At 39.9% G+C, this 72,089-nt stretch overlaps 3 protein-coding genes and 1 pseudogene across 3 annotated transcripts in view; 3 read left to right on the plus strand and 1 right to left on the minus strand.

Annotated features, from left to right (window-relative positions):
* Positions 1 to 6,812: 6,812 nt before the first annotated feature.
* LOC137018213 (5S ribosomal RNA) lies at positions 6,813 to 6,929 on the plus strand (annotated as a pseudogene).
* A 6,637-nt stretch (positions 6,930 to 13,566) lies between these two features.
* LOC137002678 (zinc finger protein 721-like) lies at positions 13,567 to 37,740 on the minus strand. The gene is made up of 5 exons (XM_067362488.1): positions 37,695 to 37,740; positions 34,607 to 34,762; positions 30,555 to 32,211; positions 15,024 to 16,879; positions 13,567 to 14,492 (listed from the first exon to the last, which is right to left on the minus strand). Exons 1-5 carry the CDS (start codon positions 37,738 to 37,740, stop codon positions 14,443 to 14,445), a joined length of 3,765 nt encoding a protein of 1,254 aa, XP_067218589.1. The 3' UTR covers positions 13,567 to 14,442.
* Positions 37,741 to 46,835: 9,095 nt separating this feature from the next.
* Positions 46,836 to 51,359, plus strand: LOC137002689 (zinc finger protein 226-like). Its single transcript, XM_067362512.1, has 3 exons — positions 46,836 to 46,917; positions 49,968 to 51,145; positions 51,228 to 51,359. The coding sequence occupies exons 1-3, from the start codon at positions 46,836 to 46,838 to the stop codon at positions 51,357 to 51,359; spliced, it is 1,392 nt and encodes a 463-aa protein (XP_067218613.1).
* A 13,070-nt stretch (positions 51,360 to 64,429) lies between these two features.
* The window catches only part of LOC137002695 (neoverrucotoxin subunit alpha-like), a 16,108-nt gene continuing 8,448 nt past the window's right edge, over positions 64,430 to 72,089 (plus strand). Inside the window, exons 1-2 of the mRNA XM_067362524.1 lie at positions 64,430 to 64,522; positions 64,651 to 64,747. Of these exons, the coding sequence (XP_067218625.1) occupies positions 64,430 to 64,522; positions 64,651 to 64,747 (190 nt within the window). The remainder of the gene's footprint in view (positions 64,523 to 64,650; positions 64,748 to 72,089) is intronic.

Genomic DNA, 72,089 nt, shown 5'->3' on the forward strand with positions numbered 1-72,089 from the left:
ATACCTGCTGAGCATGACTAATAACAGGCAAGAATTTTAAAGCTATGATGAGCAAGCCAAAATCTGAATAAACCATAGATCTGTTTTGTATGTTTAAATATTTTATGGTTTGATTTCAGAGTTAATTTCTTTTATTCTTTCCCCTTTCTGAAAATATTACATGGCAGCCGTCGATTGAGCCAGTGCTGCAAACCTGTTGGTACATACGCAGTAGACAGTGGAAATCCACTCCTCCTAGTTGATGTCCCACCGGCAGAGAGGCCTTACCAGGGTCTCTGAAGCCCATCCAGGTCCAGCAGCTCCACCAGTCTCCCTGCTCATCTGAATGAATGTGTACACAAATGTGTTTTGTTCTGTTTTATGTAGCCTACTGTTAATTGAAAATGTTATGTTGTTTTTCTGATGTTCAACCTAAGTAATTTCCTAATTGATGAAAAAATGAATGTATACATTATAATGTTTCATGGAAAATTATATACTACATAAAAATATAAACAATGAACAGAACAATTCTCTTTTATTTACATGTGAACATAAGTTAAAAATAATAATAACAGAAATTACTCCAGCTCATTTACAAATAAATTACATTACACATACAACTTATGCATTTCATTTTTAACGTACATCATAAAAATGAACTGTACAGAAATTAGGCTGTTTCACTGATAAAGTGACATTTAAATCATATTTATATTGACACATTTCAACGTACCCTGAGAAAACTGAGAAAAAAAGCGGCCTTTGAAGTGCGATTGTCCCCGCGGCTCGAGAAGGGCTGACGTAATTCGAGAGCGACTTCAAATGCACCCTCTCCGTTTCACCATGGAATCTATGGGTGCTTCTCAATTCTTATTTGTGCATCCTCACTTCCTTTCCTCGCATCTTAGCTCCACCCCTTCAGGATGCGAGGGAAGGACTCAAGGAAAAGATGCGAGGACAGAGGAATTGAATCAAGTGAAATGATAGCTGTGTCTCATTTTGAAGGCTGCGTCCTCCGGAGGTCACATTCGAAGGTTGCATATGTCATTGAGCTTGTAACGTTTCAGAAAAGTAAAAAGAACACTCTGAACGCGACCTTCAAATGCGTCCTTCTTTCACAGGAATTCGGAGGATGCATGAGGATATCATTACACTTGATTCAATTCCTCCGTCCTCGCTTCTTTTCCTTGTGTCCTTCCCTCGCAAGGGAAGGAGGAAAGGAAGCAAGGAGAGGAAATGAGGATGCACAAATAAGAATTGAGAAGCACCCAGAGCTGATATATCTTCGCTCCCTTTAGTATCACTTTTTGCAAAAACCCATTCAAAAAAACCATAGACTTAAAGCTATGGGACCGGAAGTCCTGAAATGCTAACTCGCTTCCTACAAAAACACGTCATCCCTGAGGTACTCTATTGGGACACAGCTAGAGTTTGATCACTAAATCATGTGACTTTATTCTATAAAAAAAACATGTAATGATTTATTGTGAAAAAATGCCATACGCCATACAAATAAATGTGAATTGAATTGAATTACGATTGTACTTCTTTGGTAATGAAACAGTTGTTTTTTATTGTTTATTCTCAAAAAAAAAAAAAGCGAACCAACTGAGAAAAAACAATGACACTGACATATTTTAAGATGTCAGTACAAGTTACTTTTAGTTAAAACAGCTCAAACATGCACTCTAGGACTAGATTAAGCCTTGTCTGATGTTATGTATTTATTATTTCTGAATTGGCTTATACTTGTCTAATTGGTAATGATACATCTTTACCTGACAAAAAAAAAAAAAAAAAAACTTTTATTTGATTTACTCGGGATTTTTCTGAAATCATTATGACCAGTAGATCAAGTGGAGTCTGACATTTCCGCAAATCTGCGTCAGGATAGGTCAAACTCAAGGCTCAATGAAAGCAGCATGTGTCACATCATGTTTTGATTTCTGTGTCACTGAATTAGCAAGTTGTAGTATCGTGACTAAGAAAACTGTGTTTTTGTATGAATAAGCATGTGGCGGTTTGACTCAAATGCATTAGTGATCTGACTAAGAATCAGAATTGGCGAATTTGCGTCCGTGAGATTATCGCAAACCCGTGGTTTGTGACTCGAATCCTTATCGGGTCCCTAATGAATGAATAATCGAAAGTAAGGGATATCCAGAATAATCAAATATACATTAGTTCCTAATTAAAAACACGATTTAAGAGTAATAAACATTTGATATTAGAGTCAGATTAAGCATGCAGCTGAAGTGAAATTTAAACTAAATTCTAAAAATGAAGTGAAGTGAAAAAACATTCACGCATTATACCTTCACCCAGACGATGGGTGGTCCTTACAATACTGACATTATATACATGTGGATTGACATAATACACAATACGACAGAACATACCAGGACCACAAAGACAATAAGAAGAGGAGTTATATCTCTAAATTACATTTGATTTAGTAGTGTTGAATATTTTAAGTTATACTACGGGCTGTTGAATGCTCAAATCTGATTGGTTGACCAACGTTCTGCAGTTATTTTCAGGGAAACGCACGGCTATACTTTATCAGGTCTTGACCGCATTACAGTTTCATATCATGATTTCAGTTATTTCAATAGGTCCTCACAGCCTACAACCGCAAAAGAACCAAAACCCACACCGAACAAGCAAATACAGCAGGCCCGGTACTAGGCTTGCTGGACTGGTGGGGCAATCACAAATTTTGGTAGGGCAGCATTTTCTAGGCTAATATTCATAGCTAACTTTTTTTTTGTTTTTTTATCCATCAAGAATCGTCTTGTGGTTAACAAATTATAGGCTATAGCCTAATTTGTACTTGCTTAGTAGGCTATGTGAATTATTTATGGACATAATCAGGGGCGGAGCCAGACATTGTAAACATTCAGGGCTTAGCCCAAATCTATATTTGTCCAATGACATTTTAATTTACTGACATGAAATGAGCTTTTTTGTTAAAGTTCATAAAATGTACATTATATCCTAGTGGAATTAGTAAAACTATGTTGGGTGTACATCATCTAGGGGGGTCCGGGTGCATGCTCCCCCGGTAAGAAATTTTTGTGTATTTTAAGGTTAAATGCATCAATCTGGTGCACTTTGGAAGCTCAAAACTGAGAGCTTCAACCCATCTACAGAGTGCAAATGGAACAAAGAAACAGCATCGACTTGTACCTGGTCATGAAAGAGGGTTCAAACATCTTTTTAGTTGTGATATAGAGTCTCAGTCTACATTGTATTTTAGGAATTATTACAATAATATAATAATGTTTTAGGCCTATATAATTATTCGTATGACAGTATTGTAACGAATGCATCTAATATAAATTACAATTTTTATTAGTTACTTTACACAACAGGGAAATTACAATACTTTTGTACTAATTTCTAAGATAAACCCTTGTGCTTTTGATCACACAGATCACCAGCTGATCGCGCAAGTAAATGTAGCCTACGCACTTCTCTTTAAAACACGCAGCACAAAAACCTCAAACCTGAAAGATTCTGGGCTTTTGGAAAAACATTCGAATTATTCATTGTTAACGAAATTACTGAGGAAATGTTCGCTGACAGCTATCTCAGCATGCAGAAAATATATTTGGCTGATGCAGATGTGATCGTCATTGTGATATTTTTTAGGCTACTTGCTTGAAGATTGACGTGTTTTCTGATTAATGTTCGTTACTTCCCAGTTCTAATGTTTTTGGATTTTAAGTCCATTTTTGTGAGATTAAATATCATTATAAGCATAATATTCACTTTTTTTCTGTGAATAAAGTGAAAGACCCGGCCCTGATATATAGTAAACAATAGGATGAAAACTACAAATTATTGTCATGTTTTTTTTTTTTTTTTGCCACAAAATACGTTTTATTGTGTCCTGAAAGCACTCTCAAATGTACACACGTACTGTATAGTACGGACACACACTCGCACAAAACGTTTTGTGAGCGCTGCTCTGACGAATTCATCTGTGAAATAGTTTAGCAACTTAAGATGCATGACATTTCTCACCAGAGAGGTAATAACTGTGCGGTTCTTGTGGTATATAAACTTACTGCTACCTTGCACACTTGCACAGACTCAGGTATACTAATTCACATATGCTTATTTTCTCTCTCTCCCCAAGTGAACAAAGTACATTTCTATAGTGTACTTAAATTTCCATGCACTAATTTTGTACTTAAAGGATTAGTTCACTTTTAAATAAACTTTTCCTGATAATTTACTCACCCCCATGTCACAAGATGTTCATGTCTTTCTTTCTTCAGTCGAAAAGAAATTAAAGTTTTTGATGAAAACATTCCAGGATTATTCTCCTTATAGTGGACTTGAATGGGCACCAAACAGTTGAAGGTCAAAATTAGTTTCACTGCAGCTTCAAATTGTTCTACACGATCCCAGATGAGAAATAAGGGTCTTATCTAGTGAAACCATCGCTCATTTTCTGAAAAAAAATGTAAAATTATAGAAGTCTTATCCATAAATGCTCATCTTGAACTAGCTCTCTTCTTCTCCTCTATTAGAATTAGTATTACTGCCCTCCTCAGGTCAAAGTTTGAACTAAATTTTATATGCAATATGCAAGTTCAATAGTATACGAGAAAGTTTCTCAATATAATGACTTACAGAATTATATTTTTTTACTCAACTGTGGCGGAAACGGGCTTCCATAATTATGTCCCTTTTTACAAAATGTAATATAAGTCTAAGGTGTCCCCAGAATGTGTCTGTGACGTTTCAGCTCAAAATACCCTATGGATTTTTTATTATACTATGTTTAAACATATTTTTGGGTGGGAGAAAAATGCACGGTTTTGGTGTGTGTACCTTTAAATGCATATGAGCTCATGCTCCCCACCCCATGCTCACCAAATAGGGCTCGCTCGTCACTCTGATACACTGAGGCGTAGCCTACATAATACAGCAGAAGCTCTCACACAACAAATATAATAACTCTCAAAATGCATCATTACAAACTGTTCTTTATGCAGCATATAACAAAGGTATGGCATGTGTTTTGTGGATGTTTGCAAACATTTCATTCTGAATGATTTTGATAATGTGCTGCACGGCTAACCAAACTAAAGCTACACACTGTTGGAAAGACTCAATAAGAATGAAGATGTGTTTATTAATTATACAGACTACAAATGGTTTTAGGTTAATAATTAAAATGATGACATGGCTCTGGTCTCTGTGAATACAGTAAGAAACGATGGTAACTTTAACCACATTTAACAGTACATTAGCAACATGCTAACGAAACATTTAGAAAGACAATTTACAAACATCACTAAATATATATGAAATTGGATCATGAATAGTTGGTATCGATCCATCTTTGAGAATCAACTTCTGTGCAAATCTTGTTTTACTGATGATCATGTTAAGTATTCTAGTGTTAATGACTGGTATATGAATTTATCTGGACACATTCCCTTCATAAATAAGTAGTAGCTCAGATTCCAGGAGTTTATGGAGACTCCTATGTTTTCTTATACAGATCAGTGATAAGGTTTACATAGCTGAGACATATCAATATCACGAGCTCAGGGACGGTCATTCATGAGTGCTGCTGTCCTGCAGAGTTTTGCTCTGACCCAAACTCACCTTCCTTCACATAGCTTTAGTAATCCTGAAGACAATCCAGTGTGTTTGATCAGGTCTGATACAGTAGCTAAACTGTGCAGGACCAGTGTTACTGGTACACCGCTGTCGCTTGCGAAAACAACGGCAGCACCGTGGGTGGAAATGTGTAGATTTAGCGGTGATAATATAATAAAATCCCCTTCCTAAGTCACAAGGGGTGCAAAATCAAACAGCTTCATTTTTGTCACATGTTTGCAGAGAAAAGGCTTGCCACAACAAGTTACTGGGTTGTCCTTTTTCACAGTTTCTGTGTTGGTAGATGCACCAGAGAACCGATTATAGAGCAATTAAACATGAGAAAATCTGATTTTCATGATATGAGCCCCTTTAAGAACATCTAAGACTGTGCTATTTTGAGACACCATGAAATATGAATTTTGAATGGCGACACCGCAATGAAAGCAGACCAATATGAACCCGTTAGCGGTTCCTGCTCTGAGGTCAAAGGTCAAGCGTACAGTCCAACTGTGTCACATCGAGACTCTTCACTGTAATATTAGGGATGAAACACTTTGATTTGGTCACACTAGAGTTCAGCTTCATGCTTTTCAATAGAAACTTCGTAAGTTGGCCAAAACAGTCATTTGGGCTCTGAGGTCACCTCCCAGACAGCAACATAGTGTGGCCCAGATCTGGTACATGTGGATTACACACAGACCAGATGTGGGCTGGATCTGGGCCGACACTATGTTGCTGTCTGGACCAGCATAATTCAGCAGACTGACTGATGGACAAAAACACAACAGGGTTTAAGTTCAGATGTTGTCACATGTCTGGAAACTGTGTTCAGAATGTCAAACTCAGAGCTGTACGTCACTGTGATCTTTGACATGATGAAGGAGTTTCAGTTCATTCTGAGCTGCTGTGTTTCTGTCCCTGTGCTCTTTGACTAAAGATCTGGTTACATGTACGAATGACATGTTATAGGGGAAGATGCTCTCCTTAAAAATTGTGCGCATGATTTATTTTATTTTTTTCCCTGCATGTCATGTGCGGGGCTCCATAGTTCATAATAAGTATTAAAGGTGCCCTTGATTCAAAAATTGAATTTATCTTGGCATAGTTGAATAACAAAAGTTCAGTACATGGAAAAGACATACATTGAGTTTCAAACTCCATTGCTTCCTCTTTCTTATGTAAATCTGATATTGCCAGGTGATATGGCCAGCAGCCATATCACCCTGTAGCCCAAGACTGGTTGCCCACTGAAGCTAAGCAGGGCTGAGCCTGGTTAGTACCTGGATGGGAGACCTCCTGGGAAAACTAGGTTGCTGCTGGAAGAGGTGTTAGTGAGGCCAGCAGGGGGCGCTCACCCTGTGGTCTGTGAGGGTCCTAACGCCCCAGTATAGTGATGGGGACACTATACTGACAAAAAGCACCGTCCTTCAGATGAGACGTTAAACCGAGGTCCTGACTCTCTGTGGTCATTAAAAATCCCAGGATGTCCTTCGAAAAGAGTAGGGGTGTAACCCCGACATCCTGGCCAAACTTGCCCATTGGCCTCTGCCCATCATGGTCTCCTAATCATCCTCATACACTGATTGGCTTCCTCACTCGGTCTCCTCTCTACCAATAAGCTGGTGTGTGGTGGGCGTACTGGCGCAATATGGCTGCCGTCGCATCATCCAGGTGGATGCTGCACATTGGTGGTGGTTGAGGAGATTCCCCCTTCAATATGTAAAGCGCTTTGAGTGCCCAGAAAAGCAATATATAAATGTAAGGATTATTATTTATTAATCTCATTTGTTTAAAAGACTTCCGGAAAACAGACAGATCTCAACATAACACTCGGGGTGTACGCCCCAATATTTGCATATGCCAGCCCATGTTCAAGGCATTAGACAAGCCAGTATTAACGTCTGGATGTGCACAGCTGAATCATCAGACTAGGTAAGCAAGCAAGAACAATAGTGAAAAATGGCAGATGGAGCAACAATAACTGATCCATGATATCATGATATTTTAGTGATATTTGTAAATGGTCTTTATAAATGTTTCGTTAGCATGTTGCTAATGTACTGTTAAATGTGGTTAAAGTTACCATCGTTTCTTACTGTATTCACGGAGACAAGAGCCATCACTATTTTCATTTTTTAAACACTTGCAGTCTGTATAATGCATAAACACAACTTCATTCTTTATAAATCTCTCCAACAGTGTAGCATTAGCCGTTAGCCACGGAGCACTATCAAACTCATTCAGAATCAAACGCTAACCTCCAAATATATACTTTACTCACATAATTCGAAGCATGCATGACAAACATCTTGTAAAGATCCATTTGAGGGTTATATTAGCTGTGTGAACTTTGTAAATGCGCTGTAATATAGTCCAGAGCTCGTGTGGCAGGGAAGACGCGATTGGCAGGGGGCGGGGTCGAGTGTAAATCAGTGCATTGTTAATGATGCCCCAAAATAGGCAGTTAAAAAAATTAATTAAAAAAAAAACTTTTAACGTAAAACGTAAAACACATGCTCAGTGACGTGATTCTGGTTTTACTCTAAAACAACTGGAAGTGAAAGTAAAAAAAACCCTGCTGTTCGCTCAGCCTTTTTCCTGACTAGTAATTCAGAGAAAGAGTGTTTAAACATCTGTTCATGTTTTGTGTTGTATTTTGTTATATTGTGTGTGCCGATGCCACCCACATATGCCACACCTAAAAATAGGTATAGCCCAATAAACCTCACAACGTTTCTCGAGGTGTCATGATCTTTCTTGGCACTCTGTGGTGTGTCAGACCACTGTAGCGCTTGAGTTCATGCAGCGCGCATGTGAACCGCTTCACTACTTTCAACACAAAATAAATATGAATGAACATCCAAAGGTATATGTTGAAAGATACAGTACAAGTAACAGTAAAGTAAAACAGCTTGTAAAAATGTCACATTTACCTCAGAAAACTTACAGAGGAGCATTTTGCTAATTATTTATGCACTATAGGCTATTGCATATTCATTGTATTTGTACTTAACATGTGCTTCGATTTTGATTGTGTGCCGTCTCAGGCTTGTTCGACTTGATGCAGCGCAGCACAGATCGATTGGTGGCTGACTTGAAACAAAGACCTTAGAACCCAAGAGGCGATACTTTGATACTTTTTGGGTAACAGCCACTAGATGGCGCTCCGTTAGCACGGCTGCCATTATGGGGTGAAAATACTAACTGGACCATAGAATCCTTCACATATTATGCACCCAAAATCGGCGAATTTTACTGCCAAATCAGAAGTGTAGTAGAACATTTAAAAATAAATAAATAAAGTCCCCCTGTAATCAATTATTTTATCCCTTGAAATTCATCTTTGATCATCAAAATGATATAATTAAAAAAAAAAAATTCAAGTGAAAAAAAAATCTTCATGCCTTAAAATAGCTTGAATGTAACTCTACAACCTTGCCTCATTTAATAAACACGAATAAATGAATATGCAAATTAGCCCCGCCTCCACTTACGCCAGCTCAGAGTATACTGTTGCTATAGTGACGAGCAATTTGTTGTTTGTGTTGTGGATATTTAAGAAAAAAACCTTGATTTGCCTTGTATATTCAGTTTAACAGCTGTGTTTCTGATGCTTAAATTGTGTTTTAAATTATGAACTGGTAAAACACCTCTGCAAAACGTTCGGACTGCTCTCTTGAGCGATTTCTCAGTAAAACAGACAGTATCGAGAGAACAAGCAGACATTTTCCTCTGTGAACATGCGCTAAATTGATGTTTGACAATTTTGTTGCTTAAAGGAATTTTGAGATTAAAAAAATATTCAGATGAAATCCTGCAGGCGCCCGTGTCTTCTCCATACATGAAATAAATGCACATCCTTGAATGAGCGCGGATTTTCAGCGTATTTACTTGAACTCATCAGAGAGGCTAATATCTACGGTTTGATCCATTCCAGAGGCGCCAAAATCAGAATTTATAATGGACTGAATAGCTCTCTCAGAACTTGACGTGCCATTCCACACTGACTGACATATATATATATATATATACACACACATGTACGCTTAAATTCAACATTTACTGCCCTAAACCAGCACTACACAGTGCATGCTGGGAACTAACCTAACCCTAACACAAAAAGTGTTTAAGAAAAGTTCACTTGAAGATGACAATGAATTAATTTAAAGTGAAAACATCAAGGATCATGTTTCTTTCTTAGATCTTCTGCTCTACAGCCTAGTCATCTTAGGGAACTATGAATGAGTTATTGATCATATGATGAGCATAAGATGAATAACTGTCCTCTTCCTCCATAAACACCAGCGTTTGATCTATTTCTCACACTTTGTGAGAAACAGATCAAAAGCAGACGAGTCACTGCTGTGAGCTCTTATGCCTCAGAAACTGCAAGAGGAAACTCAGAAGCTCATATGAATGCTTCAGGAAGTGTAAGAAAAGTTCAGACCGCCATATCTTCCTGTCGAGACTCTACTAACCTCCGGTATATTTTATGCCATTCACTTTGAGTAACAGTAACCCCTTCATGCTCCTGTTTGTTCACTTTCTCATCTAACTTCTGCTTCTGAATCTCCTGAATGTGTTTCTCCGTTTCCTCAAACATGTCATTGGTGAAGTGTGTCCCTCCATTCTCTTCCACCATCTTCTCCATTTTATTGATCAGTCTGAATTCTCTTCTAAGAATCCTCTCAGAAAGCCCCTAATTTAGCTTAAAAACGGCTATGCTACATAGGAGTCAACTCTGAGTGGGCACCTAGTGAGGAGGCAATTGTGAGGAAACGCCCACAAATTCCTGTGAATTTTCTTAGAACTTTATCACAAGGATCAACTCTTTCCAGTAAGATTTTTTTCTATGAAAACGGCCCAGGTGTGTCGATGACTGAGATCTCTTTACCCATCCTCACTGTAGTTTCTGACCGACACTGATTCGTCTGAGAGTCTGAGCCGATGGAGGAGTCAAACACTTTTTTTTTTCCCCTTCCCAGGAAGGCGTTTCCAGTTTCACTTTCCCAGATCCAGTTTTTTTCCCAGCAGAACCAGTCTGATCTGGTCTTTCCTCTCAGGAATCATGTGAGACTTCACCTGTTGAACTTTCTCCTGAAAGTAAATCACAACAATCTGATTAAATACAACCTTCTCTATCAGCTCTTCTCTTTTAACATCAGTGATATTTACAGAAGTTAGTTTATAATGTTTCCTCTGGTGCACTTATAATCTTAGTATGATTTTTACATCACAAATGCTCATAATTTAGAAATAAAAGACTGATTTTAGCCTCTGATTTGAACTCTGTAAAACTTTTGATTCTCCATTTCATGACCTCTTATAACTAATAACAGCCCCTTATAGATATTGGTGCCTGACATTTAATGAACCCATTTTCTGTCCTGGACACATCAATGACACTGAATATCTAAGACCAATTCTGTTACTCATTAAAGTATCTCTAATTCAGAGTTATTGTTATCTTTATTAAGAATGAGCTGCTCTGAAAGCAGAAGGTATTATAACTAAAGAATATGTTTCGCTCAAGTCACTTTTTTGAGTTTTATGACTTCTATGAGTCTCTATTGAGCCTTAAGTTTATTGTCTAAAAGATTATTTGTGTGTGTTTGTTTCTCACTTGTGGACTTTCAGGCCCTCTGGCGTCTGGAAACAGACATTACATGTGAACTCACTAATGTTCACAACACATTATTTTGGGTAAAAATAGGAAAAATAATACTTTACTCTCTAAAGAAATTTGAAGTATAAGTATTTCTGAAGGGAATCTTTTTATTCTCCCAGTGGATGCATAAGATTTCCTGACAGAAGTAAAGAAATTACACATAGTTTTTTCATAATAGTTTAATACTTTATAACAAAAATTTAGGCATTTTTAATGATTTATTGGAAAATGAAGCAGTATTTCCAAGTTACGGGTTATGTCAGGAAAACATGGGGGTGTACAAAAAAAAATGTACAGGACAGACTGGGCTGAAACCATAGACTGTAAAAAAAGAAACACTGAAACACACCGTTTGAACCACAAACTACATCTAGTGGTTGTTCGTTGTGGGCTCAAAGTGAAATTCAAGACTTTTTCAGAGTTTATCATCTACTTTACAATTTCTTCAGAAATCCCACGATAGAGGTTCATTAAAAAACGTGATAAGATTTTCTGTATCTGTAGTGAATTTCGTAAATGTTGGTGTGCACTATATAGCAATGTTGCAGGATTTTTTTTATAAGTAATTTAGTGTTTATAAATAACTTGTCACCTGGCAAGTTTTAATTGTTCTGTCGGTTTGCGTTTGCCCACCCTTAGTATTTGAAGGCCCACCCTATCATTACTGGCCTGGCACTGGGCCTGTGTTGAAGCTGGATCTATCTCAGTCAAAAAGCAGTGCTTAAAGGTGCCCTAGAACTGTTACGTAACAGTCGGGATCATTAATATGTACGCCCCAATTTTGCATATGCCAGCTCATGTTCAAGGCATTACACAAGGGCAGCCAGTATAAATGTCTGGATCTGTGCACAGCTGAATCATCAGACTAGGTAAGCAAGCAAGAACAATAGCGAAAAATGGCAGATGGAGCAATAATAACTGACATGATCCATGATATCATGATATTTTTAGTGATATTTGTAAATTGTCTTTCTAAATGTTTCGTTAGCATGTTGCTAATGTACTGTTAAATGTGGTTAAAGTTACCATAGTTTCTTACTGTATTCACGGAGACAAGAGCCATCACTATTTTCATTTTTGTTACGACCCCATCTAGGGTGAGGCCGCAACATAAACTGCAATTGAAATCAAAGATCCTTTGTACACTTTTATTTACAAAACCACAAATGAAAGCACAACTTCAGGGGTGAGCAAAGGCCAAAACAACAAACAAACACCACACAAACTCCTAACAGAAAAACCTAAATTCCCTAACAAAAGAAAAGAAAAGAAAATAAATGATCCTAACTCCCTATCTAATGAAAAACAGGAGAAAACAGTATTTACAAAGGAAATGGCACTCACCCCCTACAGCTTCCTGGTGTGGAAAATATATTTACAATATTTTACAAAAAAAATATACAAAAGGGAAAATGAGTGACAACAACTTATCAACTCAAACCCAAAAATAACACTGCACACAACAGGCAGATCAACAAGCAAGCTAACAGCAACAACACGCTGCAGCAAACACACAATAGCATATGTGCAATTAAACAAACAGGGAATCACAAGTTAAGCAGAGCTCCCTCTTCAGGCCTTCCAGATCCATTTATAGCTGCTCCCTGGTCCCATTAGCACCAATCAGATCTGGAGATCACTTTGGTAGAATGCAATCCTAAAGAAAGTACAAGAGAAAGAAAGAAAGAAAGAAAGAAAGAAAGAAAGAAAGAAAGAAAGAAAGAAAGAAAGAAAGAAAGAAAGAAAGAAAGAACCAACAAAACACATACACAATACATCTCAGGACGTAACATTTTTAAACACTTGCAGTCTGTATAATTCATAAACACAACTTCATTCTTTATAAATCTCTCCAACAGTGTGTAATGTTAGCTTTAGCCACGGAGCGCTATCAAACTCATTCAGAATCAAATGTAAACATCCAAATAAATACCATACTTACATGATCTGATATGCTCCATGACGAACACTTTGTAAAGATCCATTTGAGGGTTATATTAGCTGTGTGAACTTTGTTTATGCAATGCATTATAGAGTCACGAGCTTGGGGGCGGGGAGCGCGAGGATTTAAAGGGGAAGCAGCCTGAATCTGCACATATTTAATTATGCCCCAAAATAGACAGTTAAAATATTGAATAATTAAAAAAAATCTATGGGGTATTTTGAGCTGATACTTCAGACACATTTAGGGGACACCTTAGACTTATATTACATCTTGTGAAAAAGCATTCCAGGGACCCTTTAAATGAGAATACTAGTGTACTGTTTATGAAGGCTAATCTTTAACACCATATCTGCAGACTCTGTTGATTTTCTCCTTGATTCTTTTAACTCAAAAGTCAAGAATTGTTTTGATGACATTGCTCCTGTGAAAGTCAGGAAGAAGAGTCTGTGGCAGACAAAAAGAAGATGCCAGAAAAGATGCACAAGTAGTGCTGTGCCTGATTAAAACAATACAGAAATTAACCTGTCGCTTGATCAAACCGAGGACAAACAAAGACTCGACGCTGGTTGTTGTTTAAAGTTCATAGTAATTGTTCTGACTTCATGAAGCCTGAATGGTGTGAATGAACATCAAACTGACTAGAACTAGAACTAGACTTGTTGATAACATGAGTAATGAGTTTAATCAATCATTATACAAAAAGTAAAAGTGACACTAAAGACTTATAAGAGCCAAAACATCTCAAGAAAACAGAAGCAGTGTCCAGTTTCAAAAATACATAAAAGAATATCTTGCATTTGCATAGAAAAGTACACGTGGAAGAGAAAAATGTTCTAAACAATGAAGAACGAGTTAAAAATTAATATCAGATTCATGTTTCTCTTAAAGCGTATGACTCTTCTTCAGCTCCTGAACTGTGAGAGCACAAGAACACGGAGTTCATTTAAAATATTCCTGCTTTCCTTCATGAAAGAGAACTGAGTGATGGAAATTCATTACTAACTTCAACACAAACTCCTGAAGATGAACTTTGTAAACTGTGGATGATGTTTCTTTGTCGTGTCTCTCGCTGCAGCTGATTAGGACAAATTTGTATGGAAGACATGCTTTATTGTGTCACGTTTGGTGTCAGAACGAGAAGGCAGATGTGATTTCACTGATCCACTTCTTCCCAGTGTGAACTCTCATGTGAATCTTCAGCCTTGATTTACATGTGAAGTGTTTATACACTTTTGTCTTCTGTTTTTCTTTTCTTGTTCACGTGCATCAGATCTAAAAGAAACATTAAATCATGTGAGGTTTCAAATGAAAGACAAACATGAAATGAAAAGTGAAGCTCAAAAATCATGATGAGTTTAATATACATTTTAATCTGGTCAACAACTGCTGTGTCACGATTATGATCTATTTTAATGTCATCAAGATGATTTGTGTTATGAAACGGCTATAAATGATCCGACTCACATGCGATCTAGCTGGGACTCGTTCTTACTGTTTACAGACGTGATGCAAAGACACTCGAATTTCCCTCGAAAACCCACCAGTACCACCCGAATTATAAAACATTATTACAAGCTTACCGTTGTGAATCGGGCTAAGGTAAGGAGATAGTTTTGAACACTGGCTGGTTGCTCAAATATGGATTTTGGATCATTTTTAACCAAAAAAAGTTACGGGCAGCAGCTTCAAATAAAATAAATCTCTATGAAGAGACTTTACTGCTCATAAACATGAAGAACTTACTGTGATTTCAGACTGTGATTGTTTTACATTTGAGTAAATAATGAAGATAACCGAACGAACCTCTTTCTCGTTTCTCCACTGCATGGATCTTCATGTGTTTCTTCAGGTGACTTTTAATAGAGAAACTCTTTCCACACTGATCACACGTGTGCGGCTTCTCTCTGCTGTGGATCCTCTCATGTGTTTTCAGATCTGTTGACCGACTGAATCTCTTGTCACAGTGGGAACACTTGTAAGGTTTTTCTCCAGTGTGGATCCTCTTGTGTCTTTTAAGATGTCCTGATTCACTGAATCTCTTGTCACATTGTGAACACTTGTAAGGTTTCTCTCCAGTGTGGATCCTCTCATGTGCTTTCAGATTTGATGAATTGCAGAATCTCTTGTCACAGTGTGAACACTTGTAAGGTTTTTCTCCAGTGTGAATTCTCTGGTGCTGTTTTAAACACTTTACTGTAGTAAAAGTCTTCTCACACTCAAAGCACATGTACTCTCTCACACCAGTGTGTGTTTTCTGATGTGTACGTAAATATGACCACTGTGAAAAACTCTTTCCACACACAGAACATGAATGTGGCTTCTCCTTTGTATGAATTGTCAGGTGTGTCTTCAGAGCCGATTCCCCATGAAATGTTTTGCCACATTGATCACATACGCACGGCTTCTCTCCGGTGTGGATCCTCATGTGTTCTTTAAGGAGTGATGGTCGCTTGAAACTCTTATCACATTGATCACATGCGTACAGAAGCGTTTTTCCAGTGTGTATCCTCATGTGAACATTAAGGTGAGTTTTTTGTATGAAGCTCTTCCCACACTGATCACATGTGAATGGCTTCTCTCCAGTATGAATTCTCATGTGAATCTTAAGATAATTCTTGTTTGAGAATCCCTTCCCACACTGATCACACGTGTGCGGTTTCTCTCCAGTGTGGATCCTCTCATGTGATTTCAGATTTGCTAACTGACTGAAGCTCATGTCACAGTGTGAACACTTGTAAGGTTTTTCTCCAGTGTGAATTCTCTCATGTGTTTTCAGATGTTCTGACCGAATGAATCTCTTGTCACAGTGTGAACACTTGTAAGGTTTTTCTCCCATGTGAATCCTCTCATGTGTTTTCAGATGTGTTGACCGAATGAATCCCATGTCACATTGCGAACACCTGTAAGGTTTTTCTCCAGTGTGGATCATCTCATGTGTTTTCAGAGATGATGACCGACTGAATCTCTTATCACAGTGTAAACACTTGTAAGGTTTTTCTTCAGTGTGAATTCTCTCATGTAGTTTTAAACAGGTTGCTGATATAAACGTCTTCTCACAATCAAAGCACATGTACTCTCTCACAGCAGTGTGTGTTTTCTGATGTTTATGTAAATATGACAGCTGTGAAAAACTCTTTCCACACACAGAACATGAATGTGGCTTCTCCTTCATATGAACTCTCAAGTGTGCCTTCAGGTTTGATGCCCCATGAAATGTTTTGTCACATTGATCACATATGAACGGCTTCTCTCCAGTGTGGATCCTCATGTGTTCTTTAAGGAGTGATGGTTGCATGAAACTCTTATCACATTGATCACAAGCGTACAGAAGCTTTTTTCCAGTGTGTATCCTCATGTGAACATTAAGGTTAGTTTTTTGTCTGAAACTCTTTCCACATTGATCACACGTGTGCAGCTTCTCGCCACTGTGAATCCTCATGTGAATCTCAAGACTATCTTTCCTTGAGAAGCTCTTTCCACACTGATCACATGTGAACAGTCTCACTCCGGTGTGGATCCTCATGTGTTCTTTAAGGTGTGATGGTCGCGTGAAACTCTTCCCACACTGATCACATGTAAATGGCTTCTCTCCAGTGTGGATCCTCATGTGACGTTCAAGATGTTGTTTTGTTGATAAACTCTTTCCACACTGAGTGCAGGTTGTAGATTTCTTGGCTCTTCTTTTCTTTAAAAATGTCTTTTTAGTTTTTGAGCGACTCAATGGTTTTTCTCCAGGTTTGTCATGATGTTCCTCCTCCACTTCACTCAGTTCTTCACTCTCCTCGCTCTCTTCCATCAGGTCTGAAAGAAAGACAGCGAACATTATACTTTCATATGATCACTAAGAGTAAAGTGAAGAATGGGTAAAGGTAAAGAAGTGGGGGTGAAGAAACAAATGTGAAGGAAGGGAAGTGAGGGAAAAGCATGATAGGAGGACAAGAAAATCTCAATCCATTGTCTCAGTTTTAAACCAACTGTACAGTGTTTGTTCTGAATTCTCTGTGTTCAGCATAATGACGAAGATGCGCACAGAATCAGCGATGTGCGCGTAGTACTATATAGTTGCATCAACTGTTCTTACTGGAAAGTTATCTGGATTGCTCGCATTATAAGGACATTGTATGAGTAATGGACAGGTAAGTCCAGTGTTATTAATAGGCTCTAGAGCACCTGACATCAAAGCAAATTTAAAAATACTGGCTAATGCTAATCAAATACTCTATTATTAGCACAAATTATGTTGGACTTCGCCAGTCGGAGATCACTAAAATTAACATTAAAGAGGTGTGTAAACTCGCAAGTACAATGTCAGGAGAGGTCATTTGCTCTGGTCCCCTTCCTTTTCGTTGGAGTGATGAGATAGTTAGCAGATTATCATCACTCAATGACTGGCTCTCTAAGTGGTGTCTGCAAAATAATATTGGTTTCATAGACTATTTGAAAAATTTTGGGGCAGACCTGATCTGTTGAAAAGAGATAGTATTCATCCCGCCTGGAATGGTGCTGCTCTTCTCTCTAGTAATATGGCAAAGAGTCTTAGAGCTGAAACATGACAAACTATGTCCCAGGTCGGAAAGAAACCGACATTCTTCCATCTTTAAAATATATCTAAACTACGACATATGCTCTCAATGAAGAATGCATAACAGTTAGTTTATGCGTTCATGACCTCAAGGCTAGACTACTGTAACGCTCTACTGGGTGGTTGTTCCTCCCGCTTGATAAATAAACTACAGCTCTTACAAAATGCAGCAGCTAGAGTTCTTACTAGAACTAGGAAGTATGACCATATTAGCCCAGTTCTGTCATCACTGCATTGGCTTCCTGTTAAACATTGTAGAGATTTTAAAATCTTGCTAATTACTTACAAAGCACTAAATGTTTTAGATCCTTCTCCTATTTGGCAACTCTGGAACGCTGCCTGAATCATAACAAAGCACTGTTTGCCAGAGGAGAACAAATTAGTCAATGTTGTCATTAATGAAATGTCATCCTTCATGGCTTTTATTGGTCTCCAGACATTATCGTTTGTCATTAGGTACCAATTGCTCTGTCAAACGTGTCCATAATTGGGAGCTGTTCATCATTTAAGGCTCTAAAATCTTCACTTGAGGTCAGAAAGCATTGAAAAATGCCACATTTTGTGAGATTGCAGGATTCTGACCTCAATAGGGCCATTTGGATGCTGTAAGGAGGCATGACTGAAGTTGCAGTTGCAGTGGGGACATCTCAAAGTGTCATTTCCAGAGCCTGGAACAGGTTCAGAAGGTCTGGTAGTGTGAGTAGAAGGCATGGTGGAGGCAGACAACGGGTCACAACACCAAATCAAGACCGATACTTGACCCTGCATGCCTGCAGAAATCATTTCAAGCCTGCAGTCAGCCTGCGAAATGACCTTCAAGATGCAATGTTTTAGATCCTTCTCCTATTTGGCAACTCTGGAACGCTGCCTGAATCATAACAAAGCACTGTTTGCCAGAGGAGAACAAATTAGTCAATGTTGTCATTAATGAAATGTCATCCTTCATGGCTTTTATTGGTCTCCAGACATTATCGTTTGTCATTAGGTACCAATTGCTCTGTCAAACGTGTCCATAATTGGGAGCTGTTCATCATTTAAGGCTCTAAAATCTTCACTTGAGGTCAGAAAGCATTGAAAAATGCCACATTTTGTGAGATTGCAGGATTCTGACCTCAATAGGGCCATTTGGATGCTGTAAGGAGGCATGACTGAAGTTGCAGTTGCAGTGGGGACATCTCAAAGTGTCATTTCCAGAGCCTGGAACAGGTTCAGAAGGTCTGGTAGTGTGAGTAGAAGGCATGGTGGAGGCAGACAACGGGTCACAACACCAAATCAAGACCGATACTTGACCCTGCATGCCTGCAGAAATCATTTCAAGCCTGCAGTCAGCCTGCGAAATGACCTTCAAGATGCAATAGGGGTGCGAGTGTCCACTCAGACTGAGGAGACGACTTCATGAAGTTGGCTTGAGAGCCAGAACACCAGTTGTGAGGGTGCCTCTTTCCACAGCACACAAACTGGCACCTCTGCAGTGGGCTACAGAACACCGCAGGTGGACAAAGAGAGAGTGGGGTACAGTGCTTTTCACAGATGAGTCCAGTTCTGCATGAACTTCCTAGACAGGCGTAGGAGGGTCCGGCGTCGCCCTGGGGAGAGAAATTTTCCACAAAATGGTTGTACAGCATGACAGTTTTGGTGGATCATTGGTCATGGTTTTGGGAGGCATCTTCATGGGTGGAAGGACAGAGCTTGTCATCATCGAAAATGGCAGCCTGACAGGCCAAAGGTATAGGAATGAAATCCTGAGACCAGTTGTGCGACCGTATGCTGGTGCTATGTGGCCAGATTTCGTGTTTATGGATGACAACGCCTGCCCACATGAGCAAGGCTGGTGACAGAATTCTTGGAAGAGGAAGGCATCTCAAGGATGGAGTGGCCAGCCCATTCACCCGACTTAAACCCCATTGAGCACATTTGGGATCAGCTACAGTTAAGAGTGCAAGCACGCCAGGTCCCTCCATGAACACGTGTGGAGTTGCAAACAGAGTTGCTGGAGGAATGGCAAGCCATCCCTCAACAAAATATCCAAAACCTCATCTCAAGCATGCACAGGCGATGTGAGGCTGTGATCTACTGACTGGTCGTCTCAATGCATAACGTTTGTTGTTTCTTGTCGCATTTGTTAAACCATGCAATTCATGTTTGATCTGCTGTAACATCTTTTGCTGAACTGAAAAAGCTTTCTTTCCTGTTTTGGGTCCTGCTTCAAGCTCTGACGCTCTGACACTCCACACAGAGTGACTACAGTACAGTACATTATCACCACATTATCATGACCATTGTGCTGGCTCCTTGAGACACTCCAAAGTTATTACACTGCTGCACTGCAGGCAATAATGTTTAAGAGGCATTTCTTGTTCATTGTGACTTCAGGTGAATCACAGAAGTACTGATCAACCAACAGGTTTTTGGTGCACTCTTGTCTTCACGAATGTTTGACAAGCCACTTCGCACCTTGTGTCAAACAATCATGTCTGGGCACCATCAAAAGTGATGAAGCATGAAATTAGCCAGTGCCACAGTTCCTCAACAGACCATCCACACCGGCGTGATGAATACGATCCTCAACTAGACTACAACGCAGCCCTGAAGTATCAGCAGAGATCGAGTCAACTGGATCATCCATTGTGAAGGCCTCATCGACACGACAGCCAGTGCCACAGTTCCTCAACAAACCGTCCATACCGGCGTGATGAATACGATCCTCAACTGGATGGAACTGAAATAAATACTTTGAATGTTGCGATCCTATCAGACTTATGATAGCAACCTGATTCGTAACAAAGCACTGTTCGCCAGAGGAGAACTGGCCCCCCAACTAAGCCTGGTTTCTTTCTCCATTTAACACCTATTTGCCACCTGATGTCACCTGATGGAGTTTGGGTTCCTTGCCGCTGTCGCCTTTGGCTTGCTTAGTTGGGGACACTTGACATTTGACTTTATTTGATATTCAACAGTATTCTTGACACTTACTCAACAGTGCTTTTGATCTGCCTGCATTGACACTATTCTTTAAGAGAAAGTATGTACCAGTTATTAATGTAAAGCTGCTTTGACACAACCTGCATTGTAAAAAGTGCTATATAAATAAAGGTGACTTGACAACATTAATTAATAGCAGACTTACATGTTTTACATGAATTTTAAACAATACCCGTTCTTGTCTTAAGACAACTTTGATTAACATTTTTGATCCACTTCAAATGTTGACTACTGTAGATAAATTAATTAATTATTGATTTTTACAACTTTTTACTTAAGTTCGACAAAATTATTCACCAGTTATCAATGTAAAGCTGCTTTGACACAATCTGCATTGTAAAAAGCACTATATAAATAAAGGTGAATTGACTATTTGAATTTAAATGTCATGTTGCAAGTATATTTGTATCAGATACTGTTTCTGAGTTTAATTATATTAATGTTACCTATTTACCGAATGACGCACTGTACTGTATGCCGTCAATCGTTTGAAGTTAAATATAGCAATCGCTCGCTGTGACTTGTATAAGAAGATACTTTGTTGTTTATTATTTACATTAAGTGATTCATCTGCTAATTATTATTTTTATTTTATTCTTCTAGAAAAACCTTGCACATGTCTATCTATGTTGATGCCAGAGCAATCATTAAAAGGCTATCGAGACATCTCTGACAAGAATACTGTAGCGGTCAGTGCACTTCGATCCAGCTATAAAACCTAAATCAGAACAGTGTTGATCACATTCATCAACCCTGTTACCAAAGTTACTGTAAGAAGAATAACCTCTATAACTATGAATAACTTCTATAATTTATAAGAAATACAACTTTATCAGAAACTATGAATCAGATTTGCTTCATTTCTGCTTACAACCCCATCAGTCATTCTGGAAAGATCATTTACATGATACTAGGGATGCTCAGATTGATCGGCCTCATATTGATACTGGCCAATCTCATGAACCGATCTTGATTTGATGATGATAAACTTTAGCACTGCCCTCATGTCTTCACCAGTGTGGAATTTCGAGGTCTCAAAACACAAATAAAAACTCACCATTTGCCATGTATGTGTTCTGAACAACATGGAGGAAGAGTGGCTAAAGAATACAGCGTCTTGTCGACTCTTTAATAAGTATCCTAATATGGCTAGTGTTTTGTGACAGCCCTGTTTTAAAATACCTATTAAAATGTTCACTGTAAAATGAATATTTGTTATTTTTTTGATTCCCAATTAAAATGACAACATTAATATTACTGTAAATAATAATTGTGCAGAAGTGCTTGAACCTTTCTAACATGAATGTTGTTCAGCATCATGAATGAATGAAGAATAAACACCAACCTCTTTGTTCTTCAGTATCTTCAGTGCGTTTCATTCTGCAGGGTTCTGGATCACTCATGTTCTCACTGTCCTCTTTAATAAACTCAGTCTTTGCAGATTTCAGCTCTTCCTGATGCTCGTCTGATGGGAATATTCCTGCATTTATTGATGAACTGCTGTGGGAGGAGCTTCACTGATGATGAGAGTGATGTGGGAGGAGCTTCATTAAGTGAACTGAAGTGGGCAGGGCTTCATTGACTTGAACTGCAGATTGGTTGGTGAAGCTGATCTGCCAAAATCAAAAATATATCAGCTACTATGTTTGTTTTTATAGGGTTAAAGACCAGAAATCAAATTTTAGTGTGCATCGAAATTAAACGTACGAAAGCGATTTTACATAAAAAAAACATTAAATGCAAGTGTCTATTTTAATGTTTCAAATAACTAATAAAACAAGTCAAAATATAGGTGAAATAATGTTCCATCATCATTCAGTATAACAGATATATTTAATGTAAAAAGAAACAACAGTTATTTTGACCTCTACTTAATAAAATATATAAAAGAATAAGAGCTCATGCTGAATTTCGTTCTATTTTAAATGATAAAAAAACGTCTTGCTGACAAATTGGTGAAATCTAGTGGTTTGAAGGAAAGTGGCAAAGTATAAAGACTTAAAATGACAATTAAAGAGTATTTTGGGCTGCAATGTGATCCTTAAATACAGTGTTTGAATGTCAGAAAACGATTCTTGTTTTTTTTTTTTGCTATATTAACTTTTTGTTTCTAATTCTAACGTTATTCTGTTTCTCATTAAAATAATGGCAGATATCTAGAAAAGTAGTAACTGTAAAATAAATAAATGTACATATTTGTAGTCATCAAATCCCCTCAGTCTGTTGACAGCAATGAAATGAGCTTTAAGTGTCAATTTACAGCAGATCTGAAGACATCAGCATAATAAATGAGGTGAAAACAGGAACTATTGACATGAAATACAGAGTGTTTTCAGCAGTTTCTCTGTTAATATTGATGATCCTCAGACCATCAACACTCATTCAACAAGACATTCAGATCATCTCACTTTATTCTGAGTGTTTGCTGTTAGAAACTGATTATTTGAGTAGGAATATATGAGAAAAGACTATAAAACTCATATAAAGAACAGCACAAAGCCAATATCAAACTGTATTCCTATATTAACGTTTACATTTTGATTTGAAATGTTTTATATGGCTCGCTACAGGCTCGATGTAAAGTATTTAACAATATCTGTTTCAGTGTATTTTAATACAAATCTGATCAGCCAAAGATAAAATGGAGCAGCAACAAGATCGCCCTCAGATCAGAACTTTTTACTTGACTTAAGCAGTTTTCACTATGAAACATCGAAACAATCACACAAACGAACACAAAATCACTCAGGTCTGAATGAATTCATCATATTTTCTTCACGTGCTGCACTAAATGTTTACTTCAGCAGGAAAACGACAGAAAAGACGCACAAGTATCGCTGTGCTCGATGAAAACAACAGAAATGAGCCTGTCGCTTGATCAAACTGTATAAAGTGTGTTTATAATCGTGTAAAGTAAATATGAGAAATACCGTGAACTGCTCGACTCTCCTCAGAAGACTCGACGCTGAAACTGAATGAGAGGAAGGCGCGCGCGTGCTGTGACGTAATCGGCCAGAGACGCGCCAAATACTGTAAACATGAACATAATAATCACACAAAAATATCAAGCCTCTTATCTTTCTCTTCCTGCTGGTTGTGTAAAGCTGTGGTGAAATGAACAGCAATTATTTCAGTTCATTATGTAAAAACTGAGTGTTTGTGATCAGCGCTATTTACAGGTCAAACATTTGCAGAAGTTATTTTATGTGTCCTGGGGTGCACTTATAACGCTGGTGTGATTTTTACATCACAAATGGTCAGAATGTAGAAATAAAAGTCATTTTTTACACTGATTTGAACGCTGCGTTTGAAGGGGCGTGTCTCTGTGAGACATGTAAACGGCCACTGCTGTGATTGGCTGACATCTTTGCATATGAAATAAGTACATGTGGAACTCTCTAAAAATTTTGATTCTCCATTTCATGACCTCGTATAACTAATAACAGCCCAACAGATATTGGTGCATGACATTTAATGAACCCGGGGGAGTCAAACTCATTTTCTGTCCGAGACACATCAATGATACTGAATATCTAAGACCAGTTTTGATACTGATTAAAGTATTTCTAATTCAAGTTATTGTTGTCTTTATTGAGAATGGGGTATTATAACTAAAGAAGGTGTTTCACTCAAGTCACTTGTAACTAATTATCATAATTACAACATGAAATGAAAGCATGTTTATTATATAAGTTTTATGACTTCTATGAGTCTCTATTGAGCCATAACTAGTTTATTGTCTAAAAGATTATTTGTATGTTATTTTATGTGTTTGTTTCTCAATTGTGGACTTTCAGGCCCTCTGGTGGAATGAAACAGACATTACATGTGAACTCATTAATGCTCTCAACACACTGTTTTGGGTAAAAACAGGAAAAATAATACTTTACTCTCTAAAGAAATTTGAAGTAAGCAAATCCATAAGTATTTCTAAAGGGAATATTTTTATTCTCCCAGATTTCCTGACAAAAGTAAAGAAGTTACACAGTTTTTTTCATAATAGTCTAATACTTTAAAATAAAACTTCAGACATTTTTAATGATTTATTGGAAAATGAAGCAGTATTTCCAAGGTTATGTCAGGAAAACATGAGGGTGTACAAAAACATTTACAGGACAGACTGGGCTGAAACATACACCCTTTGAACCACAAACTACATCTAGTTCGTTGTCGACTCAAAGTGAAATTCAAGACTTGTCACGTTTGGTGTCGCTGCTGGATCTAGAGATGATCTAGTTACTGTGATCGAGACTGTAGACTAGATCATTGATCAAACTCTGATGTGTTTCTCTCCAATGAGAATCCTTTCATGTGTTTCTAAGGTTTCAACACATAGTGCTGTGTCATTTCTGCTATATTATTACAAATGAATCTTCAGGTGTTTCTACAGGACTGATGCTCAATGTTCACCGCACTGATCACAGTTAAATGGCGTTTCTTCAGAACAAGAAGGCAGATGTGATTTCACTGATTCGTTTCTTCCCAGTGTGAACTCTCATGTGAATCTTCGGCCTTGATTTACATGTGAAGCGTTTTTACACTTTTGTCTTCTGTTTTTCTTTTCTTGTTTTCGTCCATCAGATCTAAAAGAAACATTAAATCATGTGAGATTTCAAATGAGAGACAAAATGAAATGAAAAGTGAAGCTCAAAGATCATGAGGAGTTTAATAGTCATTGTAATCTGGTCAACAACTGCTGTGTCATGATTATGATCTATTTTAATGTCATCAAGATGATTTGTGTTATGAAACGGCTATAAATGATCCGCCTCACATGCGATCTAGCTGGTACTTGTTCTTTGTTTACAGACGTGACACAAAGACATGCTTGAATTTCCCACGAAAACCCACCAGTACCACCCAAATTATAAAACATTATTACAAGCTATCCGTTGTGAATCAGGCTAAGGTAAGGAGATAGTTTTGAACACTGGCTGGTTGCTCAAATATGGATTTTGGATCATTTTTAACCAAAAAAAAGTTATGGGCAGCAGCTTTAAATAAAACAAATCTCTAATTTAAAATGAAATCTAAAATTAAACCTATGCACGTATAAATTCAAACTTCGATTCAAAATCGAGAATTGATTTTTAATCGAATCATGACCCCAAGAATCTATACGAATCGACTCATTAGATTCCCATCCATACTTGGCATCTCGTAATAATGAGAATTGCTCTCATTATGAGTCATGTTGAAATTTTCAGAAAATAAATCCCATTATAGCAAGAAACTTTCACATAATAATGGGACACTTTTATTGTAATAGTATCTTATTATTATGGGATGTACTGTATGTTATTATTATTATGAGAAGTTCTCATTATTATGAGAAAGTAACTTATTCTTTCCCATAATAATCAAATACTTTCTTGATACTTTCTCATAATAATGTACATCAGATACTTTCTGTCATGATTCAGATTGCATGCCAAACTGCTGAAATCAAGTGACTTTGGTGCTCTAAACTGCTGATTCATAACGCTCCGAAGCTTCCTGAAGCAGAGTTTTGAAATCGGCCATCACTATATACTGTAAGTCGTTATTTAGTTTTTTTGGCACACCAGAAATATTCTCGTCGCTTTATAATATTAATATTGAACCACTGTACTCACATGAACTGATTTAAATATGTTTTTAGTACATTTTTGGATCTTGAGAGAGGAAATGTCATTGCTGGCTATGCAGGCCTCACTGAGCCATCGGTTTTCATCAAAAATATCTTAATTTGTGTTCCAAAGATTAACAAAGGTCTTGCGAGTGTAAAACAGCACAAGGGTGAGTATTTAATGACATTATTATATTTATTTGGTGAACTAACCCTTTAAGCAGCATCATTGCACAAAGGCTGTGTCGTGAGGCTTCTTTTCTTCAGCTTTATTAGTTGTTTTGATTTATATTTTGTTGAGTGATTTTTTTTTTTTTACTGTTACTGTGTTAACACTCTTTTCTGTCAAGACCACTACTGTCTAATAAGATTGATAATGCATAGAGTTTGTATTGGCGGTACGGCTCTGTTCTGGGCAAAAACTCCCTGCGCATCCATGCAGCCTAGCATTGATAAGAGGAGGGAGAGCAGCAATAAACCCCCTAGGTAAACAGAACAGGACCAACATATGTAGATATCACTAAATGTCATAATTTAACATGTACACATATTTCAAGAATTAGTCTATATATAATAATGCCTACTACAAGAAACATACTCCGATCACTCAGATACGGAACAAGTACTGCATATGGGGGGAAAGCTCCTTTTTTCTTGATGCTGAAGCCTTATTCAATAGCGCAGTGTTACTGCACGGCCATTGGTTCAAACTGGAAAATGTTTTTTGAACCAATGACGGTACAGCGTAGCAGCATGAGCCTGCAGCGCGCCAAAGCCCACCAAAATGGGCGGGGAGACTGGCTATATAAGCAAGCATTTCACCATAGGATTTCAGGTCATTTGACTGAAGCGACGACACTGAAGCTGCAGCCTCATACTGCATATGGGGGAACAAATTCAACCTCACCGTGCCACGGGAGGGAACGACTGGACTTATCTTGAACACCAGAGGGGTCCAGAGGACAAGTGAGAAGGCCGAAGCCGTCGAACCCTTTGTTACACTTTCTAAGAGGGACGTAGCTCCCTAGGAGTGGCATGATGATGGAGCTCGATAGAGGCCATTGTATCATACCAAGAGGACACAAGCATGCAAGGTCAGAACGTCCAGGTTATAAAATCTGACAAAAGTGGATGAGGACCAGCCTGCTGCCTTACAGATGTCTTTGACAGAGACACCACTAGACCAGGCCCATGAGGAGGCCATCCCTCTAATGGAGTGGGCTCTTACTCCTATGGGGCAATCAAGGCCGATAGAAGAGTAACAGAACAATAGTGAGTTGTTGCTTTGAGACCGGAAATCCTTTGATGTGGCCGCCAAAGCAAAGAAAAGCTGGTCAGATTTTCTAAACATTGCCCCTCAATGTAGGTCCTCAATGCCCTTACTGGGCAGAGTAATTTCAACTCTCGCTCGTCTAACGAGAGAGGCAACGCTAAGAGGGAAATGACCTGTGCTCTGAACGGGGTCGAGAGCACTTTAGGGATGTAGCCATACCTGGGCTTTAGAATGACTTTCGAGTCATTGGGCCCAAACTCAAGGCATGCAGGGCTCACGGAGAGGGCCTGTAGGTCGCCAACACGCTTGACCGATGCTAGTGCAAGTAGCAGAGTGGTTTTGAGCCTTAAGGGGCGAAGGTCAGCTGACCGCAGTGGCTCAAAGGGGGGCCCTTTGAGCGATCTGAGGACCGTGGAAGGTCCCAAGTGGGAACAGTGAGAGGATATGGGGGGTTCAACTGCCTAGAACCACTGATTGGCCAGCGATAGGAGCGTGGAATGCTGCAATGGCAACTACATACACCTTGAGCGTGGAAGGACTGAGGCCCTTGTCCAGACGCTCCTGGAGAAATGACAGTATCAGAGATACATCACACACGACTACACGTTTGTGCAGAGCACCAGTCGACGAAGACCGACCACTGCTAGGCTTAGCAGCATGTTGTAGACTGGGCTCTCGCCTGAGAAATGGTATTTAGCACGTCCCCGGGGAGGTTTAAAGGCTCCCATCGAGGGACCATAGGTGCAGAGCCCAGAGTTCTGGCTGTGGATGCCAGATTGCCCTGTTCGCTTGAGAGAGGAGGTCCCGTCTCAGGGGGATCGGCCATGGGGCTTTCATGGAAAGCCTGAATAGCTCAAAGAGGCGTGTTACAGGCGGGTTTTAGTGAAGCGCTGCAGAGCTAATGTCCAGATGGTGGAAATGCAGTGTGATTTTGGGCTTGGTGCTACAAGTCCAGGGCTATTAGCCTAGCCTAGCCTGTTGAAAGCCCTGCCTCGCACTAGCCTGACTGTGGAAAAGCGGCTAATGAACGCACCTTGCAGGGACTGGGCCAGCAAGCGACACGCTGAGAGGCTCGGCGTTTTATAAAAAATGCCAGGAAAATATGCTCATGAGTCCTCAGTGAGAACGCTCATTCTCAATGAACGCGGCTTGCCGGCAAGCGATGTGCAGAGAAACTCAGTAAACACAACAGAAATTATGCTTCTTAGAATGAATATACATCATGAGTCCCACCTGGGTCAGGGAAGAGCGTCATGTCACATTCAGTTGAGCGGTATCAGAAATGAGACAGCTCTTCCTCAATGAACGTGGCTTGCGGGAAAAAGCGGGCAAGTAATGTGAACAAAGGTCCAGCATAATAAACAGAGAACATATGCAAGTTCCACCGAGTGTAAGTGAGCACTGAGCTCGCTTTTTAGTGAGCGCATATGTCCTCATGAACGCGGATTGCAGGGGTGGGGCTGGAAAGTGAAGAGTAGAAAGGCCCCCCGAAACGGGGGAGAGCATATGGAGACACGCATAGAGATTTGGAGAAATGCATTCAATCAGACTGAAAATGTATCATGAGTCTCGCCTAAGTCAGGAAAGAGCATCATGTCAAATTCAGCTGAGAGTGAGAGCTTGCTCTCGTGCTCCCATAATGAGAGCACGCATCCTCAATGAACGCGGTTTGCGGGGACTGACCCAGCAAATTACGCGTTTTGAGGCATGGCATTTTGAAGCAAATGCCAGCGAGAAAATAAGAATACAAGCTCTGTACTCACCTGACGGAAGACGGCAGGGAATGAGCTGAATGCTCCCAGATGCTGAAGGCAGCACGAGGGCAGCGCGGTGAACAGCTGCTACAGAGCGAAGATCCTCAGAGTGAGAGAATGCCATGAAAACGGCAGAGAAATTGCTCTTTTAAGCGGTTAAAACCCACTGGAAATAGCTCTTTAAATTGTTGGCCGGATGGCTGCAGAAGAAGTGCTGAGCGACCTGGAGGCACGAAGTGGGCGGGCAGTCTGTGAGGGCGCCGGCACTGCAGGTGGCCGGTGAGTCTCAGCTGGTCCGCTACGGTGCCTCTTCAACGGCGGGAAGCTCGTTCCAGCAGGCGAAGGCGGTCAGCATGGAGTTCCAGCGAAGGACCTGAAATCTTATGGTGAAATGCTCGCTTATATAACCAGTCGCCCCGCCCATTTTGGCGGGCTTTGGCACGCTGCACTGCCATAGGCTCGCACAGTTACGCCATGCCGTCATTAATTCAAAAAGTTTTCCAGGTTGAATCAATGGCTGTGCAGTTTACAATGCGCTACTGAAAAAGATTTCAGCATCGAGGAAAAAGGAGCTTTTTCCCCCATACGCAGTACGAGTGAATTATCGAAAGGGAACCCTTTTTATTTTGTAAGTTATTATCTTGTTTGTATATACTTCTTGTTATCTGTTATTGGCCTTGTCCCCTCTTGAAGCCTTGAAATCCTCCCACATTTGTAAAATAAAGAATATGTTTTTGATATTGAGTTGATTTATGGTCTTTGTTAAAGCCCTAGGGTTGGGACTTGAACCTTTCTGCCTCCACACATCACAACATTTTTATTCTGTTTCCAGTTTCCCCAAGCCTAGATTAGCTAGGGACGTAACAAATGTGAAAATCTGAAGCAGATATCAAGCAACTACCAAAATGTCCTGTTGTTCATCATGGCTGTTAAGAAACGTACACAGAAGAAACTTTACTGCTCGTAAAGATGAAAAACTTACTGTGATTGTTTTTTTATTTGAGTCAATAATGAAGATAACTGAACAAACCTTGTCCGGCGAGGATCAAGGAGATCCAGTTTCTCCACTGCATGGATCTTCATGTGTTTCTTCAGATGACTTTTAATAGAGAAACTCTTCCTACACTGATCACATGTGTGTGGCTTTTCTCCAGTGTGGATCCTCTCATGTCTTTTCAGATGTTGTGACCGACTAAATCTCTTGTCACAGTTTGAACACTTGTGAGGTTTTTCTTCAGTGTGAATCCTCTCATGTGCTTTCAAATGTTCTAACTGAGTGAATCTCTTGTCACAGTGTGAACACTTGTAAGGTTTTTCTCCAGTGTGGATCCTCTCATGTGTTTTCAGATTTGCTAACTGACTGAATCTCTTGTCACAGTGTGAACACCTGTAAGGTTTTTCTCCAGTGTGGATCCTCTCATGTATTTTTACTTCTGTTGACACACTGAATCTCTTGTCACAGTGTGAACACTTGTAAGGTTTTTCTCCAGTGTGGATCCTCTCATGTGTTTTCAGATGTCCCAATTCACTGAATCTCTTGTCACAGTGTGAACACTTGTAAGGTTTCTCTCCAGTGTGGATCCTCTCATGTGCTTTCAGAGATGCTGACTGATTGAATCTCTTGTCACAGTGTGAACACTTGTAAGGTTTTTCTCCAGTGTGGATCATCTCATGTGTTTTCAGAGATGATGACCGACTGAATCTCTTTTCACAGTGTGAACACTTATATGGCTTTTCTCCAGTGTGGATCCTTTCATGTCCTTTCAGATTTGTTAAATAACTGAATCTATTGTCACAATGTGAACACTTGTAAGGTTTTTCTCCAGTGTGAATTCTCTGGTGCAGTTTTAAATTGTTTGCTGTAGAAAAAATCTTCTCACACTCAAAGCACATGTACTCTCTCACACCAGTGTGTGTTTTCTGATGTTTATGTAAATATTCCAGCAGTGAAAATCTCTTTCCACACACAGAACATGAATGTGGCTTCTCCTTCGTATGAATACTTAGGTGTTTCTTCAGAGCTAGATCCCCATGAAATGTTTTTCCACACTGATCACATGTGAACGGTCTCACTCCTTTGTGGATATTCACATGAACATTAAGGGATTTTTTGTGTGCGAAACTCTTCCCACACTGATCACAAGCGTACAGAAGCGTTGCTCCAGTGTGGATCCTCATGTGTTCTCTAAGGGTGTGTTTGTGTTTGAAACTCTTTCCACATTGATCACACGTGTGTGGCTTCTCTCCACTGTGGAACCTCATGTGACTCTCAAGACCATCTTTCCTCATGAAACTCTTCTCACACTGATCACATATGTACGGCTTCTCTCCAGTATGAACTTTCATGTGAATCCTAAGATGTTGTTTATTTGAGAAACTCTTCTCACACTGATCACATATGAACGGCTTCTCTCCGGTGTGGATCCTCATGTGTCCTTTAAGGGTTTGTTTGAGTGCGAAACTCTTTCCACACTGATCACACGTGAATGGTCTCACTCCGGTGTGAATCCTCATGTGTCCTTTAAGGGTTTGTTTGTGTGTGAAACTCTTCCCACAGTGATCACATGTGAACGGCTTCTCTCCGGTGTGGATTCTCATGTGATACTCAAGACTTTGCTTTGTTGATAAACTCTTTCCACACTGAGTGCAGGTTGTAGATTTCTTGGCTCTTCTTTTCTTTATAAATGTCTTTTTAGTCTTTGAGCGACTCAAGGGTTTTTCTCCAGGTTTGACATGATGTTCCTCCTCCACATCACTCAGTTCTTCACTCTCCTCGCTCTCTTCCATCAGCTCTGAAAGAAAGACAGCGAACATTATACTTTCATATGATCACTAAGAGTGAAGTGAAGAATGGGTAAAGGTAAAGAAGTGGGGGTGAAGAAACAAATGTGAAGGAAGGGAAGGGAAGGAAAAAGCTTTTCACTCTGTGGACTGTGAAAACGTGTGTTTGTATTGTCCGTACTTCAGGAGATCAAAGTATGAGAGGTTATTTCAGCCTTACACTGTTACTTCTGACATGATTATCCTCCTTTTAATGGCAGAGCGTTTCTTAAAACTGAGAAACTCAGGAAGTGACATCATCTGGGCTCTTTCTACAGCATGATAGGAGGAAGAGAAAACAATCTCAATCCATTGTCTCAGTTAAAACACAAACTGTACAGTGTTTGTTCTGAATTCTCTGTGTTCAGCGTAATGACAAAGATGCACACAGAAACGGCAATGAATCCTTAATCAGAATGGTGCTGATCACATTCATCAACCCTTTTACTAAAGTTTAACTATGAATAACTTCTACAATTTATGAGAAATACAACCTGATTTGATGACGACAAACTTGAGCACTGCCCTCGTGTCTTCACCAGAAGACGACCTAACCTTTTGAAAAGAGATGGTATTCATCCTTCCTGGGATGGTGTTGCTCTTCTCTCTAGTAATATGGCACATAGTGTTAGAGCTGAAACATCACAAACTACGGCCCAGGTCAGGAATCTGCTAGTCATCTCACGTTACAGAAGTCAGATAATTCCCAACACACGGAAACTCTTTAAATCTTTTGAAACCAATCTTTTATTTGAAGGCCATGTTTCTATCATCCATAAAACTGCATTCTTCCATCTTAAAAATATATCTAAACTACGACATATGCTCGCAATGAAGAATGCAGAACAGTTAGTTCATGCATTCATGACCTCAAGGCTAGATTACTGTAACGCTCTACTGGGTGGTTGCCCTACTCGCCTAATAAACAAACTCCAGCTGGTCCAAAATGCAGCAGTTCTTACTAGAAGAGTTCTATCAACATTACATTGGCTTCCTGTTAAACATTGTATAGATTTTTATATCTTGTTAATTACTTACAATGCACTAAATGGTTTAGCTCCCCAGTACCTAAGTGAGCTCTTGATGCATTATAGTCCTTCACGTTTATTGTGATCTCAGAATTCAGGCCAGCTGATAATACCGAGTAGGGCTGGGCGTTATATCACATGCGATTGTCACGCACATTTTGTCAGTAAAGCCGCTTCCCTGATTACCACTAAATCGCCATCACCTGCTTTCAAATGGAGCGGCATTTAATAGACAGAGCCGTAGATCACTGACAAGCCACGCAATATTGCGTTCATTATCGCAGATGAATCGGCTTCGATAATGAACACGATATTGCGTGGCTTGTTCGCATGCAATATATCACCCAGCCGTAATACCTGGCACCTAAACTCTGGAACAATCTTCCTAGCATTGTTCGGGAAGCAGACACACTCTGTCAGTTTAAATCTAGACTAAAAACGCATCTCTTTAACCTGGCATACACATAACACATTATCAATTTATATTTTCAAATCTGTTAAAGGATTATTAGGCTACATAAATTAGGTATATATATATATATATATATAAACACCAGATGTACTCGTAACATCAAAAGAACAATGGCATCTACGCTAATATTAGTCTTTCTGTTTATCCCAAGGTTTACCGTAGTCAACCGGATCCGGGCCGTATCCAGGTGAGACCGAGGACTGGCGCCTTGACACGACCACAACGCAGCCCTGATGTATCAGCAGGGATTGAGTCAACTAGATCATCCGTTGTTAAGACCTCATTGACACGACAGCCAGGCACAGATTCCCAACAAACCATCCATTCCGGCGTGATGAATACGATCCTCAACTTGATTGAACTGGAGCAAATATTTTGACTGATGCAATCCCAATCGGACTCGTGACCTGTAACTCTGCCTGAATCATCATCATGCACTGTTTGCTGTTCACCAGAGGAGAACTGGCCCCCTGACTAAGCCTGATTTCTCCCAAGGTTTTTTTTTTCTCTCCATTCTTATCGCCTGTATGTTACCTGATGGGAGTTTGGGTTCCTTGCCACTGTCGCCTTTGGCTTGCTTAGTTGGGGACACTTGATATTCAACAATGTTTTTGATCTGCCTGCACTGACACCAGTGTATGCGAACTGAACTGAGCTGGATGATGACATCACTGTTTTCTCCAGTGCTGATATATAGATAAATTAACTAATTATTGATTTTTACAACCGAATGAATCAATACTGAATTTACTTAAGCTGGACAAAATTATTCACCAGTTATCACTGTAAAGCTGCTTTGATGCTATCTGCATTGTAAAAAGCGCTATAAAAAGGTGACATATACATTGACTTGACATAAACACCAACCTCTTTGTTCTTCAGTATCTTCTGGATCACTCATGTTCTCACTGTCCTGTTTAATAAACTCAGTCGCTGCAGATTTCAGCTCTTCCTGATGCTCTGATGCTCGTCTGATGGGAATATTCCTGAATTTAATGAAGAACTGCTGTGGGAGGAGCTTCACTGATGATGTAACAGATATGGGAGGGGATCTTCACTGACAGTGAACTGAAGTGGGCGGGGCTTTGTAGACTCAACTGCAGATTAGTTGAAGGGGCTGATCTGCCAAAATCAAAAATCAGTTACTGTGTTTGTTTTTACGGAGTTAAAGACCAGAAATCAAATTTTAGTGCATGCATCAAATAAAACGTACAAAAGTGATTTTACATTTAAAAAAAAGGTTAAATGCAGGCCTTTTATTTTTAGGGCTGTGTATTGCTAAGAATCTGGCGATACAATATGCATCACGATACTGGAGTGCTGAACAGAGCTGGTGTGAACATATTCACATTGCTATGCTCAGATACTTTCTTTATGCAGTCACCGCTGTCATTATTTGTTTTGTGTTTATTTTGTTAATGCATTGGCAGATTCAAATTAGTTTCCTGAGTTTTGGATTATATAACATGGTCTATTTTGCAAGCAACTGACTCTTGTCGATCTCCTTAGTGGGTTTTCTATAGTTGAAGCCAAAATAAATCCACACTTCAGCTCTGTATGCCACGGGAGCGGAATAATTCTTTCGTCTTGTGAGCTGAGTTTGCTAATGCTTACGCGCTTCTCCGGCTATGCGTCAGTTGGTCAGTTTACGCTCTGAGATAATGCTGACATCAAGTGGTTGGGTTTTATACAGTCTGTGGTTTAAACTGAACACAAACCCACAAATTTTGGATGTAAATAAATAAATAAATAAATAAATATTGATACGGAGTTTTTGAAAATTGATATGGTATCACCAAACATCTTGCGATATTCATGTGTATCGATATTTTCTTACACCCCTATTTATTTTCATGTTTCAAATAACTAATAAAAAAGTCAACATATAGGTAAAAAAAATGGTGCATCATAATTTAGCGTAACAGATATATTTAATATAAAAAGGAATCAACATTTATCTTGACCTGTACTTAATAAAATATATAAATGAATAAGAGATCACACTAAATTTAAATATATTTTAAATGATTAAAATCTTGAAGGAAAGTGGTAAAGAATAAAGATTTAAAATGACAATTAGAGTATTTTGTGCTTCACTGTGATCCTTAAATACAGTGTTTGAATGTCAGAAAATTATTATTGCTCTAAATACTGGCAAATTTTTATTTTATATTAACCCCTTTTCATATTTGACCAAACTAATTGCATTAAACATTCATATTGATATTGAACAACTGATGCTAATTCAGACCTTTTTGTTTCTAATGCTAACTTTATTCTGTTTCTTCATTTAAAAAATATCTAGAAATAATAATATTCAACACAATATATAGCTAACAATACTATATACAGTATGATTTTACCTCAAAATCCAACAATTTGACACAAAATGATAACTGCAAATCCATGTTTCTCTGCTGGAGTCCAGCTGTTTCTGTGAATTGCAGTGATTCATTTGCTTCTTTTTTCTGTAGCTTTCGGCGGTTTTTAAATATATGCCTCAGGTTTTGTGTCAAAGCTATTTGTACAGTCAATCACAAAGCTCTTTCCCGTTTTGTATGTGTTTTGTGGGTTTTTCGCCACATTCACGCTGAAAACCAATGCTGCCGCTGCAGTCTTTGTGCCACTCAGGCAAGACTTTGTGCCACAACAGGAAGATATTTTTATAATGCACACAATAGCGTAAGACAAAGTGTAATGACACAAAATTTAAGTAGAGGAGATCAAGAAAGGACTGAACTACAAAGAGGATGCAAAGAATTTACAATCAACAACATGTTAAACACAAAACAAGGATCTGGTATAATTATAAAGACAGTTTTAAAATTCATTAAGTGGACTTAAGAATAGAATATAGAACAAATTTTAGCTTACACCTACACCTACGACCAATAAATCCACAGAATAGAAGAAGAAACCCACAGTAGAGGGCGCTAATGCTTTATGTGAGAACACGAGATGATGATGAAGAAGAGCCGGTGAGTCGAGCAGTATTTCTCATATTTACACGACCATCAAACCATCAGTTTGATCAAGCGACAGGCTCATTTCTGTGTTGTTTTAATCGAGCACAGCGATACTTGTGCGTCTTTTCTGTCGTCTTCCTGCTGAAATAAACATTTAGTGCAGCATGTGAGGAAAATATGATGAATTCATTCAGACCTGAGCGATTTTGTGTTCGTTTGTGTGATTGTTTCGATGTTTTCATAGTGATAATAACTGTTACTGAATGTCAAGTCATCAGTCAAAGTTTGAGGTCTGTGAGGGGAATTGATGGGAATCGATCTCTAGTTTTGCTGCTGCCATTTTATTTATACTCTTTTAACATATTTGACAGATCAAATGTGTTAGTCACTGTTCAAATATACTGGAACAGATACTGTTAAATACTTTACATTGAGCCTGTAATGAGCCATCTGATGTGAGACTTTTTAATTACCTAAATAGCTTGATATGAATATAGATTAACGCTGGAAATATACAATTTTGGTTATTTTTTGAGGTTTTATGATGGTTGGTTTCTGCAGTTTGTAAATATATTAATTAATTTATTGTAATGGATTTATTAGAAAAATCTAATTACATTTAGATTTAATTTAGCTGTAGTGGCTGATAAACATAAGTGTTTGTTTTTGTATAATCCATATTGTGAGAAATAACAGTAGTCTTACTACTTCGGTAAAGTTGGTTTTATATTCGCACATTCGGACTTCTGATAAATTCAGGCTTTCCAATAAATGTGCAATAAATTAATGTTTGCGAATTTTAAGCAGCGGCATGATATTGACAACCAACGATTGTCAACTTACAACATTTTTCACAGTCGATCAAAATAGGCAAGTATTGTTTTAATGGCATATTTACTTGTGAATGTCCACTGAATGTCCAATGTAGTGTGATTAACAAGGCTATTGAATACGGATGTCCGAATGTGCGAATATAAAACCAACTTTACCGAAGTTATTGTCTTTCAGTAGAGCAGTTTTATAGTCTTTTCTCATATATCCTGACTCAAATAATCAGTTTCTAACAGCAAACACTCAGAATAAAGTGAGATGATCTGAATGTCTTGTTGAATGAGTGTTGATAGTCTGAAGATCATCAATATTAACAGAGAAACTGCTGAAAACACTCTTTATTTCATGTCAATAGTTCCTGTTTTCACCTCATTTATTATGCTGATGTCTTCAGATCTGCTGTAAATTGACACTTAAAGCTCATTTCATTGGGGGATTTGATGGTTACAAATGATGATTTATCGGTCACTTTGTGGTTCATCATGCTTCCCGATCTTTCAGTCCTGGCATGTTTGTATTCAGCCTTGATTGCATGGGCGTCGGAAGCAAAAAAAAAATGTTGGTGGGTCCTCCCTCCAATTTTTTTAAATGCAATTGTATATATATATATATATATATATATATATATATATATATATACAGCTATGGAAAAAATTCAGAGACCACTCCAAGTTCAGAAATCAATGTTAAGTGGTCTCTTAATTTTTTCCATAGCTGTATATATATATATATATATATATATATACATACACATTAGATAGATAGATGGATAAAATGCCAATCAATCGGTAGTTATTGATTTTTTTTTTTTAAATAGAACAACGAGACACAAACCTTTACATTCAATCGCGTTTTTGCTCCCATTTATTTTCACACATTGGTGCATACAAAGTTTAGTCCCCAAGTGTGCACAACCGGAGAAATACACAATTACCTTTGATTTCAAAATGATACAAAATGTATGATGCTAGGCGGGTTCGGGGGCATGCTCCCCCGAGAAAATTTTGATTTCCTTTGTGTACATATATGCATTTTAAGACGTTTTAAGTCCAACAAATTGGATAACAATATATAGCTTTAAAACCATGTCAACAAATACATACATGCACGCAGTTTTGAGGCAGCTTTAATCGCATGTTTGGTAATTCCATTACTTAATTTACCTCAGAATAATGATGGCGCATGCCAGTATAGTTTCTTTAGCGCTTTAGTTAAACTATAATAAAGTAATATGCAGCGCGCGCCGGCGCATTTGCGCGAGCAATTCTTGAGTTCGCGTCTCGAGCGCAGTAGGCTATAGCCTAACGGCTGATTGGAGTTTTACTGAAATAGCCTGACAACATCTCATCTGACTGCAGTTCACTGTTGTTCAGCTGAAGCTACCTTTTCCGCGCTCGTTTGACTTGCGGCTGGCGCTGAGGCGAAGGTTGAATGCGCGTCTCAAAAGTGTCCCGTTTGTTGTGGCAGCATTTTCTAGGCTAATATTCATAGCTAACTTTTTGTTTTTTTGATTCATAAAGAATCGTCTTGTGGCTAACAAATTATAGGCTATAGCCTAATTTGTACTGGCTATGTAGGCCATGTGAATTATTTATGGACATAATAAGTGGCGGAGCCAGACATTGTAAACATTCGGGGCTGTAACGAATCATCACTCGGGCATTGATCCATTTGCATGCTTTATTACAAGAATAGTAGTAATACAGGCAGGGTCAGACAGGAGCAAACTGGTATGTGAGGAACAGGCAGAATCGTGGTCAGACAGGCAGTAAGTCAGGGCTGGCAGATAACACTCACAGAAACGGGAAAACAGGCAGACGTCAGAGGTAGGCGGCAAAGGATCGTAGACGGGTATACAGGCAGACAGCAACAAGTAATCAAACAGGAAATAACGCTCGGAATTGTTCACCACGGCAAAACAAGACTTCGCGTCTGACAGGTGGATATGGCAGTCTTTTATAGTCCGGGTAATGTGATACAGCTGCAGGTGTAATCAGTCCAAGGTACGGGCTTATGGGAAATGTAGTGTGGGTGAGTGTGTGTGCTAATATTCGGGTGATGGTTCCCTCCGATGGCCAGAGGAGGGAATCACGGAGTTCGTCTCCGTGACAGAGCCCCCCCCCTGCGAGCGCCTCCTGGCGCGAGGATGCTGGCGACGTCGCGGTCTTCCTCGAGGACGAGGGGCTGGCTTATCCGGATGGTTCGTGTGGAACTCTGCCACCAGGCTGGGGTCTAGGATATCATCTGAATTGACCCAGGAGCGTTCTTCCGGACCAAACCCCTCCCAGTCAACTAGGTACTGGAGTGTGCGACCGCGACGTCTGGAATCCAACAATTCTCGGACCTGATAGATCTCCTCACCGTCGACCAAGACGGGTGGGGGGCCCTCGTCACTGGACCTCTCCTCCCCCTCCTCGTGGGGGCCATCGGCGGGTTTGAGCAGGGACATATGGAAAGTGGGAGAAATACGATAATGGTTAGGTAATGCCAAACGGAATGAGACTGGTGTTATCTGGTGCGTGATTTGAAAAGGGCCAACGTACCTTGGACTTAACTTCTTACATGGGAGTCGCAGGCGCATATCTCTTGTGGATAGCCATACCCACTGACCAGGGCGGTAAAGGGGTCCGAGGCGACGGTGGCGGTCAGCTTGTTCCTTCTGACGGCGAACAGCGTGTTGCAGGTGTGTGTGCGCTCTATCCCAGGTGGCTTCGCTACGGTTGAGCCAGTCGTTGACAGCTGGTACGTCGGTGGGCTCACCAGACCAAGGGAACAGGGGCGGTTGGAAGCCCAGGACACATTGGAACGGGGTTAAGCCGGTTGCTGGTTTACGGAGAGAGTTCTGGGCGTATTCAGCCCATAGGAGGTACCGGGACCAGTCGTCTTGATTGCCGTTGCAGTATGATCTGAGGAAGCGGGTGAGTTCTTGGTTAAGACGTTCGGTCTGCCCGTTGGACTGTGGATGGTACCCGGATGTGAGACTGACATTGATGTTTAGTGCTTGGCAGAAAGCGGACCACAGGCGAGATGTGAATTGCGAACCTCGGTCTGACACAATGTCCTCGGGTAATCCATATATACGAAACACCCACTGGCAGAGGTGTTCGGCAGTCTGCATAGCGGTGGGTAGTTTGGGTAATGGGATCAGACGACATGCCTTGGAGAAGCGATCCACTACTGTGAGTATGGTGGTGTAGCCGTTGGAAACAGGGAGATCAGTTATAAAGTCGACTGCGATGTGGGACCAAGGACGCTGGGGCACGGGTAGAGGATGCAGCAGACCGGCTGGGAGCTGATGAGAGGACTTATGACGGTTACAGATCGAGCAGGCTTTGACAAACTGAGTAGTGTCTCTCGATAGGGAAGGCCACCAGAAGCGGTTCTGTATGACTTGTATGGTAGCGGTGATGCCTGGGTGACCGACTGCTGGGGAGTTGTGAACCATCTCCAGTATCCGGGGGCGCAGAGCCGGTGGTACAAATGTTCTCTCCGGAGGACATTCTCGAGGGACCTCGATCTCTGCGTTGGCCTGTTCCAGTTCGGTCATAACGTCCCACTGTACAGGTGCGATAACAAGAGAAGATGGAATTATGGTTTCTGGGTCTTTGTGTTCTTGCTCACCTTCAAACTGACGCGAAAGGGCATCCGCTTTGGTGTTTCTTGAGCCGGGTCGATAAGTCACGGTGAAGTTGAAGCGTGAGAAGAAAAGGGACCATCGGGCCTGACGGGGGTTCAATCTCTTGGCGGTACGGAGGTATTCGAGGTTCTTGTGGTCCGTTAGTATGACAAACGGATGCACGGCTCCTTCCAGCCAGTGACGCCACTCCTCAACAGCCGCTTTCATGGCCAGCAACTCCCGATCCCCGACATCGTAATTTCGTTCAGCAGCATTCAGTTTTCTGGAATAGTAAGCACAGGGAAACATTTTAGGAGGATTACCTTGACGCTGGGATAGGATGGCGCCGAGACCTGTGTTAGATGCGTCCACCTCGACTATGAATGGCAGTGACGGGTCGGGGTGGTGCAGTATGGGCGCGGAGGTGAAGCGTTCCTTGAGCTGTTGAAAAGCGTGTAAGGCCTCAGGGGTCCATCTGAGTTGACTCTGACCTTTTCTGACCATACCTGTAAGAGGGTTGGCTATGGAACTGAAGTTGCGGATGAAGCGCCTGTAGAAGTTTGAAAAGCCCAGGAATCGCTGCATTTCTTTGACAGTCTGGGGCTGCGGCCATTTCAGGATAGTGTTTACCTTTCCCTCATCCATGGCGACGCCCTCGGGGCTGATGATGTACCCCAGGAATGAGATGGAGGACTTGTGGAAATCGCACTTCTCAGCCTTGGCATAGAGTTGATACTGGATGAGGCGCTTGAGAACCTGTCTGACCTGTTGCACATGCTCCTGCATGGTATCGGAGTAAATCAGGATATCGTCTATGTAAACAATAACAAAACGGTTAAGCATATCTCGGAACACGTCGTTTATGAACGACTGGAAGACAGACGGACTATTAACAAGCCCGAAGGGCATAACGAGATATTCGTAGTGTCCGGTGGCCGTTGAGAAGGCGGTTTTCCATTCGTCACCCTCCCGGATGCGAAGTAGGTTATAGGCACTCCGTAGATCGAGCTTGGTGAAGAATTTGGCTGTTCGGAGCTGTTCCAAGGCTGCAGGCACTAAGGGCAATGGGTAGCGAAACTTGACAGTTATATCATTGAGACCACGATAATCAATACAGGGACGCAGACCTCCGTCCTTTTTACTCACGAAGAAGAAGCCCGCTGAAGCGGGTGACGTGGAAGGGCGGATGAATCCTTTCGCCAGTTCCTCCTCGATGTATTTCTTCATGGATTCTGACTCAGGTTGGGAGAGCGGGAAGATACGGCCCCTAGGAGGTGTTGTTCCTGGGAGGAGATCAATGGCACAGTCATATGGGCGATGCGGTGGTAATTGTGTGGCGCGTACTTTGCTGAATGCCAGCGATAGATCCTGATAATCTGAGGGGATTTGGAACTCGGAACCGGGTGAAGAGTCATCGGCCTGGACTGTTCTGAGGGGTAGAGAGGTGACAGGAGACAGACATTTGGTAAAACAATTTTTATCCCATTGCAATATTTGACCCTCTCTCCAGCAGACGGTGGGATTGTGCGTGCGGAGCCAGGGTAATCCGAGTATAATAGCCGAGGTTGAGGTGGGTAACACATGGAACTGTATGAACTCTGTGTGCAATATGCCAGTTTGCATGGTTAAGGGTTGGGTGATGGTGTTGACTCGTCCGGAGCCCAGGGGTCGCCCGTCTATGGCTTCCACTGTGAGGGGAGAAGAACATTCTATTAGAGGAATGTTGTGTAGCTGTGCGAACGCTTGGGAAATGAAGTTCCCCGCAGCCCCTGAATCCAGTAAAGCCGTGGTATTCATTTGAGTGTTCTGAATCTGGAAGGTTATAGGTACGGACACAGTTAAATCTGAGTGATAATAGGGATTGGATTCACTCACCATGCGCTGACTTTCAGGACGAGTGCGGACGGGACAAGTGTTACGAACATGACCGGGACTGCCACAGTACAAACAAAGTCTATTAGTCAGGCGGCGATTCCTCTCCTCCTCGGAGATGTGGTATGCGTTGATTTGCATGGGTTCTGGAGTTTCTGCTTCTGTCGGCTGAATGGGGCGGACATTACGTCTCTGGCCGGACTTGCGAGCTCGAATCAGGTTGTCCACGTGAATGGCGAGTTCAATATACTGGTCCAAGCTCTTCCCCTCATCTCGACATGCCAGCTCTGACTGTAATTCATGAGACAATCCGCGTCTAAAACAAACTTTCAGGGTATCACTCACCCAGTTGGTTTGAGCGGCGAGAGTGCGGAATGCCAGGGCATACTCAGCCGCCGTCCTTCTGCCCTGTGACAGCTCCATCAGTCGATCACCCGCTCCCTTCCCATCACTCGGGTGGTCGAACACCGCTTTAAACTGCTGCATAAAGTAATCGAACGTGGAAAAGGTGGACCCATTCTCCCCCCATATGGCAGTTATCCACTCTAGTGCCTTACCAGTAAGCAGAGAACAAACAAAAGCAATCTTACTGGTCTCCGTGGGATATAAAGCTGGTTGTTGATTAATGAAGAGGGAGCACTGGAGGATAAAGCCCTTGCACTTGGCTGGATCACCGTCAAACTTTTCTGGCAGTGAGAGACGAGGGTTGCTAGGCGACGGCGTTCCTGCCGCGTGGTTAATGGCGGCCGCGGCGGGGGGAGAGGGCGCCGCTGGCGTGGGTATCTGCAGTCTCTGTAGTGCCTTAACTAGTTCCTCCGTGATGGAAGTGAGGCGATTAAGTTGGTGTTGATGGGCGGCGAGCTGGCTGGCCTGAGCAGACATCGTAGCACACAGGTGGGTAAAAGCAGCTGGATCTTGTTCTGGCGAAGTCTTCTGTAACGAATCATCACTCGGGCATTGATCCATTTGCATGCTTTATTAGAAGAATAGTAGTAATACAGGCAGGGTCAGACAGGAGCAAACTGGTATGTGAGGAACAGGCAGAATCGTGGTCAGACAGGCAGTAAGTCAGGGCTGGCAGATAACACTCACAGAAACGGGAAAACAGGCAGACGTCAGAGGTAGGCGGCAAAGGATCGTAGACGGGTATACAGGCAGACAGCAACAAGTAATCAAACAGGAAATAACGCTCGGAATTGTTCACCACGGCAAAACAAGACTTCGCGTCTGACAGGTGGATATGGCAGTCTTTTATAGTCCGGGTAATGTGATTCAGCTGCAGGTGTAATCAGTCCAAGGTACGGGCTTATGGGAAATGTAGTGTGGGTGAGTGTGTGTGCTAATATTCGGGTGATGGTTCCCTCCGATGGCCAGAGGAGGGAATCACGGAGTTCGTCTCCGTGACAGGGGCTTAACCGAAATCTATATTTTAATTTAATTTACTGACATGAAATGAGCGTTTTTTGTAGTATTCTTGGTTAAAGTTCATAAAATGTACATTATATACCATCATCTAGGGGGGTCCGGGGGCATAACCCCCCCGGTAAGAAATTTTTGTGTATTTTAAGGTTAAATGCATCAGTCTGGTGCACTTTGGAAGCTCAAAACTGAGAGCTTCAACCCATCTACAGAGTGCAAATGGAACAAAGAAACAGCATTGACTTGTACCTGGTCATGAAAGAGGGTTCAAACATCTTTTTAGTTGTGATATAGAGTCTCAGTCTACATTGTATTTTCGGATGCACACTTCTTTAAAACTCGCAGCACAGAAACCTCAAACCTGAAAGATTCAGGGCTTTTGGAAAAACATTTGGGGTTCCAGCCCCCTTAGCCCACCCCTAGCGCCGCCCCTGGATATAATGTTCAAATTATTCATTGTTAACGAAATTACTGAGGAAATGTTCGCTGACAGCTATCTCAGCATGCAGAAAATATGTTTTTTAATATTTTTTTTAGGCTACTTGCTTGAAGATACATTAATCATGTTAATGTACATTAATCATGTTATGGTATGATTTGTTTATTAAGGTTAAGTTGTACAGTCAGACACATAAGCATTACTTTAATAAGAGATAAGAGATATTTAATACATATTTAATCAAAATATAGTACCTAATGTGAATAAAATAAACAACTATTTGTTATGCTTAACCAATTTAAATAATTGCATCATTCAATACTATAGAATTAACAATAGACAATATAAAAATAGAATAAACAAATACATAAATATATTTACTTACCAATAATAAAAATGTTGTTAAATAAGAAATGTTTGTAGATATTATGTCATTTCCAGTTATTTATGTGTGGTTTCACTGTTTGGATGTTGTTACTGCAAACAATGACAAATATTTTAGCCAAAATCTTTGTTCACAACAAATGACAATTTAAATAATTTGTTTAATTTATAATTACTAAGTTATGGATCTGTTAATTTAATAAGTTAATAAAATATGGTTCACATCTCGCACGTTCCTCCAAAAGCTTATTTTTTTGAGGTCTCAGTGACACTTTGTTGGCCTATGTTTATTATTGTCATAGCTGTTGGTCTATGTTTATTATTGTCATAGCTGTTGGCCTATGTTTATTATTGTCATAGCTGTGTATTGAATATGACCACTTAAGTTGTGACAGTGAGAGACTGAGTGCATCTGTTCACACTGATTTCAATAGCAGATATCTTATTATAATGTCCATTGGTATCAATCTTAATATTTTTATGAAAATATGTTTTAAGTTATGATATTCCACCACTGGCACGCCATCAGGACTGTGGTCATCGTGGCCCTGAGGGGTGTGGCCCCCGCTGCGGCTGGCATCCCTTATTTTTCTGTATTGAAGGTGGCAACCCTACCTATATGGTTCAGTCTCATAGATATTGTAATGTCAATGCGGTAACGTGTAGTTACGATACTGCATATTTGAACTTCAGAAGCTGTTAAAATGAACAAAATCTTTCACATATCCCTAAAACTGTGCCTCAACTTGGACACTTTCAGTGGATTTTTGGTACTCAGATAAGTATGTTTTATGTTATCGTTTTGAAATAAGATAGATTTCTAGTTTATACATGTATTCTTCACAGACATTCCTCTTTAAATGCAATAAGTATCAGCTGTGAACCATGTTTTGGCCACTTTGAAGTCCCCATATCTATGAAATTGAACCATTTAGAGCTTTAAAAAAAATGAATTTTTCAAAAGAAAAGTATAAGAACCAGTTTTTAGTTTGAGTGACAGGCATGCAAGCTTTGGAAAAACTATTTATGGCACTCAGACAGGTATGCTCTCTGCAATTGTGTTGATTGAAAAACATGAGATGCATTTTTTTAGTTTCAACATTATTTGTTCTTCAGATATTCCTCTTTAAATGAAAAAGTATCAGCTCTATGCAAAATGACCCACATTTGGTTTTCGACCAATGGAAATGCATGCAATTGACTCATTGAGATCCCCACATAGCTGGAATTGACTGTGGGCCTTTAAAATGAAAAAATGGAAAAGGAAAGTTTAAGAACCAGAATCTTAAGATATCTTAAATACTACTTGAGTTACAGTCATGCAAACTTGAGATAAAGAACACAGCAAGTGCTTTTTTCTCCTCTTGTCAATCTTTGGCATATAATGCGACAAAGATTTGATTGATTTGATTGAACAACAACAAAAAAATTGAGCTGGGAAAATTTCTGAAATTTGGTTGATTTAACAGAATGACCCAGTAAAATCATTTAAATGTAATAAATGCTTAAATTCAGTAACTGATACAGTTTTGATTTCGACAGATCAGCTCCACATCAGTTCATCAATAAATGCTGGAATATTCCCATCAGACGAGCATCAGACATCAGGAAGAGCTGAAATCTGCAAAGACTGAGTTTATTAAAGAGGACAGTGAGAACATGAGTGATCCAGAACCCTGCAGAATGAAACACACTGAAGATACTGAAGAACAAAGAGGTTGGTGTTTATTCTTCATTCATTCATGATGCTGAACAACATTCATGACAGAAAGATTCAAACACATTTAGATAAACAAGTAAACTATGAAATGGGTACAAATGTTTCTTGTTTGATTTTCAACAAATGGTCAGTAAAGTGCTGTTTGAGAAACTTTAATATTAATTGTCAAAGTAACTTAAAACCTGATTTTGTAGTTACTAGTAAAGTTGTATTTCTCATAAGTAATAGAAGTTTCCATGTGAATAGGAACTTGCACTGCATCCTCTAGTGGACACTGTGGGGAACATCTGAAGCGTGACCGGTGTCTGAAGCACATGATTCAAACGCAACCATGTCATTGGTCCCTTAACGAGTCTTTAAATTAGAGCGTTGTTACTCTTTTTGTGAAGAAATAGTACATACTCTTGAGTGTGTATAGTAGGCAAACTTTGGGATACACAATGTCGTCATAAAATTGCGTCTTTAACGCTCTGTCGCATAGTTACATGCATCCTGTCACCCTAAACTGGTCTGTCAATCATCTTGTCGCAGATAACATCCTTCACGTTTCTTTTCATTTCCTACCATGTTGGAGAGAAAAGAAGTAGCACGTTGATCATAATGATGCATTTAATGGCCAAACGGATCTTTATAAAAGTTAGGTTAAATTTTGATTATTAGTCGCTCAAATCTCTTTATCTAAACCTCTGTTGGTTGCACACATCCACCATGCATGCTTTTAAACACTTTTTACAGTAACACTTTAGTATGGGGAACACATATTCACTATTAACTATGACTTTTGCCTCAATGAAATTACTGCTTATTAATAGTAAGGTTGTTTTTGTAGTGTTTTTATGTTTAGGTATTGGATAAGATAAAGATATGTAGAATAAGGTCATGCAGAATAAGGCATTAATATGTGCTTTATAAGTACTAATAAACAGCCAATATAATAATAATATACCTGCTAATAAGCAACTAGTTAATGGTGAGAATTGAACCTTAAAACAAAGTGTTACCCTTTTTACTTGTGTTTGTAATTCTGACCCGAATCCTCCTCCAAAGTGCAATGGGTTGTGGGCAGTATTAGTGTAGCCCTTCTAGCTCCAAGCGGGATGTGAACCCGGGCCCGTCCGCATGGGAGGTGGGTGCTCTAACAAGGATACTAAAGACCACAGTCTCTAGCATCAGTCGCCTACATCTGTTAAACTCACCCCCCTAAACCTCACTCCCATCTGGGTCACGGCACCAATGTAGCCCCTCCGGTTCGCACTTGCCTGCTCCAAGCGGGATGCAAACTTGAGCCCATCTGCATGGGAGGTGTGATTCATATTCCAGACCAAAGTTGCATTTTTACAGCTTGTGCTCTATTACTTGCCTTGGAACATATTGAAATTACAAGAGAACGAAACTTCATAATGTTTACTGATTCAAAATCCTGTCTACAAGCTCTGGAGTCTTTGAAGACAAACAATCCAATAATCATTGATACATCAATCAAAGCAAATCAGTTACGGAGACTTAAGTACAACATTGTTTTCTGCTGGATTCCAGGACATAGTGGCATTATTGGAAATGAGCAAGCAGACATGGATGCAAAACAAGTGCAGAAAGAATCAGTGAAAGAGGAGTGATGCTGATATGGCAATAAACTTAAATACTACTACTTTTTGGCTGCTATGATAAGCTCTGTCTGCAAGGGTGAGTTTGGTTTTGTCTCCTCTCATTATGAGAGTTGTTCTGCTAAGGCAAGGATGAGCAACTTCAGTCCTGGAGAGCCACTGTCCTGCAGAGTTCAGCTCCAACCCTGATGATAACTCTTTCTAGTAATCCTGAAGACCTTGATTAGCTTGTTGAGGTGTGTTTGATTAGGGTTGGAGCTAAACTCTGCAGAGCAGTGGCCCTCCAGGACCAAAGTTGCCCAGCCCTGTGCTAAGTCTTCCACTCACCTGAGCTCCATCTAGACCAGAGTTTCCCAACCCTGTTCCTGGAGGCATACCAACACTACAAATTTCCCAACGCTTCCTAATCAAGCACACCTGAATCAACTCATCAGCTCATCAGTAGATACCCCAAGATGGGAAATAAAGGAGTCAGATTAAGGAGATATCCAAAATGTGCACATGTTTTTGTGCCTCCAGGAACAGGGTAGGGAAACTTGACAGTCCTTCACAGACCTGTGTGAGGGAAACTGACTCCAGCACCAAGTCTGTTGAGTTGATCATATGCTGATCATAGCCGACATGGCAGTCAATTCCTCGGTATGGAGAAGTGGGTATTTTAGTCAACTAGAGGACGCAGTGTCTCGATCCACTTCTCAGGGACCCATGGTTACATGCCTAACCTAAGATGTTATTCGTAGTTAAAGATATAATTGATAACAGCGTTTATAAATGTGGCCAACACTGTACAGTTTGTGTAAAAACTGAGACAATGGATTGAGATTATTTTCTTATCCTCCCATCATGCTGTAGAAAGAGCCCAGATGATGTCACTTCCTGAGTGTCACAGTTCTAAGATATACTCTGTTTTTGAAAGGAGGAAAATCATGTCGGAAGTAACAGGGTTGAGTGAAATGTAGGGCACAGATAATGCTGATAAAAATTGTTAATTTTAATCTTGTTAAAGCTGTGGTCATGCTCAACTGTCTGCAGCATCACTCTTTGCAGCATCTTTTGCAGATAAATTCAGCTTGTATACAATAAACAAAAATAAATCCAAATGTAAAAATTTACTCCACTTGACTGCATAGAGTTTTCCTTCTTTTAAAGGGCAAGTCTTTACTTGATATACACTACATTTAGTCAAATAGATTAAATAGCAGTCCAAAATTTGCTGTTAAAATTATTATGTCACTATTCTCAAATTTTCTATGATAGTTTGACATTAGATTATTGTGTCGTTGTTCAGATAAATTCGTAGATCTCACTACACTAAAACAGGATTTGTTACAAAACAATAATTAGAAGATTTACTGAAAAAATTGTTTTTCTTTTCAGACCTGATGGAAGTGAAGGAGGAGAATGAAGAACTGCATGAAGTGGAGGAGGAACATCATGACAAACCTGGAGAAAAATCTTCGAGTCGCTCAAAGACTGAAAAGACATTTTTAAAGGAAACAAGAGCCAAAGAATCTACAACCTGCACTCAGTGTGGAAAGAGTTTCACATTCAAATATAATCTTAATGTTCACATGAGAGTTCATACTGGAGAGAAGCCGTTCACATGTGATCGTTGTGGGAAGAGTTTCAACCGATCATCACACCTTAGGAGACACATGAGGATCCACACTGGAGAGAAGTCGTTCACATGTGATCAGTGTGGGAAGAGATTCGCATACAAAGACAATTTTAAAGCTCACATGAGAATCCACACCGGAGAGAGACCGTTCACATGTGATCAATGCGGGAAGAGATTCGCATACAAAAAAAGTCTTGATGTTCATGTGAGAGTTCATAATAGAGAGAAGCCGTTCACATGTGATCAGTGCGGGAAGAGCTTCACACAATTATCAGAGCTTAAGAGACACAAGAGGATCCACACCGGAGAGAAGCCACACACATGTGATCAATGCGGAAAGAAATTCACATACAAACACACTCTTGAAATTCATGTGAGAATTCATAGTAGAGAGAAGCCACATGTTTGCCATCAATGTTGGAAGAGTTTTACGCAAATATCACACCTTACAATACACTTGAGAATGCACGCTGGAGAGAAGCCGTTCACATGTGATCAGTGCGGGAAGAGCTTCACAAACAAACAACAACTTAATGTTCACATGAGAGTTCACACTGGAGAGAAGCCTTTCACGTGTGACCAGTGCGGGAAGAGCTTTTCAAAGAAAGAAAGTCTAGACGTTCACACGAGAGTTCATACTGGAGAGAAACCGTTCACATGCACTCAGTGTGGAAAGAGTTTCTCATACAAAGAACGTCTTAAACTTCACATGAGGATCCACACTGGAGAAAGACCGTTCACATGTGATCAGTGCGGGAAGAGCTACACGCACTTTGCACTCCTCAAAGAGCACATGAATCTCCACACCGGAAAGAAGCCGTACGCATGTGATAAGTGCGGCAAAACATTTCTCTGGGCATCAAACCTGAAGAAACACCTGACAGTTCATACGAAGGAGAAGCCACATTCATGTTCTGTGTGTGGAAAGAGTTTTTCAGTGCTGCAGAGTTTACAGAGACATGAGAAAATGCATATAAGAGAAGACTTTTATTCATGTGAAACATTTAAAACTGCACCAGAGGATCCACACTGGAGAAAAACCGTACAAGTGTTCACACTGTGACAAGAGATTCAGTCTGTTAACACATCTGGAAACACACGAGAGGATCCACAGCAGAGAGATTCTGCACACGTGTGATCAGTGTGGATAGATTTTCACTATTAAAAGTGATCTGAAACGGATCTAAGAACTGTAAGGAAAGCCTGAAATGGGCACTTTTTGTGACGTTAACCTTATCATTTTTGATCAAAGGCTGAACTTCAGAATTTGAACTAAAATCGGCATTCTTAATATTGCTCTGAACATTTCAGACAGAGTTCAACAAACTTTAAATGACTTTTTTCACAAAATTAAAAAAATAAAAATGTGGGTGTGATGGGGTTGTTGTTTTTTTTTTTGCCCAAATTGGCCACTGCTCTAATAAATGGAGAGCATGTGGCATGCATGATATTAAGAGATCATGAATAATGTTGTAATAACAAAGATAATTTTCACAAGTAATAGTTTTCTATCTTTAATTGTTGTAACAGGGTTGAGTTGTTAAGCTTGACCAACATAATTTCACAACATAATTTAGTTATAATTATTAAAGAAGGTGGTAACTTGCCGGTGTATCGGTTCATTATTTTTATGGGGGAGAATGATTTGTGTAACAGGGTTGAGGGGTTACTGAGGTACAGATCTAAATAATGTGGTTTTAATCAATAATCACGAATTTACTTTTTACATTTGAGGCAAAAAGGCCAAATGAATTGACTTTTTTCTCATTTTATTATTCATATCCCAAGTACACTTTCATAGAAGTAGGTGGTGCCAACTGAAAAAAACAAAATAATTTCTAATATGGGTAACACTTTAGAATAACTCACGCTATGAAGCATTAGTTAAGCATTAGTAAATAGTCAATTCATCATTTATAAAACATTAATAGACATTAGTAAGCCGTTTATAAATACAGATATACATGCTTTGTTCTTGATTTATAAGCATATCTATAATGAGTTTAATAATTGTATTTTCATACTTTATTAATGATCAATTTATCATTTCTAAATTATGTATTACATTATTCACAAACCAGTTATTTAGGAGTTGTCAGTGGTTCATAAGATCATTTAGGAAGTGTAAGTAAATGATTAATAAAATATTTAAATGTACATTTATGCATCTTATTATTTAGACATATAGTATTAGTTAGTGTGTTATTAAATGCTTTATTAATACATATTCCCAATGTCAAAACTGCCTTAGTACTAACTTTAAAACATTAGAGAACAGCAGTGCAGAAGATCACTGAACCTTTAAATCTCATTTATAAAAGCTTTACAAATCATAAACAGTCGTCACTTTAGATGAGCTCACAAAAATAGTTAACTGACTGCTTCTAAATGTTTTATAATGATCTGAATTAATCATGAATTGCAGTAGAAATATGTGTTAATAAAACATTTACTAGTAACTATTACTATGTGTCTAAATAATAAGATGTATAAATGAATGTTTAAATAGTTTATTAATCATTTACTTCCTAAATGAACTACTCACAACTCATAAACAACTGGTTTGTAAATAATGTAATACTTAATTTAGAAATGATAAATTGATAATAAAGTATGAAAATACAATTATTAAACACATTATAGATATGCTTATAAATCAAGAATAAAGCAATTATAGCTGTATTTATAAACGACTTACTAATGTCTATTAATGCTTTATAAGTAATTAACTATTAACTAATGCTTCATAGTGTGCAGTTATTATAAAGTGTTACTAGGGCTGGGCGATGTATCGAATGCTTTTGTCACGCGCATTTCTTCAGTAAAGCCGGTTCCCTGATTGCCGCTAAATCACCATCACCTGCTTTCAAATGAAGCGGCATTTAATAGACAGAGCCGTAGTTCACTGATAAGACACGCAATATCGCGTTCAATATCGATATGTATCGCCGCCGATATTGAACGCGATATTGCGTGTCTTATCAGTGAACTACGGCTCTGTCTATTAAATGCCGCTTCATTTGAAAGTAGGTGATGGCGATCAGGGAACCGGCTTTACTGACGAAATGCGCGTGACAAAAGCATTCGATACATCGCCCAGCCCTAAGTGTTACCCAATTATTTTGTTACAAAATTTACATTTTACTACGACCCTGAGTGTGACTTATTTTTCTACACTAACATAAAAACAAGATATCACTCCATTTTTTATTTGTAGATCTAGAAAGGGTTAACAACTGTACAAAGATTAATGTCATTTGGACAAAGAGAACATTTTTTTTTATTTTAGCAAATGTTGTTTGGGGTCTAAAAAGACCCTATAAGGGTTAAGGTTTTAAAGTGTTGTCTTGTTTAACGTTATGTAATCCTCCAAAACAAGTTTGCAGCATGATTAATTAATGGCACGATTTTAATATTAATATATGGGAATTCATACACATTCACACTACGTAAATAATTTATTGCTGTCAATAAGTGCTATAAATTCATCAATATTGTACGTATTCGTGTATATGAAAACGTAAGTAAATGTATGTATGGTAGAACCACGCTTTACGTAAAAATACACACATATTATCATGAGATCACGTTGGCTAAACACGTTATGTGCATGTGCATGACGTCACTGTTTTCACTAATTCGTGTTTTTTTTTTTGTTGTTTACACAGAGATGATAACGGTATCATTTTCAAAAACTTGCACTTTGAAACCCGTTTTCAAAAATTTTCCAGCCACCAAAATACCTTTTTAATGTATAAACTGCAGTGCATTTTTTGTTTTGGTTACATGCATAAAAGAAAAACTTGCTGATGTGCTCATTTTCATGGTATAAGAAGGGCAATTGTTTCTGTATGTCAGTTTCGATCTGAAATCTTCTCAGTCGTGACGCAATTTGTGCTGTTTGTATTTTTAAAACGAGATCTCGTGTAACTTTGCTTCTTTAGCCAAGAGGATTTTACTAAGACTTATAGATTTATACTATATTTTGATTAACATTTTAATTGGATTTTGTTAAGATCTTACTAAACTTTTGTTTACGATTTTTACTAACATTTTTCTTAGATAATACTTATATTTTGGATTTCAATATTTCAGAGATATTGGAAGTTTATTTAAATTACATATATTTTTTAATCATTCTAAATCGATATGTCTATCATTCATTATCTGATCATATTTTATTAAGTAATAAAACTCACACCTGACCTGGATCTCCTCATTGCACCACAAAGTTTAGGGGAGATTCTGTTTCACCACCAGTGATAAAAAGTCTAAAACCTTTTCCCAAAAAAGCCACTGATATTTTAATAAAAATACGTAGATGGAATCCATGCATAGAGTCAGTTGAATTTTAACACGAATTTGGTTCAAACTATTATTATTGTGGTTTTAGCCCACTGTTGAATAACATTCAAATGTTCTCCCCTCTGTTTTTAACAAATCATGTGTGGAGATTATATACATCACATTGATCTGGTGCCATTCTCCCTGTATGGCCCACTGTCCCCTCAAATATTTGAGAACAGCATTTGTTGGCCCTGCAAACATGTTTATTGTATGCACAGTGCATACAGGATTATGGCCTCTGCCTCAGAGTGCACGCAGGCAACAGATTACTTACAAAATGCTTTTAGAATGGAGAGAAATCCACTCGACTCAAATACGAACAACAAAATACGAACACAACTTTTACACGCACCTGATCGACAGATAAACCGTCTGCTCTTTTATGTTGTGGATATTTCAGCAAAAAGGTTTGCTTTGCTTAATAATAAAGTCTACAGATATAGGCTATTTTTCAGTTGTCGCAATCTGATCGCCAATTCACACCGCACCGACAAACACAAACAAACGTCAACAAACTCTGACGTAATCTGATCTGGGGCCCATTTCAATAAGGAGGTTCAACCAACTCTGAGTTGAAACTTGAACTCTGAGTTGACTTACTCTGAGATGGGAAACTTTGAGTTTTCAGTTTCAGAACAGCTGAATTCAGTTAGTTCAGTCGACTCTGAGTAGGTTGACTCGGAGTTAAGCGCGTGCACCACGACTATGACAAGCCATCATCAATGGAGCTCCGATATTTCGATTCATCATGGCAACAGCACGTGACAAAATGACGTCCGCATACTTCTGAGTCAATACAAGTTTAATTCTTATCACTGTTATAATATCAAAGGTGAAAACTGGTAGAATGGTAAGTTATTGAACTAATATTTATTTTCATGGTATCCCACATGCAAAAAAAGAAGAAGAAAAAATAATGCAGGATACAATAATAAGAGTGTAAATGATTTTATCGTTATTAAACATCCACTTTTAGAAAATTTTCTTCATTTTTATTAAAAATTAATGCCTTTCTGATGTGATATCTGATGGGAAAAGGGAGAATAGCGAGCTCAGCAAAGGGCGGATTCGAACCCAGTCAATCACATCACAAGTTAATTCTCCGCACCCAACACATTACTGCCTACACCACTGCAGCCACTAGAACGTGCATCACTTTTACAGTTTTTCTCTATTGCTTAAACACATTTCTTGAAACTATGCCTCGTATTCTCAAAACAGTAAACACAAATCCATAACGTCTCACCCAATTCCTCAAACATCCTATTTTCAGGTCAAAATGAAGCTCTACACTCAAAACCATTCACTCTTGTTGAAAAACCAAACTTTGCCCTCAAACATCACACACAAGCCCTCAAAACCACATACACTACAACACAGTCTTACACACTGGTGCAATAAATTCAAAACAACATTTCCAAAACTGGTAAGTTATGTTGCTTGTGGTTCACCCCCTCAAAAACCTTTTCACATAATGAACACAAAAGACACAACCAATGTATACATTGCACATTTTTATTCATTCATAACACAGTACAAAAATTATAATAAAAATAAAAATTATTCCACCTCAGCAGCTCTTTGGTCTGGGTCAAGCCAGAGAATCTCATCCACATCACAATTGGCCCTAGCCAGGCAGCGGAGGTAAAATCCTCTACATGACTGCCTGATCCACTCCTGGCACGCATATGTCTAGGCAGGCTTCTTCGATAGCCTGGAGGAGGTGAACACGGATATAAGGTTCTCGGTCATACACTTTCCACCGGCATGCAGAAAAACACTCCTCTATTGGGTTTAGAACTGAAACTCTATCTGTATGCAAAGCAATTTGATGCATTTCTTGTACAGTAGCATAGTGCAACAGTGTACTGAATGTGTTGTCACAGCATAGAGTACAACTCAAAAGTTACTGTACAGAGCAGTCTTATTGTAAGTACACCTACCTGTTTTCCTCCCTGAAGGATCTGATGATGGAGGCGATGATGAAACGATTCAAATTTGGCTGTACTCGTTGCCCAGCCTCCCTCATAGTCATACCATGGACAAGGTCAACTAAAGTGGCTCGAATTTCATCCAAGACTGCTTGTCTCCTTGCCCTTCCCCTTCCTTGTTCTCGTCCTCCTCCTCCTCCTCCTCCTCTTCTTCCTCCTTGACCTATTCCTTCATTTTCTCTGTGGATCCGTTGTTCCAAAACTCAATGAACTGATTAGGGCCCTTTTATCTATCTATTGAAGGATCTGATTGATGTGTGTTCAGTTTTACTCTTGGTGTTTTCATCTGGGGAATTGTGTGCTAACTGAGCTCAAGCTGTGCTGACTTCAATGAACAGTATTGAATGCTAGTGCTTTCAAAATGACCACATGGTGTACGCAATAAGATGTTAAGGGAATTTGGTGTAGAGTCCTGCAGTGACAGCTCAACAAATCTGATTCATGTGTCAAAACAGGGGAATAGTGTTTTTAGTTTAGGGAAATGGATGTGCTTTTTGATAAATGGCGTTATGGTTTTGAAATTTTAGTTAAAAAGCCTGGTTATAGTGTTTTAGCGATCGAGAAAAACTGTAACTGTAATCTTGATTTAAGAATTTTTAGATATTTGTACTTGAAATAGGATGAAAAATACTCAGTAAAAGCATTTTTGCAGTGTGAATGAATGAGTTAACTATTTAAACATCACTTGCACTTTAAAAAGGGGGAGGAGACCGAAGGAAACTCTGGGTTTACCGAAGAAAACCTGCTCCTGACCAGGTTAGGTTCACAGAGTAAGTTACCATGGTAACTGACTCTGAGTAGAAGTTACCTCTCTTTCAGAAATGGGCTTGACTTACCCTGCTTTCTCAGGTTTGACATACCTCCCATTCTGAAACGGAAAACCCAGAGTTTCCCTCATTTCAGGGTTAACATACTCAGAGTTTTCACTTAACCTCCTTTCTGAAACGGGCCCCTGGCCGCAAACCGTTGCCATGACGATGAGGCAAGTCCCTTCCTTGCAAACACTGCGAGTAGGTGCTGGGCTTGTTTTGTAAATGATCGCAGTAGTGGAAACAAAGAATATACACTAACAAGAAGCGACACTCAATAAAGCGTTCCATTGCAGCACCGGCGCCCAGCAGCAGCCCTGCGTTTCCGCCATTTTGGGGTGAAAGCGAGTGTCCGTCCACTAGTTTCTATGGCAATATCAGCTGCTTTGTTAAAAAAAAAAAAGTGCATTAAAGCTGAAATCCAACCTGAATGACGACAACACAGAATAAAATACTATCACTAGTGATCATCCAATCCTTTTTACAGTTTATTTTACACACTTTGTGTTTAAGTCTTCCACTTTTTTTCACAAAACCTTTGCTCTCTAGAAACCCATTCAGTTTGGGTTAAAATTCTTTAAAAGGCTTATAAACACTGAATTATTACCAACATATGAAATTAAATTAAGGACATGCATCAGAAAAATTGGGAATGTTGGACAATAAATATAACAGCTTGATTAAATCAATAAAAATCGAATTATTCACACCTGACCTGGATCTCATCATTGCACCACAAAGTTTAGGGGAGATTCTGTTTCACCACCAGTGATAAAAAGTCTAAAACCTTTTCCCAAAAAAGCCACTGATATTTTAATAAAAATACGTAGATGGAATCCATGCATAGAGTCAGTTGAATTTTAACATGAATTTGGTTCAAACTATTATTATTGTGGTTTTAGCCCACTGTTGAATAACATTCAAATGTTCTCCCCTCTCTTTTTAACAAATCATGTGTGGAGATTATATACATCACATTGATCTGGTGCCATTCTCCCTGTATGGCCCACTGTCCCCTCAAATATTTGAGAACAGCATTTGTTGGCCCTGCAAACATGTTTAGCTATTGTATGCACAGTGCATACAGGATTATGGCCTCTGCCTCAGAGTGCACGCAGGCAACAGAATACTTACAAAATGCTTTTAGAATGGAGAGAAATCCACTCGACTCAAATACGAACAACAATGTTATGTTGTGGATATTTCAGCAAAAAAGTTTGCTTTGCTTAATAATAAAGTCTACAGATATAGGCTATTTTTCAGTTGATTGTTTGATTTTTTTTTTTTTTCAGCTCAATAAGCTAAATATTTTATTTGCATAATTAACATGTTTAAATGGTCTAACAACAGAGCATTCAACAGCTCAAGCGCAGGTGGACTGCCTTCAGAAGGATGCAGATAACTTTTCTAAAGTCTTTTAGAGCTGCTTGGATTCAACCCACTTATCTTCCTCATTCTTTGAAATAAAATTATATTACATAATTTGCTTTTTACATAATTTTTATTTGTCAAACAGGTTAGGCTGTGACTGATTTCATGTGCATTACACTGGCTTCCCCCTTCCAGCCATGCTCTTCCTTTAAAAAGAGATGCAAAACACAATTTTAATCCAGCTTACATACTGTAAGTACAAGCTTAAGATGCTGTTTGAGGAGAGAGAGAGAGAGAGAGAGAGAGAGAGAGAGAGTGTGAGAGAGAGAGAGTGTGTGTGTGTTTGGTTCCCTACAGGGGCGGACTGGGGCAAAAAAGTGGCCCTGGACTTTCTGGCACAAAACACACCCGATCCGCAACCGCAACACACCTCACCATAAAACCCACCAGCTCATTAATTTTTTACACCACTTTTTATAACATAAAAATATAAATGCTATTGATACACAAATATGCATTTTATTTTTTTTAATTATTATTATTGATTGATATGCTTATCATTACCATTAATGAATGACTGGCATACTTCTTTGTTATTATGTCTTTCCTGATGCACATGGCAAATAGTAAATCATTTTTTTTTTTTTAAACAAATGTCTTTTCCATACTTTAATATCACTAAAGCTCAATATCTACCATTAAATCTGTCCATATATAACAATGCTCTGGTATGGTCTATACTTAGAATGTAGTGAAGAATGTGGACTGTTTTATGGTGCCTTTCTAGTGGTTATTGTGTTTGTCCTTTCAGGAGCTTGACAGCTGTCATTTTATGGAATAGAGGTCCAATCGTGAAAAAGAGTGTAAAATTCTCATGTTTATGAAAAATACAGACTATTAGACTGATTTCTGAAGGATCACGTGATTGAGGACTGGAGTAATGATGCTGAAAATTCAGGTTTGATCACAGGAATGAATTACATTTTACAATAAATCCTGCTTGACTGTATTTTTGATCAAATAAATTCTGCCTTTACACTGTACCGCTTACACTGTAAATAAACGCTGCACTTGGATCCCCTGCCTGAGTCTCCATTCGTAACACCTAACACGGGACATATAGACTACTTGAATATGAAAGTCCCAGTTTTGCCATGTTTAGTCTAAGATTGAGAATGATATTTCGAGTTTCATGAATAATTTTCAAATGATTGTGAAATTACTGAAGAAATCCCAACAACAGACAGGCTACATTCACTATTATCTGACATGGCATTAAAATATGAAAAATCCAAAAAAGGTCAGAACAGAAGTAGTTTGCAACCCTGGAAATGAATGTCTGTCATTTAACATTTTTAATTTATTAATTTATTTTTTATCGTAAACAGTAGGCAAGTATTGCTGTATATCGTCTCGTCATGTTCGGCTGCGTATCTTACCTCGGCTCGCATTAGGGTCATGAAACCCTAAACTATATTTTCTGAGATTTTAACAGAGATATGTGTGTTGAACATCATTGAATACAATGTTAGCACCTGTTAAATTTTTTCCACTATTTTCGTCTTCCGGGTTTAAAATCTACACCGTGTCCACGTCACAGGTGGTGACATAGCGGTGCACGTTAACACTTCGATGATGCGTCGGTGTCTCGCTTCTGACGTTGTCTTTGGTTCAGAAGTGGTTTGGTACGTGGAATGTGACAGTTGTAGCCCATTTCCTGAAGACGTCTGTGTGTGGTGGCTCTTGATGCACTGACTCCAGCTTCAGTCCACTCCTTTTGAAGCTCTCCTAAGTTTGCCTGACAATCTTCTCAAGCCTGTGGTCATTCCTTGTACACCTTTTCTTACCACACTTTTTCCTTCCAGTCAACTTTCCATGAATATGCTTTGGCACAGCACTCTGCGAACAGCCAGCTCTTTCAGCAGTGACCCTCTGTGGCTTACCCTCATTGTAGAGGGTCTTGATGATCATCTTCTGGACAACTGTCAAGTCAGCAGACTTCCCCATGACTGCTGTTGGGATTACTGACCTAAACCCACACAGCAAAATCCCCAGAGTTAAATCAACTCTGCTCAGAGTACATATGGTCCCTTTCTATATAGTGTTAAAGTAACACTGAAGCAGTGTTAATGTTAATGATAATCAAGCAATTAATAAGGCTGTGACTGAAGTCAGTTGTAGTTCTTGTGTTTCTCTTTTCTTCAGTAATTCTGCTTGTTAACAACAGGTGTTCATCACTAATGTGCAATCATTACTTGCTTAATTGCTTAATTATCTCATTAATTTTAACTCTGCTTCAGTGTTATTTTAACACTATTTAGAGAAGGTCCATATGTACTCTGAGCAGAGTTAATTTAACTCCTAAAATTTTGCTGTGCAGTATTTATACCCTAAGAATGGTAATTTAATAGAACTTGAAATTAAATTTTCTAATAATTTGAGATACTGATTTTTTTTATTTTGATGAGCAGTAAGCTGTAAACATCAAAAAACTGGTTCCCTACAAAGAAATGTAGAAATTACAATAGGTTACAACACTATATAACGTCACTGAATTAAATTATACACATCTTTACCTATATAAATCACATTTTTTATTGAATGACCCAATGAGGTAAACTAATGACCCAGTTACTAAGAATGTGCTGATTAAAATGACCTTGTGAAGATTCACAAATAAAGACAGGTGCAAACAGAATACTATAGTACAGTGACATTAACATTACTTTGAAGAATCAGGTTTAGTATCACCCGAACGTTATTGCGGTAGTGAAACTGTGATGAGTCATGCATTTGGTATGTCGAGATCATGAGAAAATATTAAGTCGTGATTGCGTGAAAACAACATATGTCAAGATCAGGAGAAGTGTTGTATTTGTTATCCCACTCAACCTCCAATTAATCAAACACACATCTCTACAATCCTCTACTGCAGCAAAAGATTTGGTCTTACCTTGGATTGAGAGCGTGATGATGGACAACGTTTCACAAGGATTACGTACATCTATTTTTGTCTTTGGGGACTTAACACGAACTGTGGATTATACATATATATATATATATATATATATATATATATATATATATATATATATATATATATATTTTTTTTTTTTTTTTTTTTGTAAGACCTTCAACGTTTGGATTTCTGACTGACTTTCTGCCTGGGGGATTCGGACATTAACTGTATGGACTTCTCACCAACTTTTTCCAGATAAGAATTGTTGTTTCTCTATTTGCTCATAATTGTTTATATTTGGTGGGATTTATTGCAATGCTATTATGTGAGACATTCAACTATTAATTCTTATGAATATATCTCTTCGCATATTTTTGAAACTACTTTGTGGGTTGGTTATTGTACACACTTAGTAAGACAGGAAGACCTTTTTTTATGAACAAACAGCAAGTCCTCCCTAATATAGATGTATAGCCAAAGCTTGTGCATGACAGAGTGGCGGTTATAACCTTCAGTGATTAAATGAAGCATATCAACTCTAAGTTCTCCCTGATGAATTGGTTCTTTTGGCAGAAATTTATCAGTACAGTTCATATTTGTTAGAGCCGTCTCTACAACAGAAGTCATGATCACAAGAAAACAAGAAAGAAAAATAATAATAATCCATGCTTTTTTGCATACTAGGGCTTGAAACTAGGGCTTCCGTAATAATCTGTTTTAACTTCACTTATTTTAAACTTTTACTTTCTTGCTACAAAGAAGTCCAGGTGTTTGCAATCTTAAACCACAAATCTTTGTTGTTGTTTTTTGGCACAAACACGAATGACACTGACCTCACAATGTTGCACTGCTTTGTGCAAGTGGAGGCACTAACCTCAAATCTCATCTCGGGGGCCAGCAGAGTTTGGGTCAATGAGGGTAAAGGGCAGATTTTTCTGAGTATAAATATCAGTACAGAAATCCAGTGAGCTTCAGACTTCAGTTGAAGACTTTACCAGAAGATTTCATCTCTGAACTTCCCACAGACACACAGAGACTCCAGGTAATTCAACATTTAAATCAATATGAACAATTGATGTTAGTGTGAATGTGCTAGAGCTCAAAAAACTATTCGCAGAATTCAGATGTGATCACAGGGGATTTATAGACAAGATTTTATTATTATTATTATTTAAAAAAACATTACTAAATTGCAAAGGAACTGAAGGAAGAATGTCTTGTGGTTTCTTAATATTGGATTTGTTTAAACAATGACTTAAATAACTATAAGGAAATTTAAAGCATTGCAAGAATTAAAAAAAAGACCAAAGTTATTTGTATTGTATTGTTTGTAATTGTTTTATTCAAGTTTAATCTACACCAACATTTTCACTACATGGATCATATAATACAAGCCCTTCAGAGTATAAGCATAACAATTTTTGTAACCGTCAGGTTAAAACTAGAGAGACTAAAGTTGCACTCTTATAAAATATTATGTATAGTATTTTCAGCACGGCCATAGAAACAATATAAATATGAAAATGAAATCAGCAGAAAAAGGGGAAAAAAAGCTGTTGTAACAGGGACTAAACTCCAATTACACTGAATCGTTCTTCAGGTCGATTCTTCAGATTCTTGACTTGTCACCATCTGAACAAGCACAACATAGAAGTTGCTCACCATAGAAAAATATTTTTTTAAAGGTTTAAGGGGGGTGTGACCAAAAAAGTTTGAGAACCACTGGAGTAACCCATTTATTTATCACCACAACAATTCCTTTATTAGCATAGGTTAAACATTTGTCCTTAGTTGTGGATGTATCTTGGTGTAGTGTTTCTTTAAAAACAGAAAATGCATACATAGTAAATATAAACACACTACGGGGCTGTTGAATGCTCGAATCTGGGATGAGTTTCCCGAAAGCATCGTTGGTGAACCATGGTCGTAAGTCCCATTGAACTCTATTGGTAACGACCATAGTTCGCTTTGGGAAACGCACCCCTGATTGGTTGCTCAACGTAAGGTGTGCAATTACTTTAGGGAAACGCACGGCTAAAGTAGTTTTAGCAGGCCTTGACTGCAATACAGTTCCATATCAATTCAACAAATGATTTCAGTTATATCAAAAGGTTCTTACAGCCTACAACAGCAAAAGAAACAAAACCCACAATGACACTGACCAAGCAAATAAATAGTGTAAACGATAAGATAAACTTCACTTCGTTGAGCTCAGTTGACGCTGTAGCGATTGATGCTAGAGGTTACAGCCTTTAGCCTCCATTTTAAAGCTTGACTTTCACACCCGTGACACAGGTTCGAGGTTTAAACAGAGCGGGGCGAGTAGGACCTGAGTGAGAGGCTACATAAAGATATACAGCGCAACATCATTCTAAAGACATGATAATCTCCTGTCAATGGCCTTAACAAGCTAATGCACATTATTACAGCAAAATAGTAGAAATAATGGAATACTAGGTCAAGCATATTACACACATGATCACTGCAAAGATAAGATTGGCATATTATTCTAACAACTAATGGCCTTTTTAACTATAAACTGGTTCATTTCAGTGTTTTCACTACCAAATAAATTTTCTACAAAATGAATTTGTCAAGACAAATAGGTTGACGGTCAACATAGAGGAAGTTGATGTATTATACAGTATGATCTGAACTATTTTCCACCCAAAAGCAGTTAATTCAGTGCACTGAGGCTCTTCTCCACTTGTTTTCCAGCAGGTCTCCTCATTAACTTTTCTAAGATGGCGACACTTTTGATGTACCTGAAGCAGCCGAACTGCATCTACCTATATGCGTATCTATGGCTGGCAGCCCTTGTTGTGGTAAATGCAGAGGTAAATATACTCCCTCAGACAAAATACAAGTCTAACCAGATGTGTTTCAAGAGATAAGTGTTTAAAAAAAGTTTGTTTTCTTCATTTTTTAAATAAAATTATTAAATGAACCATTTCTTCAAAAATAGGAAATGTTACAACCCAAACCCGATGAGACTGGGACTTTGAATAAAGAAACTGTCAGACCTCATCTCTTCGCACCCAGACGAATTATGAAGACCCGAGGTATGGTGCCTATGCTGTTGTAAAATGTGAATGTGCTGTTTACAACTCAATAATACATTTATTCATTCAGCGGATGCTTTTATCCTAAATTACTTACAAGTGAGGAATATAATAAGCTATTCACCATGAAGAGGCAAAAAGACACAAGAAGTTCTCAAATACAAGTTTCAGACATTGCTCATTGCTAAGCGTAGGCTTCTGGTAGGAGTGTAGACTTGTAAGAGTGAGTGGAAGTAGGAGGGTGGTAGATCTGTAAGCGACCGGCAACGACTTGAATTTGATGCGAGTAGCAACTGGTAGCCAGTGCAGAGAGATGAAGAGAGGCGTGACGTGGGCTCTTTTGGGCTTGTTAAAGACGAGACGTGCTGCAGCGTTCTGAATCATTTGTAGAGGCTTGATTGTGCATGATGGCAGTCCAGCCAGAAGAGCATTGCAGTAATCAAGCCTAGAAATGACCAGAGCCTGGACCAGAAGTTGTGTTGCATGTTCTGTTAGAAAGGGCCTGATTTTCCTGATGTTGCATAGTGCAAATCTGCATGACCGAGCTGTCTTTGCAAAGTGGTCTTTGAAGGTCAGTTGGTCATCAAGGATTACTCCAAGATTTCTGGCTGAATTTGATGGGGTAATTGAGGATGTGCCTAGCTGGATGCTGAAATAATGCTTTAGATGGTACTGTGGGATGCTACTTAAATGCTACTGTGGGATCATCTGGTTGGAATGAAAGGAAGATTTGTGTGTCATCAGCATAGCAATGGTAGGAGAAACCATGTGCCTGAATGACGGGATCAAGTGATGTAGTGTAAATGGAGAAGAGGAGGGGTCCAAGAACTGAACCCTGAGGAACACCCGTGGTCAGTTGATGAGTTTTGGATACCTCCCCTCTCTAGGCAACCCTGAAAGACCTTCCTGTGAGATAGGAATCGACAGGAGGATCTGATGATTCACCGTGTCAAAGGCAGCAGATAGACAGAGCAGAATGAGAACTGATGATTTGGAATTAGCTTTTGCAATCCGCAGGGATTCAGTGACCGACAGCAGTGCAGTCTCAGTCGAGTGGCCACTCTTGAAACCAGATTGGTTGACGTCCAATTGGTTGCTCTGTGAGAGGAAAAATGACACCTGGTTGAAAACTACTCTTACAAGTGTTTTTGCTATGAATGGTAGGAGAGAAACAGGTCTGTAGCTGTCTACAAGAGACGTGTTTAATGTGGGTTTATTAAGCAGTGGGGTTACCCGAGCATGTTTGAATATGTTAGGGAAAGTGCCAGTGAGGAGAGATGTGTTGATAATGTGTGTAAGTGCTGGTAAAAGTGTGGGAGCGATGGCTTGTAGAAGGTGTGAGGGGATGGGATCTAGAGGGCAGGTGGTGGGATGACTGGAGAGGAGAAGTTTGCATACTTCTGTCTCAATGAGGGGGGAGAATGAAGAGAGGAGGTATGTGGCTGTGTGTGTGGAGCGGAGAACTGACTGCTGATGGTAGATGTTTTGTAATTGAAAAATTTAGCAAAATCATCAGCAGTTAGGGAGGAGGTGGAGGGGGACAGAGGAGAGAGTTGAATGTTTTGAAAAGTGTGCGTATGTTTCCATGGTTTCCCTGATTTAGTCATTGGTTCACTGGTCCCAGGTGTGTCTTGTTAATTAGCCTTGTTTGCCCCTCTGTTTGCCCTGTATATTTTCCCTGTGTTGTCCTTAGTCTTCGTCATCATGCACCTTTTCTATCAACATGAACTGTGACTAATATACATATATATTAAGAGACCCCCACACACTGTCTTTGCCTTCTTTGGAAGAAGGTTTTTCCATACCTCGGCCCTCTGGAATTGCCGATCTCGGCAGAGAGTACCGTTTAGACATGATTTCTTTTAAATGGAATATGATACATTTTACACAGATTTCATTCAAGCCATGATTTAAATGAGAAAAAGATATTTAAATGCATATCAGACAAGAAATACTTTCATTCAACCATTCAATAGTTACACAGTTACATGAGTTGTGGGTGTTCTAAAACATAACTAGTCCCATATAGCATGTGTAGACATGGTTTCTACAAATGGTTTAGTTCCCTTTCAAGGGAACTCGCGCTGCGTAACAACGCTATGGGAATGCCTCTGCGTGATGTCGTCTGAAGCACGTATGCAATCTGTCCAATCTGGAGACGGAACGTCATAGGCGGGTGACGTCACAGACCAGGAACCATAAAGCCAGCCCTCAAACACTCTCATTCAGCTTCTGTGTCTTCAGCAAGCGTTACGTGTTGCATCCAGTAGCGTATCCATTCGGAGGCAGGAAGCACGCATTGCGGTTTCTTCTGCTCCGATGGATACAGTCACGTTAATGGCGTCTAGTTCTGAGGAGCTGGATGTTGTTAGCGCGGCTACGGGTGAGTCTGAAGACTCGCCACTTCAGTCTTCCGCGAGCGAGGAGCTCATGGAGGTGCTTTCTCGTGCTGTTGCCAAGCTTAACATCGACTGGCCAGCCGAAAAGCAAGAGAAGATGGTGAGAAGCAAGCTGGATGAACGCTTCCTGCCATCTAGGTCTGCTCAGCCTCCGCGTCGGGCACTGCCGTTTTTTCCCGACCTCCACACTGAGGTGTCGAGGTCGTGGAAGAAGCCGGTTTCTACCCGTGTTTATACACCTCAAACCTCCGTGTACAGCAATGTGGCAGGAATGAGGAAACACGGGTATGGGGCATTGCCAAGAGCGGAAGAGACGCTTACAAGCCATCTCCGCAGGTGGCTTCATCCCTCAAAGCCCCGACGCTTCCCACTAAGCCACTCAAGACCACTTCAGCGCTAGTGGGCAAAGCGTACTCGGCAGCAGATCAGGCCACTGCGTGCTTGCATACTATGTCCATCATGCAAGCATATCAAGCCGATCTGAAAGATTGGAGGATTTGGGGGAAAGTGATGAAGTGGGGGTTGATCTCATGAGATTAAGGACAAGGACAAGTCATCTTTCTTGGATGCCCCGCTGAATCCTTCCAGCCTGTTCGGTGATGCTATTTCCACCGTCACCGACAGGTTTCAAGGGGCGAAGAAACAGCCTTGCAGCAGTTTCTTCCTCGTAGGACCCAAATTCCCTCTACTGCTGGGCGAGAGCAGCAGAGACCGAGTACAAGCTCCTCACACACCCACAGACAACACCAGAAGCAGAGTGTTGCTACCCGCGCTCCCCCTCCGAGGAGCTGGGAGGTGGGGCAACACTCGCAGCCGAAGTCCTCGAAGGGCAAGATGGATCTGAGGGCCATTGCTGCAAAGAGGGCTTCGAAGAAATCCTGACGCCAGGACGGTCAGGATTTTGAGGGCGGTCCCCTCCGGAGACAGGCAGTGATCACCACATCACACGGTGCCTGTATGTCTTCGGTGCCCTCAAGAGGGCGCCCTGCCAACCCTGCCGCAATTCCGGGGCGCAATAGTTCCCTGCGCGTCACCCGAGGGTGGCACGCTCTCTCTGCAGTCACGCCAGTTATTCCCTGCCGGTCCGCCGCTTCAGGGCACTGTGCTGGCTGCTCGTTCCACCAGAGGCCAGCCTCGGCTGGTTCCCTTAGTAGATTTTTTTGTCAGAGTGGAAAGTATCTCAGTGGGTCCTGCGTACAATAGAAGAGGGGTATGCGATTCAGTTCAGATCACGCCCACCCCGATTCAACGGGGTTCTATCCACGGTGGTAGACACAGAGCAGGCTCTGGTGCTGGCACAAGAAGTGCAGACACTCATGCGAAAGGAGGCTATAGAGAGGGTCCCTCCTCCCAGCAGGGAGTCAGGTTTTTACAGCCGTTATTTCATTGTGCCAAAGAAAGAGGGGGGATTGCGTCCGATTTTAGATCTAAGACAATTAAATCGAACAGTAGCAAAGCTCAAGTTCAAGATGCTGACAATAAAGCATGTCATATCACAAATCAGGTCCGAGGACTGGTTTGTGACGATAGATCTGAAAGATGCTTACTTCCATGCATCAATCCTCCCACATCACAGAGAATTCCTGAGGTTTGCTTTCGGGGGCGAAGCATACCATTATCGGGTTCTTCCCTTCGGTCTAGCGTTGTCACCCCGCACTTTTACCAAAAGTGTACTCAACTACATAGACGATTGGTTGATTCTCGCTCAATCAGAGCAGATGGCGGTTCAACATCGAGATGTTGTTCTCTCTCTCATGAAAAAGTTGGGGTTGAGACTAAACGCGAAGAAAAGTGTGCTTTCAGTACAGAGAACCACTTATCTGGGCGTGGTATGGGACTCGGTGATTATGAGAGCCCGTTTATCTCTGGCTTGAATAACATCAATCCTCAATACCATCTCGGACATAAAGCTAGGCCAGTCACTCACTGTGAAACCGTTTCAAAGACTGTTAGGTCTGATGGCAGCAGCATCCAACGTTATACCTTGGGGCTTGCTGAACATGAGACCACTTCAGTGGTGGCTCAAAACCAAGGGGTTTTCCTCGAGGGGAAATCCGTTTCGTATGATCAGAGTCACGTGGCGCTGCTTACGTGCTCTATTCATGTGGAAGCAACCTTGGTTCCTGTTCCTATCGAGTTTGATCTCTCCGTAAAGCTCTGGACTCGAGCTATTCACTGAGATATTTCACATAGCTGACAAATGCATTTTTCTATGTGTTTACTGATACTGTGAAGAACGTACTCCATCTCGAAATCTGATCTGATAGTCATTAAGTATGCAAATTCAGCTAGGAGACCAAACAAAGGAACTTTGCCCGCCAAATAGTGCTGCGCATCTATTGGCCGCTACAATTCAGGAGGTGTGTTAGCTTGGGTTTCCATAAAAACAACGACACACACCTTCTCCTTTGTTCTCCCGATTGTCTTCACGAGCACCTCGTGCACGTCTCTCCCGGACGTCTCCAGTGACCACGCGCTGCCATCGCGCTCATCTTCGGGACCGCCATCTTTCAGCGAAACTCACTCTCAAGTCCTCAATTCAAACCTTCCCGCGGAACGGAAGAAGCCCACGAACTGCACCAGCGCTAAACTGAAATTCGACACGCACAACCAATGCAAGTATACTGCCATTTCTCAATCTTAGATGATGAAACTGATTTCCATGCTGGCTTCAAGGACTGTTTTTAAGTTTGCTACTTGCCTTCTCTCTTTCCTTCTCTACTTCCACTCTTGTACATATGTGTGTATATTCTTGTATATATATATATATTTAGACGTATAACCTCTGTATTCGTAGTTTGCATATATTAAAACGTTATTCATGCTCGATTGTTCTGTATGTTCTTTCAACTGAAGACTAAGTCACTTTAACGTTTTTCGATCGTTTTATGCTTTGATGCTATAATAGCAAGTTATCTCATGGCCAGAGAATAACTCCGTTCATAATCTATGAGAAGCAGCGGTTTGCTGGACGAGCTGGTAGTTTCTCTAAATAATTATTGAACCTGAACTAATCACATATGTAATCAATTATAATTCGTTGTAATTGATTCACAATATACGTTTAATTCCCCCTTGGGTTGGTATGTGCATAATGATTCATAAAGCCTTATGAATTATTATATTCATATTCCACCCATAAATTGATTAATAACCGCTACATAGTTACATTTGTTTGTGTCTCGAGAGACGACTCACTGTACACTGTGGTTCTCAATGACGAACCCAGCACTTCTTGGGCTGGATGCTATGGTACAGCCGTGGACGAGGCTACCGCTGTACGCATTTCCCCCAATCGCTCTGCTCCCAGGAGTTCTGGAGAGAGTTCGCCAGGACGGGGCCCATCTACTATTAGTAGCCCCGTACTGGCCGGCCCGAGTATGGTTCTCGGACCTGGTCTCGCTCCTCGGCGGGTCTCCAATGGAGATTCCGATCAGGAGGGACCTTCTCTCTCAGGCGGGCGGTCTAATACTGCATCCCCGCCTGGAGTTATGGAACCTGTGGGCGTGGCCCCTGAGGGGGCACGTCTCATAGATTCTGGTCTCTCAACTGAGGTTGTTGAGACCATACTCCAGTCCAGAGCCCCATCCACGAGGAAACTCTACACCCTGAAGTGGAGATTATTCACTTCCTGGTGTGAAAATTATCAGTGGGATCCAGTTAACTGCCCGGTTAGCGCGGTGCTGGACTTCCTACAAGAAAGATTTTCTGCAGGGTTATCCCCCTCCACACTGAAGGTGTACGTGGCGGCCGTATCTGCTTACCACGCTCCTTTTAAGTGGGGTTTCTTTGGGGAGACACCCGTTAGTCACTCGTTTCCTTCGTGGCACTTTGAGGCTTAGACCTGTTGTATGCACGAGCTATACATCCTAGAGCTGGGTATGTTCCTAAGGTTCTCACTAATACTGCGAGACCTATAGTACTGCAGGCCTTCTGTCCTCCTCCGTTTACGTCATCGGACCAGGAAAAGCTAAATCTGCTATGTCCAGTACGGGCTTTAGATGCCTATGTCCACAGAGCTGCCATGTGGAGGAAAGCTGATCAGCTATTTGTATGTTTTGGTGCACCTAGGAAAGGTCTACCAGCATCTAAGCAGAGAATGAGCAAGTGGGTGGTTGAGCCTATCTCACTTGCTTATGAGTGTGTCGGACAGCCCTCACCATTGGCTGTCCAAGCTCATTCTACTAGGAGTATGGCTGCCTCCAAGGCTTTTATTTCTGGGGTTTCCCTGAATGATATTTGTGATGCGGCAGGCTGGTCCTCACCACACACATTTGTCAAGTTCTATGAACTAGACCTCGGCTCCACTCCAGGGGCCCAAGTGCTACTGTGAACTGTGTGCCACGGCTTCACAGGATCAGTCACTTGCTCTTATGGAGGCGTTGGTATGGCGTTCACATAGCGTTGTTACGCAGCGCGAGTTCCCTTGAAAGGGAACGTCTTGGTTATGTATATAACCTTAGTTCCCTGAATAGGGAACAAGACGCTGCGTATCATTGCCATACTCCCTGCATGCCCGAAAGCGACTTGTTTCAGACTTTGAGAAGCTGAATGAGAGTGTTTGAAGGCTGGCTTTATGGTTCCTGGTCTGTGACGTCACCCGCCTATGAAGTTCCGTCTCTAGATTGGACAGATTGCATACGTGCTTCAGACGACATCACGCAGAGGCGTTCCCATAGCGTTGTTACGCAGCGTCTCATTCCCTATTCAGGGAACTAAGGTTATATACATAACCGAGACGTTTGCCACCTTTCCTTCAGTCAGGAAGCATGGGTGCCATAAAAATACCTAGCAGGGGTTGTTCAGTAGACGGACTGGAGCCGAAAATTCGATTTTCTGAGCTTGGGTTTCTGGAATTATGTTTTGAAAGAATCATCTGAACGATTCATTTGTGTGGTTCGTCCACGGTTCCTAGAGTATGTCATGCAGTGCATAGTTTTGAA

The sequence above is a fragment of the Chanodichthys erythropterus genome, chromosome 3, assembly GCF_024489055.1.
Source record: "Chanodichthys erythropterus isolate Z2021 chromosome 3, ASM2448905v1, whole genome shotgun sequence".
Taxonomy (NCBI): Eukaryota; Metazoa; Chordata; class Actinopteri; order Cypriniformes; family Xenocyprididae; genus Chanodichthys; species Chanodichthys erythropterus.

Excerpts from the sequence above, each read along its gene's own strand:
- LOC137002678 (XM_067362488.1), bottom strand. The coding sequence starts at position 37,740 with ATGAGAAAAGACTATAAAACTGCTCTACTGAAAGACAATAACTTCG. Across the intron at positions 34,763-37,694 it reads ACTGAAAGACAATAACTTCG|TGAAGCTCCTCCCACAGCAG; the intron begins GTAAAGTTGGTT and ends TTACATCATCAG. Across the intron at positions 14,493-15,023 it reads AGTGGAGAAACGAGAAAGAG|ATCTGATGCACGTGAACAAG; the intron begins GTTCGTTCGGTT and ends TGTTTCTTTTAG.
- LOC137002689 (XM_067362512.1), top strand. The coding sequence starts at position 46,836 with ATGCTGGAATATTCCCATCAGACGAGCATCAGACATCAGGAAGAGCTG. Across the intron at positions 46,918-49,967 it reads TGAGTTTATTAAAGAGGACA|ACCTGATGGAAGTGAAGGAG; the intron begins GTGAGAACATGA and ends TTTTCTTTTCAG. Across the intron at positions 51,146-51,227 it reads TGTGTGGAAAGAGTTTTTCA|AGGATCCACACTGGAGAAAA; the intron begins GTGCTGCAGAGT and ends AAACTGCACCAG.